General features: G+C 33.2%; 7 protein-coding genes and 1 pseudogene across 10 annotated transcripts; 7 read left to right on the top strand and 1 right to left on the bottom strand.

The window, feature by feature from the left end:
• Nucleotides 1-6,867: 6,867 nt before the first annotated feature.
• On the bottom strand, nt 6,868-7,329 carry LOC114397426. The gene has a single exon (XM_028359462.1). It carries the CDS (start codon nt 7,327-7,329, stop codon nt 6,868-6,870), a length of 462 nt encoding a protein of 153 aa, XP_028215263.1.
• Nucleotides 7,330-16,615: 9,286 nt separating this feature from the next.
• LOC114395908 lies at nt 16,616-20,038 on the top strand (annotated as a pseudogene).
• Nucleotides 20,039-24,641: 4,603 nt separating this feature from the next.
• Nucleotides 24,642-26,074, top strand: LOC114395852 (isoflavone 7-O-methyltransferase-like). The gene is made up of 2 exons (XM_028357720.1): nt 24,642-25,431; nt 25,565-26,074. Exons 1-2 carry the CDS (start codon nt 24,670-24,672, stop codon nt 25,862-25,864), a joined length of 1,062 nt encoding a protein of 353 aa, XP_028213521.1. The 5' UTR covers nt 24,642-24,669; the 3' UTR covers nt 25,865-26,074.
• A 5,379-nt stretch (nt 26,075-31,453) lies between these two features.
• On the top strand, nt 31,454-33,286 carry LOC114395780 (flavonoid 4'-O-methyltransferase-like). Its single transcript, XM_028357624.1, has 2 exons — nt 31,454-32,246; nt 32,745-33,286. Exons 1-2 carry the CDS (start codon nt 31,485-31,487, stop codon nt 33,045-33,047), a joined length of 1,065 nt encoding a protein of 354 aa, XP_028213425.1. The 5' UTR covers nt 31,454-31,484; the 3' UTR covers nt 33,048-33,286.
• A 742-nt stretch (nt 33,287-34,028) lies between these two features.
• Nucleotides 34,029-39,292, top strand: LOC114396043 (exosome complex component RRP43-like). The gene is made up of 8 exons (XM_028357937.1): nt 34,029-35,360; nt 35,465-35,514; nt 35,621-35,688; nt 35,788-35,895; nt 36,741-36,807; nt 36,977-37,052; nt 38,194-38,489; nt 39,075-39,292. The coding sequence occupies exons 1-8, from the start codon at nt 35,201-35,203 to the stop codon at nt 39,153-39,155; spliced, it is 906 nt and encodes a 301-aa protein (XP_028213738.1). The 5' UTR covers nt 34,029-35,200; the 3' UTR covers nt 39,156-39,292.
• A 4,474-nt stretch (nt 39,293-43,766) lies between these two features.
• LOC114395926 (isoflavone 7-O-methyltransferase-like) lies at nt 43,767-46,093 on the top strand. The gene is made up of 2 exons (XM_028357796.1): nt 43,767-44,583; nt 45,623-46,093. Exons 1-2 carry the CDS (start codon nt 43,810-43,812, stop codon nt 45,926-45,928), a joined length of 1,080 nt encoding a protein of 359 aa, XP_028213597.1. The 5' UTR covers nt 43,767-43,809; the 3' UTR covers nt 45,929-46,093.
• A 1,542-nt stretch (nt 46,094-47,635) lies between these two features.
• Nucleotides 47,636-54,525, top strand: LOC114394455 (putative G3BP-like protein). Of its 4 annotated transcripts, none has more exons than XM_028356032.1 (9): nt 47,638-47,778; nt 49,240-49,425; nt 49,813-50,107; nt 50,192-50,421; nt 50,498-50,675; nt 50,864-50,985; nt 51,084-51,146; nt 53,742-53,805; nt 53,934-54,525. In XM_028356032.1, the coding sequence occupies exons 2-9, from the start codon at nt 49,240-49,242 to the stop codon at nt 54,176-54,178; spliced, it is 1,383 nt and encodes a 460-aa protein (XP_028211833.1). In that variant the 5' UTR covers nt 47,638-47,778; the 3' UTR covers nt 54,179-54,525. The 4 variants fall into 4 exon arrangements, with proteins under 4 accessions (XP_028211835.1, XP_028211834.1, XP_028211833.1 ...); XM_028356031.1 differs by having other exon boundaries at nt 47,639-47,778; nt 51,081-51,146; XM_028356034.1 differs by lacking the exon at nt 53,742-53,805 and having other exon boundaries at nt 47,636-47,778.
• Nucleotides 54,526-59,427: 4,902 nt separating this feature from the next.
• On the top strand, nt 59,428-63,688 carry LOC114395940 (ninja-family protein AFP3-like). Its single transcript, XM_028357810.1, has 2 exons — nt 59,428-60,362; nt 62,961-63,688. The coding sequence occupies exons 1-2, from the start codon at nt 59,639-59,641 to the stop codon at nt 63,368-63,370; spliced, it is 1,134 nt and encodes a 377-aa protein (XP_028213611.1). The 5' UTR covers nt 59,428-59,638; the 3' UTR covers nt 63,371-63,688.
• The last annotated feature ends 677 nt before the right edge of the window (nt 63,689-64,365 follow it).

Genomic DNA, 64,365 nt, shown 5'->3' with positions numbered 1-64,365 from the left:
CCTCACAGGCCTTAGGCCTAGCGGAGAAACTTACGACCCCACTAATTCTAGTGATAATATCAAGCTAGTATATAAGGAGAACACCTTTTCCCAATATATAGCTGAACACAAAGGACCAGTCGAAGAGGAGGTCTCTGATGAAGAGCACGTAGCCTTCTTAACCCTGTGGCTATCTCACTATGTCTTCTGCACGAAATCCTTGCAAGTAGCCAAAAGATTTATTCCAATGGCATTACAAATTCATGAAGGTCAGAACTTTGGATTTGGACGCCTCTTGTTAGCAGTGCTATACGAATCGCTTGGTGAGGCATGCGATGATCTGAAAAAATCGAAGGATGGGTCTTCCTTCTTAGTGTCTGGGCCTATGTGGCTTCTCCAGTTGTGGCTTAATGCCACTTTTGAACAGGAAATGGGATTAATAATCCCACAAGATTATGCTGAAGAAGTTGCAAATCGCTCGATCGAAGGCCAGAGAGCACTTCGACTAACACCCAAGACCTTGGATCCAAGCTCACAAAAGCTGTTCCTAAAGTATATGAGGATTTTCCTGAGCTTTGATAAGTTTCTTCCCCAACATGCTCCATTCATTAGTCGAGAGGTTGGCCCAGCCTGGTTCACTGACTATTTCCCTACTGTCGATCCGGACAATGAAGAAGAGGTGAACGAAATATGGTCATTTTACTTGAATCCACAGATCCTGTCTTGTCGTACAGGTGTTCAATCGAACTATCTAGGCCTGGTTGGATACCAGCCTAATTTGGTTTCAAGACAATTTGGCCTCTCGCAAATTCGTCCTAAAAGCTTGTTCGAAGATCCTCAAGACGTCATAAGAGGGGCCAATCTTTCGGAAAAGACCTTCAAGAAGTTTTTGAAGATTTCTCTTGATGAAAACTATAACCTGCATCCTTTTGAGTTCAACCATTCCCACTTCTGCACCATGGGGTTTGTTACCTGGTGGGAAAAATATTATTCGACCCGTTCGGTTGGAGACACTACTATCATGATCTCCAGGCTTGAGAGTGGTTTTGTGCAACCAACGGTCGAGAACATTCGCTCAAGCCTTCAAGCTCGAGGTATTAACTTACTTTTGACTTTCTAAATTGATATGTATTTTTCCCTTTTCTAAAATTATTAATTTCAGGCAAAGCACCCATGGCGAAGAGGAGTGCTGAAACGTCTCGAGCCGACGTAAGACCCAAGAAAACCACTGGAGTGAAAATCCAAGAAGGGAAACAAGAAGAGAAGGTAACTCTTCCGAACTTATCTTTTAATCTTAACGTCTTGCCTCATATTTCTTTATTTTTTCAGAGTCCAAAGAAAGATGACAGCACCGAGACTACCACGACTTCAAAACGCTCGAAGCATGCGGGCGTCGAATTAGACGAAGAGAAAGATGCAAGTTTTATTTCTAATGTCAATATTATAGCTTTCTTTCAGGTCTATGTTCTGACATTTCTTTACCCTCGTAATGCAGGAAGAAGAGGAGAGACCTCTCATAAGAAAAAGAAAGTTACCTACGACTTCAACCAAATCTGCTGACCAAACAGAGGCAGGCAATTCCCAGGCTCAAATGCCTAAGAAGAAAAAGAAAGTGAAGCAGGTCGAGCCTGAACCTTCTGTGGCTGTCGAGGGTGGTGAGCCAGCCAAGAAGAAAAAGAAAAAGACCAAGTCTTCAAAAGAACAAGGTGACAGACAACCTGTTGACGTCCAACCACCTTCGACCGATATTGACGGCACTAAGGTAGAAGCTGCTCCTTCTATTGCTGAGATGGGCAACCCTGTCAAGCAACCGAACTTACCACAAGAACAACCTGCCGTCGATGTATCGTTCTCTTAATGTGATTTTAATCATGGCTTATACGAAACTATTTGTTAACCTTTTTTCCATGACAATTCGAATCAGGTGCAACAAAATGTTTCTGCAGAAGAAATACCCTTATGTGCGCGAACATCTCCCGCTCCTGAGGCGGATGCAGTGAATGTTGAGGAATGGGGTGAAGGTCAAGGCATTGAATCCAGTCGTCCTCATGGTTGGGCAGAGGTCGATGACCATCATGAGCCGAATCAGTCAGATAATACCATTCCTCATGAATCGAGTCAGAAAAGTTCATCTGAAGAAAACTTTTTCGATGAAGACGCCATAAAAGAGGCTGAAGCTGGAGGCTCGGACATTTACCCGGTGTCCTCAACATCTAAACTTTCCGCTAGTATAGGGATCGCAGAGGATACATTCATTCAAATGCAAAATGAAGACCCTGCTGCAGCCCTTCGACTCCTGCTGAACACAAGTCAAACCAACACCTCAAGTGACAAGATTCCTGGTGCTTCGTCCTCATCTGATGCTGAAATAAACTCTTCAGTACGCCAAGATTCTCTGCTCTTGAAGTTATCAACGGAATACGCACGGAAAGATGTGCTTAAATCCATTGAAGAGAACCCCTCTGCTGCCTTTGGGCACCTGAACTTTTTGAAGAAATTGCACAACCCCCTTACCTCTGATGAGACTCTAGGCAAAGTTATCCAAATTGAGGCCATCATTGACCAATTTGCAAGTGCTGTGCAGAAAAAACGCGAAAATGGCACAAGACTAGATGCCCAGAAACAGGCCCATACCCTTCTGCTCGAGAAAGCCCGAGCTGCTCAACATGAAGTCGAACGTCTCACCAAAGAGGCGAAAGAAGGGTCTTCTGAGATCAAAGACTGTGATGATAACATCTCCTCCTGGGAGGCAACTATTACAGATCTGCTGTTTCGTGTCGATGATCTAAGGCAGAAAATTGTGACAGAGCAGGCCAAACGCAAAGAACTCCAGGAGAAGGCCGCTAACTCGATTCAGAAACTGGTTGATGAAAAAGGAAGGGAAGGCCTGAAGGCCTTTAGCGCATCTCAAGCTGTAGCAGATGAGGCAAAGGTTATGGAGAGTGCTGACCAGGTCTTAACTAAAGAGATGACCTCCTTGAAAAAGCTGTATGGGGATTTGGTCAAGAATTTGTAGAACTTGTGATCTCTTTATTTCGAATTCTGGATTTCGATTCTACTTTTTGATGTAATATTGACAAATGCCCTTTTGTGGCAATTTACTGTTATCGCCATTTTTATGTTTCCAGTATTTCTCTTATTCTATGCTTATTTTAACTTCGAGCAGTGTTGGTTTATATTTTTTCAAATACTTACCATTTATACTCAAAGTATGTTTCTGAGGAGTTAGCTCCTCCAACTTATAAGCACCATTCGAATAGATCTGAATTATTTTAAACGGTCCTTCCCAATTTGGGGACCATTTGCCCAAGGCTCGATCCTTACTATCCATGGGCAGGATAACCTTCCAAACTAAGTCTCCAATATTAAAAGTTTTTGACTTCACTTTCTTATTATAAGCCTTAGCAATTCTTTCTTTTTGTTTAGTCAAAACTTCTAATGCTCTTAATCTCTCCTCATCTAAATCAACCAATTCATCTGACATCATTTTCCAATAATGGTCGATTGGAATGTCCATTTCTTTTTGTACCCTGGCTGATTGCAAATGTATTTCGACCGGAAGTACAGCATCATGCCCATAAGTCAGTCGAAATGGGGTAGTATTAGTTGATTCCTTAGGAGAATTTCTACATGCCCATAGAACTTGATCTAACGTTTTATTCCAATTTCTTGGCTTTTGGGCAATGTGTTTTTTAATCAAGTTAATTACAATCTTATTAGCTGCTTCGACCTGACCATTTTCTTGCGCGTAATATGGTGTTGAGGTTAATAATCGAAAGCCAGTTTCTTGGGCAAATTCTTGCATTTTTCTTCCAGTAAAAACTGAACCTTGATCAGTGGTAATTGTTTCGGGAATACCATACCTATAAATAATATGATTTTGAATGAAAGTAATTACTGCTTCCTGATCAACATTTGGCAAAGGGACTGCTTCGATCCATTTTGTAAAGTAATCGACACCAACTATGATATAACGCTGGTTCTTAGAAGAAGCATGCTTGATTTCACCAATTAGGTCCAAAGCCCATCCTCTGAAAGACCAAGGTTTGATTATGGAGTGTAACTCACTAGCAGGTACATGCTGTATCCCTGCATGCTTTTGGCATTCCTGACAGCCTTTAGCAAATTCTATGCAGTCTTTTAACATCGAAGGCCAATACAAACCTTGTCGAAATAAAAGCCATTTCATTTTATGGCCTGCTTGATGTGATCCACAGGCCCCACTGTGAACATGGGAAACTGCCAAGTATGCTTCTGATTCACTTAAACATTTTAGCAACACTCCTTCTGCAGTCTTTTTAAACAAATCATTTCCCATAACCACGTAATTTAAAGCCCTATATTTGACCTTTCGAGCCACATTGCCTATTGGATTTTCCAAATATTCAACAATGGACTTTCTCCAATCATTATCTAACATATTGTCAATGGCCAAAATTTGAATTTTTCCCTGGAGATCATCCATGCTTTCATCTTCATTATTTTGTGGTGTACTTGCCCCCACAAGTTTTGGCATTGGCAATTTAGTGCTTAATGGCTCTGGTAACACCAGTTTATCTTTTATTTCGATCAACTGAGTTAACTTTTCCTTCGACATTTTGTACCCTGAAGCTATTTGGGCTAAATCATTTGCTTCTTGGTTTTCTTGTCGAGGTATATGCTCAATGTTAATGTAATCGAAATGATTCAGAAGAGAACTTGCTATAACAAAATATTTTGCTAAGTGTTCATTAACACATTTGTATTCTTGTGTTAATTGCCTCAACACTAATTCTGAATCCCCCCTTATGTTAACATTTCTTGCCCCCAGGCTAATTAAAATTTCGAGGCCTGTAATTAGAGCCTCATACTCAGCCTCATTATTAGAACAAAGCCCTTTGATTTTATATTTGAATTTAGTTGGAACTTTATTGGGGGATATTATTAAAACTCCAATTCCAGTTCCATGTTTGTGTTTTGAACCATCGAAATACAAAATCCAAGGCTCTGTATCGACATAGTCTTGCGGCATTTCGATCACTGAGTGATCTACAATAAAATCTGCCACAATTTGACCCTTAACAGATTTCAAAGGCTTGTACGTTAAAGAATATTCTGTTAATGCTAAAGCCCATTTTCCAATTCTACTGTGTAAAATAGGTTTTGACAACATGTGCTTAATAATATCATAATGAGAATATACATAAACATCAACAAGCTTTATATATTGCTTAAGTTTTGCACAAGAGAAATACAAACAAAGACAAAGTTTTTCTATGGCAGTATATCTAGTTTCTGCATCATTTAGTACACGACTAAGATAATAAATTGCATGCTCTACGCCATCATCATCTTCCTGAGCCAACATGCTACCAATGGTCTTGTCAGACGCAGCAATATACAACTTCATAGTCTTGTTTCGACTAGGAGGCATTAACACAGGAGGCTTGATCAGATATTCTTTAATTTCATCGAAAGCCTTTTGATGCTCTTCATTCCATTTGAATGGTTCATCTTTCTTGAGTCGAAGTAATGGCGAAAAAGTTTGAGCTTTGCCACTTAGATTCGAGATGAATCGCCTCAAGAAGTTGATTTTTCCTAGCAAAGACTGAAGCTGTTTTTTGGTCGAAGGAGGCTTCGTCTCAAGAATAGCCTTTATCTTATTTTGATTTATCTCAATGCCTTTTTTATGCACCACAAAACCAAGGAAATCTCCTGCATGCACACAAAAAGCACACTTTAATGGATTCATTTTTAATCCATGTTTCCTCATTCGTTCGAAAGATTGCCTAAGGTAATCCAAATGGCTATCTTCCGAGGAAGATTTGATGATTATATCATCAATATAAACTTGCATAAATGTGTCAATAAAATCATGAAACATGGAATTCATGGCCCTTTGATAAGTGGCCCCAACATTTTTCAACCCAAAGGGCATAACTACCCATTCATAAGTGCCTAAAGCACCAGGGCATCGAAATGCTGTTTTTGACACATCACTTTCAGCAATAAATATTTGGTTATAACCAGAATAACCATCTAACATGCTTAAAAATTCGAAACCAGCTGCTGAATCTACCAACATTTCTGCTACTGGCATAGCATATTCATCTTTAGGTGTAGCATTATTTAAATCCCTAAAATCTATGCAGACTCTAAGAGTTCCATTCTTTTAATGACAGGGACTATATTTGCTAACCATTCAACATACCTGGCAGATCTTATGAATTTACTCCTCAGCAGCCTTTCGATCTCTTCCTTAATCTTGGACATGATTTCTGGTGCGAATCTTCTTGGTAGTTGTTTTACTGGTCTTTTTCCTTCCTTAATAGGTAATTTCATTTCGACCATTTCTCTGCTTAACCCAGGCATTTCGTGGTAATCCCAAGCAAAACAGTCTTTAAATTCTCTAAGAAGAGGCACCAGCTTTTCTTTTAGACTTGAGGTGATATTGGCACTGATATAGGTTGGCCTTTTTATCGAGCCATCTCCAATGTCGATCTCCTCCAAAGGATCTTGAGCCTGCATCTTTGGCGCCTCACTTATGGGATTTTTTTCAAAACCCAGTGGCTCATCATCATAAATGCAGTCCAGTCTTCGATCCTTTGTTTCTTTATTTTCATGATCTTCGATCTTGGCTTCAACTGCCATATTTTGTTGGGATTCAGCCTCAAGGGCCGTATTTAGTCTATTTTCGGCCATATAAGCCGTAATTCTGGCCCATGCAGTGGCCTTAAGCATATTAATCTTCATATATATTCCACCCAGTTGGTGGAATGACTCCATCTTTAGAGGAAACAGCATCAATTTCCTCCCTTTCCCATATAAACCCATGGGTAGGATGGAGTTTGACAGAGTGGATAACATTGTCACTTGGCTCGAAAACAGTCTCCTTGTCACCACAAGGTGCTATGTTAGCCAAATTTTTGTCAAAGTTTGTGGAGTAACATTATCAACTTCTGACTTATAGAAGCTTTGATCTGCCTCTATATTTTCAACAATCCCATCCTCCCTCCAAATAATGAGTTTCTGGTGGAGAGTAGATGGCACAGCCCCAACTCCATGGATCCATTCCCTTCCTAATAGCAAGTTAAAATTAGCCTTGGACTGTATCACCAGGAATAGAGTTGGTCGAACTATACTGCCTACAGCAACATCTACTTGAATGGCTCCCAAAGAATAGCCAGTTTTGCCCTCATAATTAGAGAGCACAATGTTGTGGGCAGATAGATCAGTGTCATGTTTCCCGATCTTGTAGAGCATAGATTGAGGCATTAAGTTGACAGCCGCTCCTCCATCTATGAGCACTTTGTTGATTCCAACATTCTCAACTTTTGCCCTGATGAAAAGAGGTTTGAGATGACTTTTCATCTGAAATCTGGCTTTTCGAAATAAGCTAATTGTTCTTCCACACAGCCATTGTTCATAACATAGTAGCACACTGGCTTTGGGTCAGCCATATCAAAATGATCGAACTCCACCTTCGATCTCAGTAACCTCAGACTGTACATCATATTCAGATGGCAAGATAGATACCACACAGATGACATCAAAGTCTGGTTCAGAATCCAGTAGATCCTCATCCTCCATCTTATCTTCATCCACTGGAGGCAGGAGTCTCTCTTTTACTGGCCTCCTAGACACTTCTTTATACTGGCCCGTTTGCAGATTCTGTTGGGCCAATTTCCTCTGACGCTGGAACCTGCGCCATTGGGTCCTCGTCATAGATTCTTTCCTTTGTAATTGTTCCTATAAGAGTACCTATTAGCCTCCTGTGGGCCAATTTGCTTCGTTCCACTCGAACCACCTACTTCCATGGCCCTTTGTTGAACCTTATGAGTCCCTGGTGCATCCATTTTTCGACCGGAACTGAACCAGGAGGAGCGAAAGTATTCCTTCGACCAGACTTCTGATTACTGTTCGACTGCACCATAACCCTTTGCCTTTACGAAACGTTGGTTCTGCTCTGCCCCCTTGTTAATAATTTGGTATTTTTTGAGGCCCTCAGTAGCCTCCCTATCACATAGGGGTGTGTTGAGGTTAATAATCGAAAGCCAGTTTCTTGGGCAAATTCTTGCATTTTTCTTCCAGTAAAAACTGAACCTTGATCAGTGGTAATTGTTTCGGGAATACCATACCTATAAATAATATGATTTTGAATGAAGTAATTACTGCTTCCTGATCAACATTTGGCAAAGGGACTGCTTCGATCCATTTTGTAAAGTAATCGACACCAACTATGATATAACGCTGGTTCTTAGAAGAAGCATGCTTGATTTCACCAATTAGGTCCAAAGCCCATCCTCTGAAAGACCAAGGTTTGATTATGGAGTGTAACTCACTAGCAGGTACATGCTGTATCCCTGCATGCTTTTGGCATTCCTGACAGCCTTTAGCAAATTCTATGCAGTCTTTTAACATCGAAGGCCAATACAAACCTTGTCGAAATAAAGCCATTTCATTTTATGGCCTGCTTGATGTGATCCACAGGCCCCACTGTGAACATGGGAAACTGCCAAGTATGCTTCTGATTCACTTAAACATTTTAGCAACACTCCTTCTGCAGTCTTTTTAAACAAATCATTTCCCATAACCACGTAATTTAAAGCCCTATATTTGACCTTTCGAGCCACATTGCCTATTGGATTTTCCAAATATTCAACAATGGACTTTCTCCAATCATTATCTAACATATTGTCAATGGCCAAAATTTGAATTTTTCCCTGGAGATCATCCATGCTTTCATCTTCATTATTTTGTGGTGTACTTGCCCCCACAAGTTTTGGCATTGGCAATTTAGTGCTTAATGGCTCTGGTAACACCAGTTTATCTTTTATTTCGATCAACTGAGTTAACTTTTCCTTCGACATTTTGTACCCTGAAGCTATTTGGGCTAAATCATTTGCTTCTTGGTTTTCTTGTCGAGGTATATGCTCAATGTTAATGTAATCGAAATGATTCAGAAGAGAACTTGCTATAACAAAATATTTGCTAAGTGTTCATTAACACATTTGTATTCTTGTGTTAATTGCCTCAACACTAATTCTGAATCCCCCTTATGTTAACATTTCTTGCCCCCAGGCTAATTAAAATTTCGAGGCCTGTAATTAGAGCCTCATACTCAGCCTCATTATTAGAACAAAGCCCTTTGATTTTATATTTGAATTTAGTTGGAACTTTATTGGGGGATATTATTAAAACTCCAATTCCAGTTCCATGTTTGTGTTTTGAACCATCGAAATACAAAATCCAAGGCTCTGTATCGACATAGTCTTGCGGCATTTCGATCACTGAGTGATCTACAATAAAATCTGCCACAATTTGACCCTTAACAGATTTCAAAGGCTTGTACGTTAAAGAATATTCTGTTAATGCTAAAGCCCATTTTCCAATTCTACTGTGTAAAATAGGTTTTGACAACATGTGCTTAATAATATCATAATGAGAATATACATAAACATCAACAAGCTTTATATATTGCTTAAGTTTTGCACAAGAGAAATACAAACAAAGACAAAGTTTTTCTATGGCAGTATATCTAGTTTCTGCATCATTTAGTACACGACTAAGATAATAAATTGCATGCTCTACGCCATCATCATCTTCCTGAGCCAACATGCTACCAATGGTCTTGTCAGACGCAGCAATATACAACTTCATAGTCTTGTTTCGACTAGGAGGCATTAACACAGGAGGCTTGATCAGATATTCTTTAATTTCATCGAAAGCCTTTTGATGCTCTTCATTCCATTTGAATGGTTCATCTTTCTTGAGTCGAAGTAATGGCGAAAAAGTTTGAGCTTTGCCACTTAGATTCGAGATGAATCGCCTCAAGAAGTTGATTTTTCCTAGCAAAGACTGAAGCTGTTTTTTGGTCGAAGGAGGCTTCGTCTCAAGAATAGCCTTTATCTTATTTTGATTTATCTCAATGCCTTTTTTATGCACCACAAAACCAAGGAAATCTCCTGCATGCACACAAAAAGCACACTTTAATGGATTCATTTTTAATCCATGTTTCCTCATTCGTTCGAAAGATTGCCTAAGGTAATCCAAATGGCTATCTTCCGAGGAAGATTTGATGATTATATCATCAATATAAACTTGCATAAATGTGTCAATAAAATCATGAAACATGGAATTCATGGCCCTTTGATAAGTGGCCCCAACATTTTTCAACCCAAAGGGCATAACTACCCATTCATAAGTGCCTAAAGCACCAGGGCATCGAAATGCTGTTTTTGACACATCACTTTCAGCAATAAATATTTGGTTATAACCAGAATAACCATCTAACATGCTTAAAAATTCGAAACCAGCTGCTGAATCTACCAACATTTCTGCTACTGGCATAGCATATTCATCTTTAGGTGTAGCATTATTTAAATCCCTAAAATCTATGCAGACTCTAAGAGTTCCATTCTTTTTAATGACAGGGACTATATTTGCTAACCATTCAACATACCTGGCAGATCTTATGAATTTACTCCTCAGCAGCCTTTCGATCTCTTCCTTAATCTTGGACATGATTTCTGGTGCGAATCTTCTTGGTAGTTGTTTTACTGGTCTTTTTCCTTCCTTAATAGGTAATTTCATTTCGACCATTTCTCTGCTTAACCCAGGCATTTCGTGGTAATCCCAAGCAAAACAGTCTTTAAATTCTCTAAGAAGAGGCACCAGCTTTTCTTTTAGACTTGAGGTGATATTGGCACTGATATAGGTTGGCCTTTTTATCGAGCCATCTCCAATGTCGATCTCCTCCAAAGGATCTTGAGCCTGCATCTTTGGCGCCTCACTTATGGGATTTTTTTCAAAACCCAGTGGCTCATCATCATAAATGCAGTCCAGTCTTCGATCCTTTGTTTCTTTATTTTCATGATCTTCGATCTTGGCTTCAACTGCCATATTTTGTTGGGATTCAGCCTCAAGGGCCGTATTTAGTCTATTTTCGGCCATATAAGCCGTAATTCTGGCCCATGCAGTGGCCTTAAGCATATTAATCTTCATATATATTCCACCCAGTTGGTGGAATGACTCCATCTTTAGAGGAAACAGCATCAATTTCCTCCCTTTCCCATATAAACCCATGGGTAGGATGGAGTTTGACAGAGTGGATAACATTGTCACTTGGCTCGAAAACAGTCTCCTTGTCACCACAAGGTGCTATGTTAGCCAAATTTTTGTCAAAAGTTTGTGGAGTAACATTATCAACTTCTGACTTATAGAAGCTTTGATCTGCCTCTATATTTTCAACAATCCCATCCTCCCTCCAAATAATGAGTTTCTGGTGGAGAGTAGATGGCACAGCCCCAACTCCATGGATCCATTCCCTTCCTAATAGCAAGTTAAAATTAGCCTTGGACTGTATCACCAGGAATAGAGTTGGTCGAACTATACTGCCTACAGCAACATCTACTTGAATGGCTCCCAAAGAATAGCCAGTTTTGCCCTCATAATTAGAGAGCACAATGTTGTGGGCAGATAGATCAGTGTCATGTTTCCCGATCTTGTAGAGCATAGATTGAGGCATTAAGTTGACAGCCGCTCCTCCATCTATGAGCACTTTGTTGATTCCAACATTCTCAACTTTTGCCCTGATGAAAAGAGGTTTGAGATGACTTTTCATCTGAAAATCTGGCTTTTCGAAATAAGCTAATTGTTCTTCCACACAGCCATTGTTCATAACATAGTAGCACACTGGCTTTGGGTCAGCCATATCAAAATGATCGAACTCACCTTCGATCTCAGTAACCTCAGACTGTACATCATATTCAGATGGCAAGATAGATACCACACAGATGACATCAAAGTCTGGTTCAGAATCCAGTAGATCCTCATCCTCCATCTTATCTTCATCCACTGGAGGCAGGAGTCTCTCTTTTACTGGCCTCCTAGACACTTCTTTATACTGGCCCGTTTGCAGATTCTGTTGGGCCAATTTCCTCTGACGCTGGAACCTGCGCCATTGGGTCCTCGTCATAGGATTCTTTCCTTTGTAATTGTTCCTATAAGAGTACCTATTAGCCTCCTGTGGGCCAATTTGCTTCGTTCCACTCGAACCACCTACTTCCATGGCCCCTTTGTTGAACCTTATGAGTCCCTGGTGCATCCATTTTTCGACCGGAACTGAACCAGGAGGAGCGAAAGTATTCCTTCGACCAGACTTCTGATTACTGTTCGACTGCACCATAACCCTTTTGCCTTTATCGAAACGTTGGTTCTGCTCTGCCCCCTTGTTAATAATTTGGTATTTTTTGAGGCCCTCAGTAGCCTCCCTATCACATACTGCACTGCAGCGAGGGCAGAGCATCACATTCTTGCTTTCGAGTTTGCATCTGTTCAAGAAATCAATTAGATCCTCCTCAGCCTGAGGATACACAACCTTCATTTGTTCGTTGTAATCCTCTTCAGATATGCCCTGAACTTGCACCTGAGACAACTCCATTGTTTCGACCATCATTATTTCTTGGGGCTCTGCATAAAGAGTTTCAGCAGCTTTGGATGTTTCAGCATTTGCCTGGGCATCCTTTGGTTTCTCACCAAATTTGAGCCTCCCTTCGTTGAGAGCCTTTTGAACCAAATCCCTGAAAAGAACACAACGTGAGGTTTTATGGCCAAGGAAATTATGAAATTTACAATAACCCCTCTTCTTCTGTTGTTCGATTGGGGGTACTTTCAAGCCCTTAGGAACAACAATTTGGCCATCTGTGACTAATAAATCAAATATTTCATCACATTTAGTTATGTCAAATGTATAAGTTTTAGACACAAATTTATCATTTTTAGGTTCAACAGGGTTTTTTCCATTGGAAGGTCTAAGGAGTTTACAAACATAAGGAGGTCCAGGTTTTAATTCTGCTAAATCAACCTCATTGTCCTCGATATCTTCATAACTAATATCGAACTCCTGGTCACTGTCATTGGTTTCAACATATGCAACCTTTTCCTTCTTGTGGAACTTAGAATTTCTAGCCTTTTCAGCCTTCAATCGTTCGAGTTGTCGAACTCTATCAGCCAATTGAGCCATATCCCTTAAATACTGGGTATCTAATTTCTTTCTAATCGAATAGTCTAGGCCACCAGCAGCCATTTCGACTAATTCATGTTCAGGGACTTGGGTGAAACACCTTGCCTTTAAGAGTCTGAATCTGTTCAAATAATCATCAATTGATTCAGGTACCTTACGTCGAACGCTGGCTAATTCTTTAAGGCTTATCTTAGACTGTCCCATATAGAATTGCTCATGGAAAATCCTTTCCAATTGGTTCCAATTATGTATGGAATGAGGAGGAAGGGTTGTAAACCATGTAAAAGCATTTTTAGTTAAGGAATTAGGGAAATATTTCATTCTTAAATTTTCATTATTAGCCAAGTCCCCTGCCTCGACCAAATATCTAGCAACGTGTTCGACAGTGGATTCATTTGTCTCTCCTGCAAACTTAGTAAACTTAGGGATTTTCACACCCCTTGGTAATTCTGTCTGTAACACATACTCAGATAATGGAGACACAAAATTGGGCCCGTGAAAGGCCAAATTCAAACCATTCTGTACTAAAATTGTTTCGACCATTTGGGCCAGGTTATTCTGCCTATCGAAACGGTTTTGTTGAATATTCCCTATTACTTCATCAGCATTTTGGTTTCTATTTACCAATATTATACCAGGGTTTGGTTCGACCTGTTGGGCTGGTGGCTCTATGCGTGCCACTGGTTGTGGTGCTTGAGCCATTTGCATCCCTGGGTTGTTAGGCATCTGTATCTCTTGGACAGGCGCCTGTATTTGGATCTGTCGAATTGGTGGTTGCTGTATGGGTGGTGCCCCAAAAAAGTCAGCAATTCGACTTATTTGATTTGTTAACATTTGGTAACTGTCATTTGTATTTTGAATTAAGGGGTTAATGACAGTTCCTATTTGTTGTGTTAACATGTTAACCATATCATGGTTACTTTCATCCATTTGTTGTCTGAGTGATAAAACGGATGTATTGGTTAAATTTTGAGGAATTACCCTACCTTGATTGCCCGCTACAGACCCTGATGGAGAGAACATATTAAGATTCTCTACGTTCGGTTGAGAATTTTGCAGCCCTGCCATCAAAGATGTAGGCATGCCATATAGAGGGTTTTGAGGCGGTCGAAAGGGACTTCCACTGGGATTCCCTAAACTGGGGTTATTCCATGGGGCAAAAGCAGATGTTGACGTGGTCGAACTTGCCAACGTCATGTTGGTCATGGGAGAAGTTACCCCTGTCTGATTCATAACCGTCGAAGCGGCTGAACATATCGTGCCAACAGTTTGGTCAGGAATTGCTCCTATGCCAGAATTTATATTGGCATTACTGATAGATGTCTGCGTTGGTTGCCCCTCCATATTTGGAAGGTTATTGTTTTGATTATTTGGGGGTGGTCTAGCCATCCTTGTACGAGTTTTAAATTCCGTTAAGTGTGGAACAGATTTCCCACTTCTTAAATGCATACAAGATCAAAACAATTAAGAGTGCAATAAACCAACAGCACTGAATAAAACTCTAATAATAATTTAAAGCAGAAACACACAATTGACTCGTCCCACTGGGCGTGCCAATTTGTTTACGCTGAAGTTTGGTAAACAATCGCTAGTCTGAGTTAATTGCTTGCGAGATCAACTAGTGAATCTCAGGAGCATGCCATTTGTGTGTTTGCATTAACTGTAAAGCCTTTAATGTTCATCGTTGCAACAAACATTCACTGGTTTGAGATTTGCAGAAAGTAAAATTCTTTGACAGAAACGAAATGCTGGAAGTAAATTGACAAGGGAAATGTAAATTATAAAATTTAAAGGATCAGCAAGTTCATTCGATCGAATGAACCATTTAAAAGACAGGAATTATAAAGTGAAACGTAAATTGCATTGCACTTGAAATGTAAAGTTTACAGAAACTTAAAATGGTTCACAATCATACATTCTCCTTGCGTACTCGTTTCTCTCTGCGCTGGGTACTTTGAGTATATAAGGATTTATAGAAATGATTTGCGACCTCGAAATCTGACTAAAAAACTGCTATATATAGACATTCGAAAATAAACTGCCCTAACGGTCGAAACACTATCCTAGTGCCAAGTGTCCTGCTACGTACACCTTGCATGCACATAACTGCTCCTTAGAACGGTTATCCATATCGCTCAAAGTCGAACTAATTTTGTGAAGTTTTGTCAGAAATTGCGCTAAGTCCAGAAATCTTGTTGCCTTGACTTCGATTCGACCATACGCCAGCTCGATTCGCCCAATGGTTCGAAGCCCTTTTTCTTGTCTTAGCCTTATATTTTGTAAATACTTCCTTGAACCTGTGAATCCTTTTCAATAGACTCTTCTTTCTTTTCGATTCAAACAGAATCTGACAAAATTCGTATTTAGAGCATATTTTTAGCTCATCAAAAATATGGGCTAACACTATCCTCGTTCCTGTTCCTGTTCGTGTTCTTATCTCTTTCCTTGAACAAAATTCAAAATTCTCTCAACCTAGTGGAGAACTGCGAATTGGTTCGTTCATACCAATTCACGGTTCGTTTATGAACCTAGTGGGCACTAAGGGTCTGTATGTGTGAATGGTAGATGCAAGGAAGATAAAAACTGTGTAGATGCAAGGCTGCCAGGTTACACAAACCAAAAGAAAAGATATGATGCCAGGTTACACAATAATTGAAATAATGTTAAAATTAAAATTTTAATTTTTTTTACTTTGTGTCCATTAAGTTAACTTTTAATTATTTTTTTTGGGAAAAAATGTAAATTATATTAAACCCAAAATGATACAATAATAAACGGGGCATACCCCGCACTTAAAGAAAATCAAAAGTATCAAGATGCTAAAACAAATGCAACAGGTGTGCTTGTCTATACATAAGAAACTTAATCTTGCTAATAACCTCTATGACAGAAAATTGATAATCTTCAAAAATCAGCTTGTTCCTGTAATTGTTATAGCCAGACAACGTAATTTTCCTTGACACCTGATGTGGATCTGCCCCTAATTAAAGAGTCAGTAATGCGCGGTAAAGAAGTGAAACGCCTGCGGAAAGAAGCCAAATTACGAATGTGAGCCCAAATTTGGAGAGATTTCCTGCAAGAAAAGAACAAATGAGCATTTGATTCAGGCTCATTTGAACATAAAGAGCAGAGGGAACCTTGTTCAAAAAAGCAACTTTGTCAAGAGTAAGGAGCCGATTCCTTTTAGCAAGCCACAAAATGAAAGACATCTTATGGGGGGTTGCTGGGTTGCATATAACAGAACATTGACACCTCTAATGTATTCATAACTTTTAATTTAATTGAATGAAAATGTGACTAACAATAGTCATTAAATATGCATTTAGTATTAACTTGACCAATACTACATGCCTAACAGGTCCCAACATAACACTTTCGTACAAACAAAAAAACACAAGATATTATTCAAGGAGTCGTCTCCACCATTCATACATGACAAAAATTATTCATTTTAATAAATAATTTATTGATCAACCCATTATAATAGTTAATTTTCTTTTAGAACGTATGGCGAATTGTGTGACTATGGTCCACACATGACATTATCAGTGACAACAATTTCTAAGCATTCCCATTCTAGAAACGTGTTTGTCTAAGCAGACGCAACCACAGAGAAATGCTTGTGTTAAATTTTTCAAAGCTGGGGTGTGAGAATAAAAGAGTGACCAGTTAACATGATAGTCACTGAACATAAGAAAAGTCTAGTATTTGATAAATCTCAGAAACAAACTTTTATCTCTATACCATTAACTAGTTAGCACATAACTGAGTTTAAATATTTTTGTGTGCAAAGGATGCAGCTTTCTGTTTCCAATTTTTACGGGACCATCTATTTTGTTATTTATGGTGTGGTTATTATGGGGATTGTATTGCAGTTAGGAGCCACACCTGTGCCTGCACCTGCACCTGCACCATCGCAGTTTCTATCCGAAGCATATGCTATACTCAATTGTGGATGGTGGAATCAATCGCATTCAAATCCAGGCGATATCTGTTCGTGGGAAGGTATAGTTTGCAACGACGCTGGAAGCATAACTAGAATCACAATCACATATTGGTCTACATATCTGAATATTACAGCAGGGATTCAATTTGCAACACTAAACCTCTCTGCTTTAAAGAATTTAGAAAGGCTAGAGGTCTCATACAGGGGACTAAGAGGAACAATCCCTCCAGAAATTGGTAATCTCTCCAAACTCACTCATCTCGATTTGTCAAACAATTATCTTGATGGTGAGATACCTCCTTCTCTGAGAAATCTTACCCAATTAGAGAGCCTAATAATCTCTAACAACAAGATTCAAGGTTTCATTCCTCGCGAACTATTGTCCCTGAAAAATCTTAGGGTCTTAGATCTATGTATCAACAAGATTCAAAGTTCCATTCCTAGTGAATTGGTGTCCCTGAAAAATCTTACTGTCTTAGATCTATCTAGCAATAGACTAAATGGGACCTTGCCCATTTCACTTGTAAAGTTTACAAAATTAGAATGGCTTGACATTTCCCAGAATCTACTCAGTGGTTCTCTAAAATCCTTGCTAGTTGGAAGCCATGCACAGTTAGTAACCACTATCAAGCTCAATCACCACCTCACTTATCTCGATATGTCCTAAAATTCTCTTGATGGCGAGATTCCTCCTTTATTGGGAAATCTCACCCATTTAAAGAGCCTAATCATCTCTAACAACAAAATTAAAGGTTCCATTCCTCGTGAATTGTTGTTCCTGAAAATTTTGACTTCATTAGATCTATCTAAGAATAGAATTAGTGGGACATTGCCCATTTCACTTTCAAAACTCACAAAATTACAAAATCTCGACATTTCCAACAATCTACTAGTTGGTTCTCTAAAACTGTTGTCAGTTGGAAGCCACCATTCACAGTTAACCACTATTTACCTCAGTCACAACCTCATTAGCGGTGAAATACCACCAAAGCTAGGATATTTCCCATCCTTAAAAAGTCTCGATCTAAGCTATAATAATCTTACCGGAATGGTTCCTCTATTTCTGAACAATGTCTCTTATTATATGGACATTTCCTATAATAATTTGAAGGGTCCCGTTCCAGAGGCTTTCCCTCCGACTTTGCTAATAGGCAACAAGGGTGTATGTAGCGACGTTTTGGGTATCCAAACCGAATTCCAATTCCAACCTTGTTCAGCACGTAACAACCAAACAACCATGGCCAACCGAAGAACAGCAAGACACAATCAGCTGGCGATAGTTCTTCCTATTCTTATTTTTCTAATCATGGCCTTCTTACTATTTGTGTATCTGAGGTTTATTCGTGTTGCAATTAAGAACAAACATTCAAAGACAACGACAACGACTAAGAATGGAGACTTTTTCTCTCTATGGAACTATGATGGAAGCATAGCCTATGAAGACGTCATTAGAGCAACACAAGACTTTGACATGAAATATTGTATTGGAACAGGTGCTTATGGGAGTGTTTATAAGGCACAATTACCAAGTGGCAGGGTTGTTGCCTTGAAAAAACTTAATGGCTTTGAAGCAGAGGTGCCAGCTTTTGATCAGAGTTTCAGAAATGAGGTCAAAGTATTATCAGAAATAAAGCATCGACACGTTGTGAAACTCTATGGATTTTGCTTGCACAAAAGAATTATGTTTTTAATCTATGAGTACATGGAGAAAGGAAGCTTGTTTTCTGTCTTGTATGATGATGTGGAAGCAATGAAATTGGATTGGAAAAAGAGGGTTAACATAGTGAAAGGCACTGCACATGCTCTGTCATATCTTCATCATGACTGCACCCCTCCAATAGTGCATAGAGACATATCAGCCAACAATGTATTGCTTAACTCAGAATGGGAGCCCAGTGTTTCTGACTTTGGCACAGCCCGATTCCTCAACCTCGATTCATCCAATCGAACTATAGTTGCTGGAACCATTGGATACATAGCTCCTGGTAAATCGTTCATGTCTTTCTTTTTTCAGTTCCTTTCCCTTTTACCTATACATGTCTTCTTATTTATGTGATATGATTTGATGCAGAACTAACAACTTTAATTTTAGGATCACTCACGTATACCGTGAAAGCAATAATACTTGTGTTGACAAGCTTGCTTTATATGGTGCACAGTCTTTTGGGTATGGTGGGATTCTCCACCATCTTTTGTTGAACAGGCTTTCTTTTTATAGGTTTCCTTCGTCTCTTCGTACGTCCTGGTGGTGGTTTTTTTCTGGAACTTTAGGGGGTGCCAATATAGTTGGGATGCTAACCTCTTTTGCTCGTTATCCTCTGCCATTTCTTCTGCCTACAAAAAACAATTTAATGCATAACTAGTTTGTTATAGTATATGCAAGTTGTTAACTTATAAACTATGATCTTTAAATGCACTCATTATTAGACATAAAATTAATTTAGTTAGTTATTAGAAGTTATTTGAGTAAGTTAGTGTTGGTTACTCAAGTTAGTTACTTTTTATCTTTGTATAAATGCATCAATTTTGTAATACTTTAATGAATGAATGAATTGAATGAATTCAAAAACTATCGTTCATTTCTTTCATTCCTAATATTTTTCATCTATCTTTCATTTCTTTCATTCCTAATACTTATGTTAATGTTATAATTGCAGAGCTTGCATATTCAATGGTTGTGAGTGAAAAGTGTGATGTGTATAGCTTTGGAATGGTGGCACTTGAAATTTTGGTTGGAAAACATCCTAAGGAAATACTGTCGTCACTTCAATCAGCTTCTAAAGATAATGGAATCACATTAAGTGAAGTATTGGACCAACGGCTTCCACACCCAACACTGACACTTCTACTGGACATAGTTCGTCTTGCCATAGTGGCATTTGCGTGTTTACATCCCAATCCTTCCTCTCGCCCAACCATGCAATGCGTCTCTCAGTGTTTTCTCGCTAAGCTCACACCATTAAGCATACCCTTGCGTGAAATTTCATTGCAGCAACTCATGACTCAAGAACTTAGGCACTATTTAAATTTTTGAACTCCTGAAAAGTGAAACTCTAGTTTATACTACACTAGACGATATCAGCATTCAATACAGATTTTGTTGTTCATTATTTAGGCGAATTGTTAGAAAACTTCGCGAAGCTCTGTTTTTATGTTAAACTAGTTCACGTTATGTTATATGATAAAAAAAAATCAAGTTAACTGGGTTTTTCTTGTGTGTTTAATTTGTAGTTTTATGAAAACAAAGAATGAGGTACAATCAATATTTTGAAAATCAGGATGATTAAACTGCTAAAAATACTGGTTCGATCAAAGGTTAATGGAGCAATTGTGCTAGAATTGACAAAAATTAAAGAGTTAAATATATTTTTAATCTATTAAATATAAGATCTTGTTTTAGTTTCCTAATTTTATAGTTATTTTTTTAGTCCTCCGAATTGATAAAATATTTTTCAGTCCTTCTCCATACATGTGTCAAATGAAAAATATTGAATTCGTAACTTGTGACTGCTGTTAACCGTTAAATTGATTTTTAAATTACAAAATCAAATTTTAGAAGTTAAAAATCACCATAAATTTTGTATTTATTATTTTCTTTTTGGCACTTATTAAAGGCACATGGGAAGATGGACTAAAAAAAATTTAAGTTTAAGGTATTAAAAAAAATTAATTTAGGAGATTTAAAAAATTATAACTCTAATTTAAGAGTCAAAATTATTTTTTATTTTATTTTTAATAAAATTTTAGTATGTTAATATTACAACTTCTTTATTCGTTAAAATATTATGTTTCATTCATAATTTTATACAGATCATTAATACTTTATATTTTTTTCTATCTCTCTTTCTATCATAAATCGTATATATCATCATATGTTTACTAGACATTTTCTTATTTTATAATATGCTTGCACTTAGCGCATCATAACTAATTCATTCTATAGTACAGCAACCCCTGGCTGGATTTAGATCCACTGATTCATCCGAGCATGTTGGGCAAAAGGAGGGAACAAAGTAATTGAAACATAAAATTATGTGTACCCTTAAATCATAAAAACAATACACAGCTACAACTACAAATGATCATGTGCAGTGGTGCACTCATAGTTACGCAGCACATGTTTTCTCATTTTCTAAAGCACTAATTAAAGCAAACCAAATAGATGCAGAATACCAATCCTGGTGCAATGCAATACAATAACATCGTAACTGAATTCAGAACACCATTTAAGTAGAAGTAGTACAGTCCACTATCATCTATGTTTTTTATATTGTTTTATTTAATATATAGAAAATATATTAAATAAAATAATATAGAAAAATATTAAATAAAAAATAAAATATAAAATTATATAAAAATAAACATAAATTCATTAATAATTAATTTAAAAAAATTATTTAAGACTCTAGTCATAAATAATTTATGACTTCTGATAAAAATAAAACAATATAAAATAATTATGACTTCAAAGTCATATTAAAAAAATGAATTCACAAATATTTTTATGACTTCAATAAAAAATAAAAAATAGTTTATGATTTTATTTTTAGAAATTTAAAATATCTTATGATTTATCTTTTTTAATATTAATTTAGATTTTGTTCCATTTTGATAATTTTTAAAAAAGTACCCTTAATGATCGTTTGGCCGCAAGTGCAAAGCATTTTTCATAAACCCAACTATTGTCGGATCCGATTGAAAGAAAGAAAAAGTCCAATACGCATGTTATTGTCGGACCCAGGACCAATACGCTAACAAGTCCAATACGCATGTTCAAGAATTAATGATTCTTGTGAGTGCAATTGATGAATTTTAGAAAAGCTAAGATTTACAGTACTTTTCTGACCAGGAAAAATATGAGGGATAGCACATGCTTTCGAAGCAGATGAGGAAAAGTATGACGTTCCCTAGTAGAAAAACGTGGAACATCCACCGATATTAGCCACATGTCACTTTAAGAGTCCATTTGGATACAAAAATTTAATTAAAGAAAGTAATTTATCAAAGAATTTAAATTTTTTTAATTTAAAATTCATTGTTTAGATATTTGTTTTTATGAAAAATTTAAATTTTTGAAATCTTAAACAACTAAAAATGTGAATTTTAATTTTCTTCTAAAAGATGAGAAATTGAAATTCTCTTCCCGATAGAAAAATCTTCCAAAACTTTCACGTATTTCTTTTATAACCTTTATCCTCTTTTTCACCCGAAAATTTCCAAAATCTCGTTCTTGAACTCCCAACTCTTCCCTCACGTCGATAATTCTTTTCTTCAAAAATATCGTCTAAGCTCGTGGAACGTCGATGGAGTGTGGGTGTAGGGAGACATGTAGAACAACATCTGTCACTTATGAGAGCAGTCGTCATTGTCCATCTTGTGGTGGAGGTGCTCACCGACACGAAAGGTCTGGACCATGCCTTGCCACATTGACAGAATGTTGTGGTCGAGTGTGGTGGTACATCGTGATGTCGAGGTTCCCATCTCACATCAATCATATATTCTCTTTGAAAGCACACCAATCATATATTCTCTTCTCTTTACATTTATTTTCTTTCACTCTCATAATTTTAATTTTTTTATCCAAATACAAAATTTAAAAAATAAAAAAATTTCAATTAAAATATTTTAAATTCCATCCTCCAAATAAATTCTAAAATTTTTTATAATGTAATCTATTTCACTGTGGCTAGTACATTGACCCAACGCCAACATAGCCAATCGACAGAGCAGAAAGAGTCCAACTTTGTTGGCGCTGTTGAATAATGAATAGTCATACGAGAGATGCTATATGTTAAATAGTTTTTTGGACTCTATGGAAGTAAACAAATAGTTTTTTTTTTCTCTTCATTGATTAAAAAGTTAAATAAAAAAGTTTAAATATATTTTTTATCCCATAAAGTTAAGTTATATTTATTTTTTGTCTTCAAATTTTCAATTTTTTGTGTTCCTTAATTTTAAAAATGTTTTTTAGTCCCTTTTAACTATTTTTTTGCCATTTAAATGCATAAATTATGGCGAATTTTGACTAGAGGAGAGATTAAAAAATGTTTTTCAAATTTGAAGAATTGAAAAAATAATATTTAATTTGAATGGTTAAAAATAACAGAAATCAAATTTAAAAGATAAAAACGTATTTAAGTCAATAAAAAAAAAGTAAGGGAACTTTGACGAAAATCATGGGCAACCATTGATTTTAATTTTTCGTGCATTTTCGTGTTAAGTTGCTTCACGATTTAGCAATTTCAGCAGTACTATATGGTACCAAGACTATTTGCACGAACATGGTACGAAGTGTAAGTGTGAAAATATTATTAGCTAAATATGAAATTAAAAAATAATTTTTTTTATACTTCTTTTTAGGATTTATTATTTATTAGTATTTTCTTTTCTTTTGCTTTCAAATTTTTGAAAAAATTGTAAATAATTTTAAAATAAATATTTTAAATTTTACTTATTAGTTTTATATAATATCTTGTATACAATTTTTATATAATTTTATTTAATGTTATATGTTTTTTTAATATTGTTTTAAAATTTAGATAATTTTATAACAATTTATTGAATTTGATTTATTTTTTAAATGAAATAAAAAACTAACATAATAAATTAATGATATTTAATATATTTATTTGAATATTTATTTTATTTTAAATACTTAAATTTTAAAAAACTAAAATTTTAAAAACAAATATTATAATATTTTGTTAAGAGTATTAACTTATAATTTATGAAATAATATTATTTATTTTGTATAAAGAAATTTACTATTAACCACATCTAATAATTTAATAATAAAAGTAATTGTTAAATTAAAAATAACATAATACATTAATGAATCATATAAATTAAAAAAAAAACATAAAAAGTAAAAATCATATAAGTTATCTATGTGTTTATATAGACAGTTATTACGATTATATTAACAAAACATATAATCTTCATTTAAATGTTTAGGATTTTTAAATTTACTTATTTTAAAATTTTAATTTTTAAAATTTAATTATTTTATATTAAATATACAAAATATATTAAATTAAAATTTTTAAAAAATTACATAAAATATTTTAAATAAAAAATATATAACATATTAAATAAAAACATATAAAAATTAGATATAAAATATTAAATAAAACTAATAACAAGTAAAATTTAAAATATTTATTTAATAAATAAATAATTAAAATTATTTACAATTTTTTAAAAAATTTGAAAAGAAAAGAAAAGAAAATACAAATAAATAAAAAATCCTCAAAAAAAAACTTTAAACGTAAAAAAAAAAACTTATAAAGTTGTAAGTTCAAAAAAGAAAAACTTAAAGTATTAAGTTCAAAGAAAAAGTTAGATAGCTTTAAAGTCGTAAATAAAAAAAAATATACTAAAGTCAGAAATTTTTGTGACTTCAGTTTGAAAAAATAAAAAATATTATAACTTCTAACTCAAATGATAACACCTGTCACAATTTATTCATTTTTTATAATAATTTAAAATTGACCCTAAATAAAATAATCAAAAAAAATTTACCCCTTTCACTAAAAGTCCCATAATTTTCCTAGCAATTTTCTAGTCGTATTTATATGCTATTCATGGAATCATGGTCCACTTCATTTAGACAAGTCGTTTAACATTAATTAGAGCGGGGTCACGCCCTAGGTACCAGTTTGTACGTTGTAGCATTATATAAAGCGAATCAAACCAAATATTGTTACAGCACAAAACACAAGATCAAACTTCGTTTGCAATTATGGCTTCTTCAATCAATGGCCGTAATGCAAGTGAGATCTTTCAAGGTCAAACTCTCTTGTACAAACACTTGTATGCCTTCATAGACTCTATGTGTCTCAAATGCATAGTTGAGCTTGGAATACCAGACATAATCCACAACCATGGCCAACCCATTACTCTTCCTGAGTTGGTGTCAATTCTACAAATTCCACCAGCTAAAGTTAGTCAAGTGCAAAGTCTCATGCGCTACCTGGCACACAATGGATTCTTTGAAAGAGTAAGAATCCATGAAAAAGAATCATATGCTCTCACTGCTGCTTCAGAGCTACTTGTCAAAAGCTGTGAGCTTAGTTTAGCTCCAATGATTGAGTTTGTTCTTGACCCAACTTTGTCAAATTCATTCCATCAATTGAAAAAGTGGGTTTCTGAGAAAGATCTCACATTATTTGACATCTCCTTAGGATCACATTTGTGGGACTTTCTTAATAAAAACCCTGCACTTAACAAGTCATTCAATGAGGCAATGGCTAGTGATTCTCAGATGATGAACTTGGCGTTGAGAGATTGCAATTGGGTCTTTCAAGGACTGGAATTCATTGTGGATGTTGGTGGTGGAACTGGAACCACAGCCAAGATTATATGTGAAGCATTTCCTAACTTGAAATGCATTGTGTTTGACCGTCCACAAGTTATAGAGAACTTGTCAGGAAGCAACAATTTGACATATGTTGGTGGGGACATGTTCAAATCTATTCCTAAGGCTGATGTAATTCTGCTTAAGGTATGCATATGTAAACAATATCGTCCAATGGACTTGTTGCAAAGTTACTTATTTCAAACCATAACCCAATTCTCACAAATAGTTATGGACAACATTTATAATCCTCTATCTTTTCTTTTGTTAATTTCTGCAGTGGATTCTACATAATTGGACTGATAAGGATTGCATAAAGATATTGAAGAACTGCAAAGAAGCTATTTCAAATAATGGCAAAAGAGGAAAAGTGATTATCATAGATGTTGTGATAAACGAAAAAGAAGATGAGCACAAAGTTACGGAACTAAAGCTCGTTATGGATATAACCATGGCATGTGTTAATGGAAAAGAGAGAAATGAAGAAGAATGGAAGAAACTCTTCATGGAAGCAGGGTTCCAAGACTACAAAATATTTCCCTTGACCAAATATTTGTCTGTTATTGAGATCTATCCTTAGACATTAATGTTTTGATTAATTTAATAATTGCATGTTATGAATTGAATAAAGTGAGGTGTTTGATTTTGATGGTAGTTTAGTAGTCAAATATGAATTGAATAAAGTGAGGTGTTTTATTTCTTTTATGCAAAAGATTCAAGTATGATCTGCTTTCTGTTTTACATTTTTATTGTGGATATAATGTCATTTCAGTCTTTCTTTTGGATTAAATATTAAAGCTTCAATTATTTCAGGTTTTTATAGCCTTTTTTCCTTTAATAGCATGTTGTTTTAAAGGATATATGCTTGCAATTAAAATTAGATGACTTTATTAACCTTCCTTAGAATTGATTTGATTGTATTATAATTGATGGAAAAATTAATTGTTATTTATTAATCTTTGTCCATCAACTTAGGTTATAAACATTGTATAAAGATTGACAGCTTAAGCTATATATGGAAGACACTAACTAAACTGGTTTCCTCTTATCATTATTCTTCATGTATTTTTTTGTCTTTCTTTTCAAATATCTGGTTACACAATAAATCTATCAAATCTTACTTTCAGGACAATGACTGTTGTTACAACATAATTTTTTTCTTATACTTTCTCAAAATCTTAAATAAATTATTGGGTTAATTTAATTTTTATTCTTTCAACTTTTTCATATTATAATTTTTTTGTCCCTCAAAATATTGATGACAACTTTTAGTTCTTATAAAAATTAACAAGCAACTAAAAATAGATAATAAAAAAATTAAAAAAAACTAAAATTGCTAATAAAAACTAATGAATGACTAAAAGTTGCATAAAAAAATTTTGAGGGACTAAAAATTGAAAATTAAAAAAAGTTAAAAGACTACAAATTTAATCAATCCTAAATTATTTAATCGTTCTAATGGCACTATCACTCTTAATTAAGTAAGCTTGACGGAAGACGAGGTAATCATTGTTGTTGTGAAAGAAGAAAATTTGATCAACACACTACTAAATACATGAATGTCATTCTACGTGGCCTTTCTACATCCTTTGTTAAATGACCGATGAAGAAAGTGTGGTGGTGGAATTTTTGCAAATAGTTTACATCGATTTACTGGCTGAGGATCCATGCAACTAACTAGTACCACTCACGTTGAGGTGGTGGTTCTAAACTGTGACGGACTTGCCACTGGTGGTGGAGTGATTCGAGATCATGCATGAAATTTTATCTACGGATATTCTATATTCCTTGGTGGTTGTTCAGTTGTCGTTGCTGAGTTGAAAGCCATTTTGTTGGGCTTGAAGCTGGCGTGGTCCAGAGACTTTAGAAGAATTCGAGTTGATTTGGATTCTCAAGTGGCGGCGCAATTTTTAACTCAAGGTTGCCGTCTGCAGCACCTCTGTTATACTATAATCCAAGCCATGCATCCATAGAATCCAATCTCATATGGGTCACATTGCATGGAATCGTATTCTTAGAGAGGCAAATCAAGTGGCTGATGGCCTAACAAAGAATTCTCTCATGAAGGAGGAAGATTACCATGTTTTTTATTTTGTCCCAGATTTTATTTTAACCGATGTAACCGCTGATAGGGCTCAAGTTTGTTTCCCTAGAGCCTACAAACTTCTAGTTGTCTTTTAGTTTTGCCGTAATTAAAAAAAAAAACAAAAAAAGATACATCGATTTATAAAAAAACGATTTAGAGAATTCTTTCAAAATCGGTTTTGTTTAGAATCGATGTAGAATTGCTTATAAATTTAGAACAAAGATTCATTTCTCCTTCGCGCTCTCGAAAACTCTTTCTTCTACTTCTTCAGTGACTCTACTGTCACCATTGTTTGGTGCGGTTGCATCTGCATTGTCGAGCCTCACAAACCCTTCGTCTTCTACTTCTGCAGTGACTCTATGTCGCACCCATGCCACTCGCTCTTTGCTTGTGTTACCTCTGTCAGTGCTTTATTTGAGGTACACACTCCCTTCCATTCCCTCTTTTTTTCTCGGCTTTAATCTTCATTTTGGATTTTGGCATTGACATTGTTGTGTTTTGCAAAATTGTCCCTATGAAGTTTGGACCCTCTATATATGCTAGCTCTGAGTGATTAAGTTAAACCACTACTGATTTGTTTTGTTGTGGTTCAGGATTATATGTTTGATTTTTTATGATTTGCTTATTGATTATTGGATGTGGAAGTATTTATAATTGCTTGTTTATTGATGGAGAGCTATAAACAATTGTTACGTAATGGGAGGAGAGCATTTATGATTGTAAAATAGATATTGAAGTAATTGCTTGCTATGGAACAGTTTTTTACATATTAAAAACTTATATTAAAACATTTTTCTATAATTAAAATAAAATATGTAAAATTGTATAAAATAAAATTAAAAAATATTTATATAATATTAAATAAATTTATTTGGTTTATAAATTTGTATGATTAGAAAAAAAAATAACTCTTGCAATAATTATATATAGTAAAAATTGTTTAGAATATTAATTAATGAAGGCAATTAGCTTAGTGGTTCATTTTGTAGTCTTTACGTTAACGTTCTTGTGTTCCATTCCTAAATAAGATAATTTTTATTTTTGATATTATTTAACCACCTTACCACATAAGCACCATATTTAAAATGGAAACAAAAAGTTTATTTTAGATCATTTTATTATTATTAGTTGATGTAAGTTAATTAAAATACTTTTTATTCTTCCCAAATAAGATACTTTTTATTTTTGATATTATTTAACCACCTTATCACATATGCACCATGTTTAAAATGGGAGATAAAAATTTTATTTTGGCCTTTTTTTTTACAATTATTTAGTTAATCTAAGTTAATTACAACAAAATATTTGTTTATACCTTTTAATGAAAAATTTATATATATATATATAATCCTGTAATTTTCTCAAAATAGAGATCGAATTTTGTACATTTGGATAAGAGGGGACTAAATCAATCAAAATCAGAGAAATCTATTATTAATTGGGTTGATTTGATTTGAAATATGAGAAAAATATGAATAAATTAAATCAATCTAAACCAATAAAATTGATTGACTCATGTTTTATTTTTCTCCAAATCTAATCCAATTTGACCATGAACATCTTTAATTCTAGGAGGTTTTCTTGTCTTTTTATGTAACGTAACTATAAATGGCACAAAATTTATGCAAGTCATTCAAAGTCTACACAAGTCTTTTTTGTCCTTTTTTTTAGTTTGATCATTTATCTTTGTTTAGTTTGGTAATTTATTTTTAGTAATAGGCTAAATGATATTTTTGGTCTTTTTTTTCAAATTGTTATTTTATCTTTTAAATGTTCATTTTAGTCCCTTTATCTTTCTAAATTAATTCAATATGATATACAAAGTTGATTCCATTAATCAGATAAAGATTTCAGCAGCTAAAAAATACCACAAAATGTAAGCTTTTTTTTTTTCAATAGATAAGGGGCAACAAGGGTTTGGTTGCAACGCAAGGGGAGAGGGGTTGGGGAGGATGTAAAGGAAATGGAGGGAGAAGAAGAAGAGGAAGGTTATATTTTGTGTCGATTTTTAGTTATCAATATTTTAATTTGATTAATGGTGTAATAGGTTGATTTGATTCGGGTTATTAACAAAAATTGAAAAATTTTAAATCACTCTAAACCAATAAAATTTAATCTGAAAGTTAGAGACTAAAAGTTAAAAAATTAACTTATTAAATTATAAATATTTAGTAAAATTAGTTGTGAAGTAGTTAAAAAGTGTAAAATGATAGAAAAATAATAAAATCATAATTTATTTAAAAAGGATAATTAGAAAATTGTATAAATATCATGAAAATATAAATGGAAGAAATATTAAAAAAAACTAGAAGCTAATATTTTAAAAAGTGTTACTTTAAGTAGCGTTTTGAAAAGTGATAGAAGCTAATAAAAAAAATTTGTTTATGAAACAGTCAAACAATTTTTTCAACTAGTTAAAAAAGTTAGATGCTAGCTAAAATATTTTGTTGAACACAATCTCGGTGCGTGTTTGAATAAATGATTGGCAAAATTAATTTGAATAAAATTGAAATTAATTTTGATTAAAATTAATTTTGAAGCAATATGATTTATATTTAGATATTTTTATTAAAAAATCAAATTGGGAGTAAAACTCCGTGCTCCCTTTGTTCCTTTTTAATTGTCAATTTTTTTTAAAAAAAATTGTTCCTATTTATTTATCGTTTGCAAAGATTAAGATCATATTAATTATACTTTTATCAATTATATTTTCACTTGTTTTTGTTATCTTTTTAATTAATTTATACATGTATTTATTATGGAATAAAAAGAGAAAAGAGTGAAATAAGATATTTCACAACTATTTTATTATAGTCAAGAAAATTTATTTTAATTATTGATTTACAAAACAACCTTACACGATAGATAAAAATGAACGGGTAGTATAAAATTAAAAAACTTTTATTCAGCACAAAAATTACTTAAATCACTTTAACTCAATATCAATTTCAACGTAAAATAAATTTTAAATTATTTTTTAATATAAAATTAAGCATGCAATAATTTATCTAAAATCAATTTTAAATTTAAATTAATTCTTCAAGAGTCAAGTGTTTCACAAAGAGAGCTGACAATAAGACTATTCATACCCCCATAATCTTTTTTTTTTTTTTTGAATGAGATTGAAATGTAGGATAGAACTGGAAGAGGTCACGTACCGTTAATTACTCGGTTGGACCATTAAATGATGTACCAAATTCTCATCTATATTTACAATAAAAAAAATCCAGTAATATCTCCTAAAAATCAATTTTTTCACTTCCAATTCTCCAAAACTTTATCCCTAAAAAAATACTATTTTTATAAAAATTTATGAACAATAGACGTCCGAGGTAAATTCCCCTAATTAATTAAACGATTAAAAAACAAGTTTTGCCTATTTTAGCATTAATATTTCACTGTCGCTATTACTTTGACCCAACGCCAACATAGCGGTCCAACTTTGTTGGCACTTCTGAATAGTCATACGAGAGATGCTGTATGTTACCAAGTTAGTCTTCACAAAAGTAAGTACCAAATAATTGTTTTCTTTTAATTGATTAAAAACTAAAATAAAAAAGCATAAATATATTTTGGTCCGTTAAATTTGAGTTATATTTATTTTCTATCACCCAAATTTTAATTTGTTTTCTTTAATTCCTTAATTTCAAAAAATGTTTTTAGTCCTTTTAACTAATTTTTTATGATTTAAATGCATAATTTGTGATGAATTTTGACTATAAGAGAGATTAAAAGAATATTTTTTGAATTCGGGGAATTAAAAAAAACATTTTTTAATTTGAAGAACTAAAAACAATGGGAATCAAATTTAAAAGATAAATATGTATCTATGTCAACAAAAAACAAAAAAGTAAGGGAACTTAGACGAAAATCATGGACAACCATTGATTTTAAGTTTTCGCTCCGCATTTCGTGTTAAATTGCGTCACGATTTAGCAATTTTCTTGTCGTATTTATATACTTTTCATGGCACATTTCATTTAGACTAGTCAACAGTCGTACTAGGAGTGGGATCACGTACTAGGAGCAATTCGTACGTTGTAGCATTATATAAAGCGAATCAAACCAAATATTGTTACAGCACAAAACACAAGATCAAATTTCGTTTGCAATTATGGCTTCTTCAATCAATGGCCGTAATGCAAGTGAGATCTTTCAAGGTCAAACTCTCTTGTACAAACACTTGTTTGCCCATGTAGATTCTAAGTGTCTCAAATGCATTGTTGAGCTTGGAATACCAGACATAATCCACAACCATGGCCAACCCATTACTCTTCCTGAGTTGGCGTCAATTCTACAAATTCCACCAGCTAAAGTTAGTCAAGTGCAAAGTCTCATGCGCTACCTGGCACACAATGGATTCTTTGAAAGAGTAACAATCCATGAAAAAGAAGCATATGCTCTCACTGCTGCTTCAGAGCTACTAGTCAAAAGCAGTGAGCTTAGTTTAGCTCCAATGGTTGAGTATATTCTTGACACAACTATTTCAGGTTCATTTCATCAGTTGAAGAAGTGGGTTCATGAGGAAGATCTCACACTATTTGAGATTTCCTTAGGATCACATTTGTGGGACTTTCTTAATAGAAACCCTGCATATAACAAGTCATTCAATGAGGCAATGGCTAGTGATTCTCAGATGTTGAACTTGGCGTTGAGAGATTGCAAGTTGGTGTTTGAGGGACTGGAATCCATTGTGGATGTTGGTGGTGGAACTGGAGCCACTGCCAAGATTATCTGTGAAGCATTTCCTGACTTGAAATGCATTGTGTTTGACCGTCCGCAGGTTGTGGAGAACTTGTCAGGAAGCAACAATTTGACATATGTTGGAGGGGACATGTTCAAATCTATTCCCAAGGCCTGTGCAGTTCTATTTAAGGTATGCATGTCTAAATTAAACAAAGATTTACTAAACTACTAAATCTGTTTAAGTTTTTTTTTTAATCCGAACCTGTTTATTTTAAATAAGAGGAATGCTGACAAAAAAATTTCTAGTACTGTTTTTGTGATTGGTTGAGATGTGATACCCATCAAAAATAGTAATTTTTAATAAATTTCAATTAATTTAAAAAAAATATACTAAAAGGAAAATGTTAAAAAGAATATCAGTAGTATTTCTCTTCATAGAATAACTCACTTCTCACTCCAAGCAGGTCAATCTTAAACATAGTGTTATTTGTTTAATACAATGAAGCATATCATTTTTAATAAAATTGAGTGTATTTTTTTATGCAAAGTATATTTATATTTTAAAATTCCTTTTATATATATAAGAAATTGTGTTTACTGTTTTATTCCAAATCTACAAGATGTCAGAATAGACTTGACTGGAAGTTTTTAACAAATTTCTAATCCTCCATTTTTTTAATTCTTACAGATGATTTTACATAATTGGAGTGACGAAGATTGCAGGAAGATATTAGAAAATTGTAAAGAAGCTATTTCGAGTAAAAGCAAAACAGGAAAAGTAATTGTCATAGATGTTGTGATAAACGAAAAGAAAGATGAGCATGAAATTACAAGACTAAAGCTTCTTATGGATCTAAACATGGCATGTCTTCTTAATGGAAAGGAAAGAAGAGAAGAAGATTGGAAGAAACTCTTCGTGGAAGCAGGGTTCCAAAGCTACAAAATATCTCCTTTGACAGGATATTTGTCTCTTATTGAGATCTATCCTTAGATACTAATGCTGCAATTTATTTAATAGTTAATTTGCATGTTATGAACCAAATAAAGTTGCCATGTTTATTTGCTAGCACCAACAAAATATTTGTTGAAAATGTGGCAAGAATTAATTAAAAGAAGAACTATTGATAGGAAAATGAGAATTAGAAATCTGAAATTTGATTGAATATGTGAAAGTGTATGTTTTATTAAAAGAAATCTCAGAATGGATATATTTTATGAGATTTGAATTTAGTTTTTAACCGAGTTTAATAATATTACGTGATTCATGTAACCAACTTTATTTAGCGTAATAAAGCTTTTGTTGTTGATGATGTGTGAAAATGTATGTCTTAATATGATGCAAAAAGCCAATGCATGTGTAGATTATACAGTATATAAGAAGAGTAATAAAGTAATAAGTAACTATGGGGTTAGCAAACGAATTGAATCCAAATTATTTGTAACTAATAATAACCAAATTACCTTATACTGGAACACCTCCTACCTGGAGGATGAGTTTACATCCCAAGTTTGGGATGAGCAATACAACTTACATCAAATATCAATCGACAACAAACTCGATCTTTATTCTAATGGTAGGCACTTACACTCACAATATATTTCACTGTTATTGTGACTTATGAGCTGTAAAAATTTGACAAGTTGCTAAAAGTTGTAGATAAATACTAAGATGGTAGTTAAACACATAATAAGTCGTTATTTGAAAGGGAAAAAAAAACAGGAATTAATGCTTTTATGCAAAAAAAGTTCCCTCTTAATTTAAATTAGTTAATAGTTTTTTATATATATGTACGGTTCCAATAAAAAAAAGTCATTTATAAACATATTCTTCTTATAATTCATTGAGATACTTTTTATTTAAGATAAAATCGTGACAATTCATGAAACACTCAAGCCAACAATATTTGAATACGTGAAATCCTAACAATACCAACCGAGTTGCGTTCAGAATATGTACCAGTGGACCAATCCAATTTTTTAACTACTCAGACCAATATTTCCTACGTAGTTTATTTCTCTACGACTGAACTCAAGTGTTCACAATTTGAAGTTCTCTCTCTCGAGTCTCGACACAACGGAACGACCAAAGGTTCTTCTCTTCACCCTTGCTCTAACTGTCGTAAGAACCTGCTGTTATTTGGTTCCGTTATTATTATTTATTTATCTTAGGCTCATTTTATTATTAGCGTTGGTTTGTTTGGTCCTTGTATTTTGGTTTCTCTATTCCTTTAAGGTGATTGATACAATGTCTATTCCAATTACCAGTAGCTTCTCCTTCATAGGTTTCGAAAATGCTGATTGGGTTTTAAGTATCTATTGGTCCGTCTTTTATATCTGATTTATAGGTGTTATGGTAGTGTCTAGTACTCTTCTTGTTTCAAGAAAGAAACAAGGTAACCCCACTAGGTTTGGCCAAGTGGTGTAGGGGGGTTTAATAGTTTGCACAAGGTCTTAGGTTCTAACCTTGTTGCTACAATTGTACATGGAAGATACTACAATTGGCCATATGGTTTATTCATTAAGTTGAGAGCTAGTGTTAAGAGACTTGATATATTGTGGTACATGGAAGATACTACTCATCATCAGAGAACCTATCGTCATGACTCATATTATGTTTCTTGTTATGATTGATGTTGAGTTAAATGGATCAAGTGGAAGAATGTTGGAAGCCCACGTCACTTTATTATTGCAAATATATGAATTGAATGTGGATGGAAAATGAACCAAATTCAGAAATAATAAAATGTTCCAAAATAAAAATAAATAAAGGACGTGGAACGTGAAAAGTGACATGGGCTTCCAGCAGTACACACACAAAAACAAAAAGAAACAAGGTTGGTCATGTTTCATGATTCCACAATACTTCCATGTACTTAATTGAATGCCATTTACCAACGGGGATCGGGTCTAGCAAGAGGCTAGTCTCTCACAACGTGGTGAGCCAAGGTTCAAATCCCCATTGGGACAGGTGTCCACATATAGTTCTTGACCATGCCTCGAACACCATTACCTGCAAAGGAGAAGATATGTGGGAAACCAAAAAAAAAAACTGAGTGCCATTTTTCAGTTTTCTGGCAGCTATTGTATCTTTTTCATTTTTTATTACACTGCTGGCTTTCTTTATGTTGACAGAACTGAAAAGAGATGGGATTACCAAATGTTTCTGAGGACTTGTCATCAGAGGTGGAGGTTGATGCCTTTAAACGCATTTTTCCACTTCGATATTTTGAGCGTCATCTTGCTGAATCTATACGGGCTGATGGTAGACCACTTGGAAAAGCTAGAGAAACAAGTATTTTTCTTGGTTAGTTACTTTTTCCCTTCTAATTTACAATCTGCAAAATCTTTGGCATGTAGGGTGTTATTCACACTTGGAGCTAAACTTAGTTGGCTAATTCATTTGATCAGGTGCTGTTGCGTTCGCAAATGGGTCTGCTCTAGTGAAGATTGGATCAACTGTTAGTCACTATTCTTGTGTCTTTTTTGTTAAATGTCGTTGTGAATTTAGGTTCTTGATTTTTTTATGGGATGGATTTAATGATTTCCTAATTGATCTCTGCTCAGACTATGTTGACTGCTATTAAAATGGAAATTATGACTCCGTCCTTGGAGTCACCAGATGAGGGCTGTCTAGATTGGCTTTTGCTTGTTGGGCCACTTATGTGTTAGTTATTTAGTCTTCTGCTCACATATGCCATAAAATTAACTAACATGTTAATATTTGTTATTTCAGCTATTGATTTCCACATGCCTCCAATTTGTTCTCCAATCGTTAGGCCTGGCAGACCAGCTGAAGCATCACCGATGGTGTCAAAGCAGTTGTCTAACACCATTTCAAGGCATGTTTTAATCTTTGCTGTCACTCTGTTAGGTTCAAATATTTCAGATGATCCAAGAAACTATTCTATCAAATTCACTCCAACTACCTTTTTTTTACCACTAAATAAAAAAAGGAAGCAGAAGAAAAAGAAGAAAAATAAAAAGGGAGTGTTTTACATTAGGCTCTAAGATATTAAGAAATTTTTTGTTGATATCTGTTTGTAATTTATTTCTTTGAATTCTACAAAAGCCACTTCACCCTCCTTTCCTTGAGTAAGCTTTATACTCAACGCAAATGTTCCCTTTTTGAACAAGGATGAGCAGAAGTAATTGTGCCTACCCCCTGTCACATCTTTTGATATATTCTTACTTTAAAGTACATTGAATCATGAATGTTAATTGTGATCATGAGAGTGTAGGAACATTTAGCTGAAAGTATGCTGTTTAAAGCAGTTAGCAGATTAGATAAAAAATTTCCCCCAATTTGAAATCCTTTCTATGGTTTGCCCCTCCTGCTGTCTTTATAGATTTGTATTTGTATCATTTAATGGTATGTTTTGGACACATGATTTTTTAGGGAAAAGGAAGGGGTAATTTTCTTTGAGTCAAATATTTTTTAATATTATTTTTTTAGAATAATAGGAATAAAATAATAGATAATCAATTTATCATGAAACCTTCTAATACAAATTGAAGACTTTACATTCCCTTCCCTTTCCCTCAAAAGCCCCTCCATCCAAACATACAGGGTCTATGTTAACATTCACGGTGATCAATAATCTGGATAACTTGTTTGATCTGTCAAATTGGACTCCAGTTGAAATTAACCTATCCTTTTTTTTTAACCTATACTTTTTTTCTGCAGTTCCAGAATGATTGATTTGAAAGAATTGTCCTTGGTCAGTGGAAAAGCTGCATGGATGGCTTACCTGGTAAGCTTGTTTATGGACTGCATTAACCAAATTTCACATATAAACCATTGAAAGAATGTATAGCACACCACATTTGGTGTGAGGTACACTGACTTTGTTAGTTTGTTTGCTCTGATTGTGTTATTATCAATCTATTGAATGACAGAATGCTGCCTTCTTTATCATGCAGGATATCTATTGTTTGGATGCTGATGGTGCTCTTTTTGATGCTGCGTTACTTTCTGCCATTGCTGCCTTATCTCATTGTATGTAGTGCATCTTCAGTATAATTCAGTCAGATTATGAATCTGTTACACCCCTTATTCAGAATAATAAGTCCCAGATTTGAAAACTGTGCACGAGGAAATTTAGGAACAAAGAGAAGATAAATAAACCAGCTGATGATATATCAGCCTTAGATAGAATAGGGTTGTTACAATAATTATGTTTATCTTTTGGTTGTGATTCTGTTCTGTTACTTTGTCAGCGTATTTTTTGGGAGGTTGTTATCTCTTGCTATGTAGCACTGGCTAATGATGCTACTTATGGGAAGCTCTCGGTAATCTTTATGAAAACTATTGGATTTTTTAGTAGAAACAAAGGACATTTTGTCCGCAGATTGATATATAGGGGTTTGCGGGGTATTACTCTAAACCTTGTATTCATCTTTCTGAATGAAATAGTTATTCTTTCTATCTTTCTATCTATACAGTAAGAGACAATAGTGGGTGGTGACTGGTAGGACCATCAAAGAGAAAACGTAGTCTCACCAGTTTGTTCTGTTGAGATGAAAAGGCTGCAATCCTTCACCATACTCACAGTCACCAGAATGGCTGGAGATGATATTGTCTCTGGCGAAGATGAGTAGACAGATAAATCAGTTTGAGAAGAGGAGAGATAGTAGAGAAGGGTGTCATCTTTGTCGCTGAATTGGGTGAGAGGGGGGGGGGGGGCGGGGTCTTAGGATCGAGTTTATGTAACCCATCAACATTGTGCCACTATGGTGAGCTACTGAGCCACGATACCCACAACAACCAAAATGCCTTATGAGTCATGACAGCATCTATGCAGTGGCCAGCTGCTGCTCTGCACTGCAATGGCACTATAGTACTGATATTGCGTGCTATGCTTATGGGGTAACCCTTGGTCACCTTTATCAATTTTTTTTTGGATTTTTTAGCACAGAGGATACTTCCTGTGTCATTACTGTAAACCTTGTATTCATATAAAGTTATTCCTTCTATACTGTATAGCTAAGGTTCCTAACAGAATCATTCTAACGATAGACTTTTCTTGTGCTTAAAGAGAAGTTATGTGTTGCTGTTGATGTTCTCAATGTAATGCCTTTCAACATTGTCATGGCATTACCATATTGGTTTTGTCTAATATGAATTTCTGCGTTGACAGTGCAAATTCCTTCTATTGCCATGAATGATGATGGCAAAATAGTACTCGTGTCTGATGAAGATGGACAAAAGCGAGCACAGGAGCCAGTCAATAAAGAGAAGAGGAAGCTTACATTAAGAAGCATTCCGTTCTCATTAACATGCATACTTCACAAGAATTACATCTTGGCAGATCCTACTGCAGAAGAAGAATCCATTATGGAAACCCATGTGACAGTAGTTTTGGATACATCTGGTCAACTAATATCTCTTTACAAGCCTGGTGGGCCGGTTCTTGCCTACACTTCTGCTATCCAGGTTAGTTTGCACATTTCAATGGAATGGAACTAACTAGGTGCAACAATATGACAGTTATAGCATTAACATTGATGCATTAGTGAGCAATTTTTAAAAAAAATACTGTAAATTCTTTTAAAATTAAGTCAGTCCTCCAAATTTAAGTGAATACTACCTCCGGTCCTTTTTATAAGAAATAAATTATAGTGTATTTTACATTATAACTTTTTTCTTATAAATAGGGTCAGAGGTATTATAAGACATTCGGGGTCCTGAGACCTTCATATGCCCCAACTGATATTCAAAGCGGGACCACATTAAGGCCTGCTTCTGTCTAGTCGAGGTTCAAATTTATTTATTAAAATCATCTTTCAATGTTTAATTGTACTAGAGTTTTCTGATCTTTTCCTAAATGTTCATTCATTCTAGAGGTTTATTTTGAGTTTTAAATTTGAAGGGTGAAATTATGACAAAGTAGGTTGATACAAAACAGTAGAGTTTAGTATTGTACCTTATATGAATAATTTACTGAAGGGCGTGAAATAATAGTACGTATATAAAATGATCTGTGAAATTATTAAGTTATAACGATACTTGTGGTTTCAGGATTGTGCTGCGTTAACCCGGCAAAGAGTAAAGGAACTAAATAACTTCTTGGACAAAGCAAATTCTGCTATGGAGGTTTAGTAGAATTATACAGTCATCTTTATTATCCTGAATGGTTATTTAAATTTGTACATTGTGGATCACAGGTACTGCGGCATTTCATTATGAAAAAAAAAATTCTTTTGAAAAATTTTAACCATCTATTTGGACATTTTGTTTTCATTCCGGCATTTTGATTTCTCATGTAGTTGATGGTTTTGGGGATATAAAATTTAGAGGAATGCTAGAATCACACTCTCAAACACACTTTTTCTTATTGGTTTCACTTCATCTCATTTTTTAAAACCATCATTTGTCTACTGTTTCTCCAAGTTTAATAACTTTATAAAAAAAAATTATTTTACTTTAAGATTCAAACCCTCGTCCTCACTGCACAACGCACATCACCCCATTAGGTTCATCTCTGCATTTAGGCACTATCTATGCTTTCTTTTGCTCCATACATATATTCAATTTCAAGTTTTTAACTCTGTTTCAAATTATTATATAATCAAATAGAAAAGCTTCCCCCTTTTTTTAATTGTTTTAGGTTGATTTATCTATTTTTGCTATTTTTTTTAATTCTTTTACCTTGGATTTTTTACCTTCGTTACCTTTTTCATCATTGGCACTAAAAATTCTGGAAACAAATGAAGTTGTTACAAATTAGAACTTCTGCTAGTTCGTAGCTTTACTAATTACAAACCCATTCATAAATTTTCTAGAATTTTTCATTGAAAGATGTTTGATTTCCATTGTGCATTTTTTTTCTCTTCAAGGATTCATGTTAGATTTGTGAAAAGTCGCTACTAGAAATTTAGAGTTTAGAATTGCTAACCAATAATTCAATATTTATTTTAAATCAATATCTAATTCGATAACTAATTGATTTAGTAGTCGAACTTTTGTTTATCTTTAAAAGACACTTTTTCTTGTAGAGTATATATTTGGTACCAAATAACGTAGCACTTCAAAGTTAAAATATTCCCTTTAAATCCATTCCCCATCCAAACGTTTTCTTAAGGTGACTGTTGGTCCGAATGTTTTCTGTTTTTATTTTTAAAGAAAATAAAAAATAAGAGTGAAAATATGTTTGTATTGAGAAAACATTTACTCTGGATCTCTCTCGTCCCTCTTTCAAAATATTTTCAAAAATAATCTAAAACTGAAAATAATAAATCAATTTTCAATCTTTCCAGAAGAAGTGAAAATACTATGCCACCTTAGAGTAATTTTTTTTGTCAATAAATATTTTTTAAATCTTAAAAATTTGAAAATGAAAATAAAAAATAAACATTAAAAACAAGTGCCACCTAAAGTATAAACACTAGCCATTCACTTCTTTTCTAGTAAGCTAAATATTTATTTTGATATTTGAAAGTGTGAAATGATGATAAATTAGTTTTTAAAATATGAAAAGAATTCAAATATTTGAATGTGTAAAAGTAGGAGTGTTATTGGATACAAGTCATCCATGAACTTAAATTGATTTAAATCAACTTAAACAATTTGGTTGGATATTTTTGTGTCATAAGTTTCGATTGGATACGAGTCATTCAATTCATTTAAACTCGTTAAATTTTGGGTTGGGTCATAAGTTTTAATACCTGAATGTACTAATATGATCTTGTAACCCGTTAATTTGATTATTATTATTATTATTAAATTTACAAAAAAAATTACTATTATTATCATATTTAGTAACCAAAAGTGATGTTGTCTCTTCTTTTCTTAGTTATCACGATTTCACTATGTCAGTCTCATGAAGTCAGGATCTTAACTTCTAGCAAGTTGTAGAATATCTAGTTTGCTTTTAAATTGGTTTCAACCTATTTTAGATATAATTGAAGTTTTAGTTTCACTACTTATTTTACTATTTTAGAATATTAGAATTTTCAAATTATGCGGTAATAGTTTTAGTTTTTGGTTTTTTAGACTTTGTAGTTGTAGTGCTTTAACTTGTTTATTATGTTTCAATTTTTAAAGTATATTTAACATAATATGTTGGCTTGTGTGATGATGAAGACAACAATACTATTCCTCCCCTAATATTTACTTCCACCATTTGACTACACGTAACAAGTATATGTATTTGGTATTAAGCAAATTTAAATGTTTTAATTCGTTGAGTCCAATCTTTCAACAAATGGATTGATTTGATTTAGGTTTTAATTTTTTTCTTGAAAAACCAATCAAAATTAACATGTTTAAATTTAATTAGATTGAATCACCAACTTCATTAAATCTAATTCAAAGTGATCCCAATTAGTTAGGGGGATTTACCTCGGCCGTCTTTTATTTATAGAATTGCTTTTTCAGGAGATCGATGATAACACTGCACTATCATTCTATTGCAAATATAATATAATGAGACTTGTAATAATTGAAATATAAAAAGTAAATTAAGAGATAATTTAAAAAATGAAAATATTTTACTGATAAAGAATATTGAATTAAAACATATAAAATGTGTTTTTCTTTTAGTTTTTTAAAATCTCAAAATCAATTCAATTAATAAAAGTTTATTTGATTGATGCTTCCTATTCTTTTTAATTGTCGAATTTTTGAAAAAAAATTATTTTATTTATTTCTCATTTATTTTTTCTCATTTGTAAACTTTAATATCACTTTTGATACTCTTACTTTTCAAAAAATCTTTAATTAATATATATATATCGTGGAGTAAAAATGAAAAATGATAAAAATACAAACTTTAAAACTATTTTATTAAAATACGAAAAAGTATTATTGCATTTCTTGATTTTTAAGACCTTAAAAAAAGAAAAAAAAGAACGGAGGTGGTATAATTTATAAATATTTCATTAACTTTTCATTTTAATTGAAGATATTTAAGCATTAACTTATGAAATTTACAAAAACTAAAAGTTCATTTTAAATAAGTAGATAATTAAATAAAAATTATAAATTTAATTATACATAAAATTTCGAAAAGCATATTGCTATAAAATAACAAATTAATAATTATTAGAATTATATGAAAATTATAACATAAAATGTAAACTCTGATTTTTGTAAAAAAAAAAAGGAAATTCTGTATCCGATTTGATTCAATTTAAAACAATTCAATCGATTTTTTATTTTAATCTTACTTTTGTCTATTGAAAAAATATTAAATACATGATATATATACAATATATAACTTTTTAAGTAAATATATACTGTATAAAAAATAAATTTATACAACTTGATAACTATATTTATGCATGTTAACTCACATAGATAGTAAAAAATTATTTTTTAATTAAATATATTTTTCATGAATAGGTATAAGTTATCTAATAATTTTATAAATATATTCGAAATAAAAATATAAATATGAGTGGTATTATAAATTATAAATTAAGTTTAAAAATATAAACATATACATAACTTCGGGTTGGATTGGTTCGGATCTATTTTAAAAATCAAATTCAAAATTTGATCCAATTCAATGAAAAAAATTTAATTTTTTAATTTTTTATCCATTTGATTTTCAATTTATTTGGATTTTAATTTTTTGCATTGATTTTTTCAATTTTCATTGGATGAGTTTATGACCACTCTTACTTATATTATGGTTTGTAGAAAACTTTAGCTTTCAACCTTTTGGCTTTGTTCAATTAATCTGTGGTGACATAATTATACACTATTTTTTATCCATAGACATTAAAGATAATATCAAAAAATTTACAATAATTTATAGATATTTACTCAATCAATTTTGTTAAATTTCTTAACATAATTATACACCATGCATGTAACATTTCATTTCGACTAATCAACATTCAACAGCCATAGTTTGACATTTGAGTAGGGATCACGTACGTACGTAGTACGAGACCTGACTCATTTGCAGTTTGAATTCTTCCCAATCACAATCAATATTACAAAATATTTCACTACTAATCTTTGAAATATTACAAGTTTAAATTTCTTTCCCAATCACAATCATTATTTACACGCTGACTAAAATTAATTTACACTAGCAAGTCAATGCGATTTGTATCATTATTAATTGCTCCAAATTAACCTCGAGACCTGACTAATTGAATTCTTCCCCGTAATCTTTGAAATACATAACATAATTAACCCATTCATAAATTTTCTAGAATTTTTAATTGGAAGAAGTATGATTAATTTATGATTTCCATTATGCATTTTTTTTTCTTGCAAGGATTCAAGTTATATTTGTAAAATGTCACTACTATCTAGCTAGAAATTCGCAGTTTAGAATTGCTCATCAATAATTGTTTTAAATCAATATCTAAAACATACCCTAAAAGACATTTTTTCTTATAACGAGTATTTGGTACCGAAGTAACTTAATAATATTCCCTTTCCATTCCCCGTACGTCCAAACGTTTTCTTAAAATAAAAAGGCCGGCAATTCAGTCCTTTTCTAATAACTTTAAAAAAGTCAACTCTTCAAAAAAATACTAAAAAAAATGATATAAGCTCTCTTATTTATTCATATATCAACCTCATGCACTCTAAATATATAGAAAAGATAATTACATTCATTCAAGTTGAGCACCCGTTAACATTCTTTAATATTCATTGCATTTAGAATTAATTGTCCTGGTATACGTATACATTTCATTTAGAATATAATCAATTAGCTTGTTGAGACTTTATATAAAGGGCAGCAGAAAATTCTGAAACACCACAAAACACAAAACCAAATTCACATTCAATTATGGCTTCAAATAATGGCCGTAAAGCAAGTGAGATCTTTCAAGGTCAACTTCTCTTATACAGACACATGTATGCTCATGTAGATTCTATGTTTCTTAAATGTATCGTTGAGCTTGGAATACCAAACATAATCCACAACCACGGTCAACCCATTACTCTTCCAAAATTGGTGTCAATTCTACAAGTTCCACCAAATAAAGTTAGTGGCTTGCAGAGTCTCATGCGTTATCTAGCACACAATGGATTCTTTGAGATAGTCACAATCCATGACAACTTGGAAGAAAAGGAAGCATATGCTCTCACTGCTGCATCAGAGCTTCTTGTCAAAGGCAGTGACCTTTGTTTAGCACCAATAGTTGAGTGTTTTCTTGACCCAACTTTTTCAAGTTCATGGCATCAAATGAAGAAGTGGATTTATGAGGATGATCTCACACTCTTTGGTATCTCATTAGGGTCACACTTGTGGGACTTTCTCAATAAAAGCCCTACACATAACAAATCATTCAATGAGGCAATGGCTAGTGATTCTCAGATGATGAACTTGGCGTTGAGAGATTGCAATTGGGTCTTTGAAGGACTGGAGACCATTGTGGATGTTGGTGGTGGAACTGGAATCACAGCCAAGATTATCTGTGAGGCATTTCCTAAGTTGAAATGCATAGTGTTGGAACGTCCACATGTTGTAGATCAGAACTTGTCAGGATGCAACAATTTGAAATATGTAGTTGGGGACATGTTTAAATCTATTCCCAAGGCTGATGCAGTTCTACTTAAGGTATGTGTAAATTAAACAAAGATTTTCTAAACTTGTTCACAGCTACAGTAAATTTATGAGCAAATTATACTAATCTCAGTCAAGTTTTCATTATTCTTGATTGTTACGAAATTTTTTACATTATACTAACACCCTTTAATTATTTAAAAAACATTACACACCCGGAAGGCTACTCTATATGTTAAAAATGAAAGAAAAGTTGCATAATTTCATCAGCCAAACATCACACATAATTAATGTAATTTAATCTAACTTTAGTTATTCCAAACAATAAATCACCCCAAGCGCTAGTGTAGAAATGTGATGGCTTTGGGTCCACTGTTGTGAATTGCAACGGACTTACAAAATTTAAAAGTCGAGGTAGTTGTGAATATTTGAAAATCTTTTTTCTATACTTCTTACGTTATTTTCATAAATTAATTGAAAACATTGTCTTCTTTCATGTTTTTTTTTATATTTAAATTAAAATATGACATATGATTAGAAAGTATCACACTTTCTAGTTAATTGGTAATTTTTTAGAATGTTTTATATTCGTAAATTTATGTTAAATAAATTTATAACTTACTACATCACATCAACGTGAAACAATTTATGATGATGCATAGACTTAAAGTATTTATTTTTTTCAAGAAAATAAGAATCACTAACCAAAACTCAAATTATAAAGAAATTTAAACTAAAATGTTATATATTAATAAATAATAAAAATATATGTATGCCATAATATGATATTTTGTTGATAACAAAAAATAACATAAAAGTAAATTAAATAAAAAATACGATTTTTTAGATCTATTAAAATTATGTTATGTATTTAATGTAATAAAATATATTATTTTGAATAATAAAAAATTAATGAAGTTATGTGTATTTTTATGAAATATATATCTATATTTCAAGATTATTGTGTATAAAAGTTTTTTGTTTTATTGTCTTTCTGCAAGACTGATCTCATAAAATATCATAAAGGCTCTTGTATGAAGTTATCTATTAACAAATTTCTAATCACCCATCCTTTCTTTTTGTATTCTTGCAGTGGATCTTACATAATTGGAATGACAACGATTGCAGAAAGATATTAGAAAATTGTAAAGAAGCTATTATTTCGAGTAAATGCAAAAGAGGAAAAGTAATTGTCATAGATGTTGTGATAAACGAAAATCAAGATGAGCATGAAGTTACTAGACTAAAGCTCCTTATGAATGTACACATGGCGTGTCTTATTAATGGAAAAGAGAGAAGTGAAGAAGAATGGAAGAAACTTTTCGTGGAAGCAGGATTCCAGGGCTACAAAATATCTCCTTTGACAGGACATTTGTCTCTTATTGAGATCTATCCTTAAATACTAAAATTGCGATCTGTTTAATAGTTAATTTGCATGTTATGAACTAAATAAAGTTGCAATATATATTTATTTGTTAGCACCACCGAAATAGTTTGTTGAAAATCGTGGCAAGAATTAAAAGAAGAATTGATAGGAAATGAGAAATAGAAATCCAACATTTGATTGAATGTGTGAAAGTATAATTTGTTTTTTTTTAACTAAGCTTAATTATGTAACCAACTTTATTATGTGAAATAAGGTGTTTGTTGTTGTTAACGCATCAAAAGTGTATGTTATAACATTATGCAAAAAAACCCAATGCATTATATGTAGTATAAGAGTCATAATCAAGAGCTATACAAAGAAATTTAAACTCGAATCTTGAAATAGAAATTATTCTTAGATCGGTCCAAGAAGAAAAAAGAGAAGAAATGGAATACTATCTTTTGGTAGAATGGAGGAAAACAAAGTTTCACATCTCTTTCGATAATAATTTCAAATTTATACTCATTTTCTCTATGCAAAATAAGATAAATATAAATAGCTTTGTGAATATTTTTTAATCTTAAAAAATTTCGTTGTCTTAAACTTAAGGTATCATCACTTCCGATCCTCCTAAATTTTTATTTGGAAAGAAAAAATTATAACTCTAATTTAAATTATTCATTGTAAATTTAAATTCACACATATATATATGATTTAAATTATAAAATATTTATATATTGGAAATATTTATGCACTATTAATGTTGATTGGTATAAAGTTGAATATTTATTTTGTGTAATGTATAGACTAAAATACTAATTGTCAATAGTTAAAAAAAACTTTACATACTAATTTAAATTATTCATTATGAATCTACAATATAATGATGCGCAAAAAAATCTAAAATATAATTTGTATGTTAAAAGATATTTTTTATTATAAATTTTAATAATATATAATTTGTATATAAAAAACATTACTTATTATAAATTTTAATTATACGAGCTACATACTTATTCTGTATAATGCAAGACTAATATCGTAATTAATTCATAAAATTATACAACAAATTAAATTATTTTAATTTTTAATTTTATAAAATATCATTTACTTAGGAGTGAACAATTTTTTATAACAAAAATTAAAACAATCAAAATGTTAAGTGAAGTTTGCAACGTGGGTGGTTTACTAATTAGAATTTAACTTTAATTTTAATATTTTGCTAATATAAGTTTTGTTATACTATCATTTCATCAAAAATCACTTTAAGCGTAGTTTTATAATAATAATAATTATTAATTAATTAAAATAACAATATAAAAAGTTCTTTTTATATTATAAGTACTTGGATCAGGGACATACATTTTAAGTTGATGGTTTAAAAATCACTTTTTAGATGCTGAATGTACTTTGGGAGAGTAACTTAATTTCATAATATATTCAGTTACACATAAAAGTACATTTATATATTGAATCTTTGCCTTAAAATCTAGCTTTTTAAAAACAAGACTTAAATTGCTTTTACAAACTCAATTTTTGGAGACTTTAATCCAACCCTACATTAGATTAAAGGACTTGTGTAAACAGAACTAATGAAATGATTGGTGGACGTGACACGTGAGAGTTATTAACCTCAAAAGTCAAGTCAAATCTAAGGTGCTTTGTTGGCAGTTTCCCAAGTGGTGAACCTGACGAACCGTATGCAAACGAACCTGACCCAAATGATAACTTCACAGTGAATTAAGCGCTTTCGCTTTCGCACACTCCCTTTTTTCGTGCGCAAGCTGTTCCCGTTGGTCTCTTCCCTCTGCACTACACATTCACAATCCCACACTCTCTCACTGTGCCATCTCTCATCATCTTCGCAATCGCACCCTTCCCAGGTACTCCACATTCTCTCTTTTCTCACTCTCCTCTCAAATGGGTCTCCATCGTTTTCCACAATTTCAACACTTTCTTTCTCTCTCTTCCCTTTTAACCAATTCCTTAATCTTTGTAAATGGGCAATGCCCGTCTTATGTTAACGGTTCCGACAGTGGCATCATTCTTAGTATTGATCAGACATTATTGATTCGACTGCCTTTGTGGCAACTTGGAGATTGAAGTGGAGTGTGTTTGTTTGTGAAGTTTTGTTCTTTGCTTCCAAGTTTGGATTTTTCGTTGTGGGTAATGTTTGATTCGGTTGCTGGGAGCGTTGAGCTCAAATGGGTGTTATTTGTTTCGTGCTATGAGTTCGGTTTAGGGTTTAGATTTGAGGTTTTTGTTTCTCTTTGGATCTGAGGTAATGTGCTTGAGACTAGTACGGTTATACAATTAGGCTTTTTGATTATTGTTTTTCGTTGGAGTGTATGTGTTTGGTTATATGATAGATTAAGATGACCTCCCTTAATTTTGAGAATGTGGGTTGCTTTGTTGTCGTTTTCTATGTTTCTTCTCTCTTAGTTATATTCTGTCTTTCTTAGTTTCTCACCAGTTTCTCTCGCCGGGGGAATGGACACTAGTTATTTTATTTTTGAACTTTTTTTTAATTATATTCAAGATTAGTCAAAACCAATTTCCATCTGTGTTATGTGTCTTCAACTTTAACCGTGTTCCTTTTCTTGCATTCAGTATTATAGGGAACACTGTTTATAGATTATATGAACATTATGTGTTACTTGTTTTTATTAGTTTTTCAAGTGGTCATATAATTGAAAAATAATGATCATGGTCAGTTACTGAAGCATAACAAGTCTTGGATTAGCAACTACTTTAAGTATGTTGAATTGTTGATACCTCCAACTTGGTAAAATTAATAGGCTTTACTTAAGGACTGCTTCTAGTGTTCAAATCCCCTCAGCTTTATTCTAGCTAGCAGATGAGTATTAAGGTAGGTTTCATCTTCTAATACTTCTCCCTGCCTTGCGTTGTCTTAATTTTTCTCATCCCATTGTGAACAATGGATGAATATTGATTGTATGCACCTACAGCAATTATATGGTTCATATCTCGTTTACATCTCTCTGTGGTAATGAGTATCTTGACATGGTGATCTTAAAGATGTTATGCCTAGCTGAGATTTGTTGTATTTTATTATTAATACATATTTGAACTTTGAACATATGGATTATGTTTATTGAAAAGAACTCATCCTTGTTCTCAACAACAACAAAAGCCCTTTCTCAATAGGTGAGATCAATTACTTAGATCAAATGACACCACTGTGTTCCGTCCAAGAGCATTAGAGCAATTCTTTTGTAGAGACCATTTAGATCTAAATGGAATGTGATATCTAGTTTTTTACACTTTTATGTGTATCTAAAATGTTCTTGCATTACAAATATTGATCAACTGGTTTTGGACAGATGGCTCTGCAAACAGCTACTCCTCCAACTACTCCCAGTGCCCAAGTTGTTGGTAATGCATTTGTTGAGCAGTATTACCATATTCTTCACCATTCGCCGGATTTGGTCTATCGGTTTTACCAGGACTCTAGTGTGATAAGCCGTCCTGATTCCAGTGGTGTGATGACATCAGTTACGACCATGAAAGTAAGTTTCCTGGTACAAAACTGGTGCTCCGTTGATTTTCTAAAGATATTTCATCACAGAGAACAAACATTGTAACTTGTAAGATGTAAAGTAATGCCACCATTTGATATCTATTATAATTCATTGCTATTGAATTACAAGTTAAAACTGCTACATGCTCATACTATCCACTAGACTTTAATGCACTGGTAATTCTTTTTTCAACCCTGTTCATGTTCATATTATATGCTTCATGCAGCTGATGGGTTATACTTCTATTTCCCTGTGTTTTATAGAGTTGAGAAGATGAAACATTATCCATATAGATTTTATTGTGCTTCTGTAAATATTTAATAAATATATCTTAGGATTTCTGCTGATCTCTAAGTCTAAGGGTTTATGGTGCAGGGCATTAATGAGAAGATTCTATCACTAAATTTCAAGGAATTTAAAGCAGAGATAAAGACTGCAGATGCTCAAAAATCATACAAGGAAGGAGTGACTGTTCTGGTGACTGGATGCTTGACTGGCAAGGATAACTTAAGAAGAAAATTTGCGCAGTCATTCTTTCTTGCTCCACAAGACAATGGCTATTTTGTTCTGAATGATGTTTTTAGGTATGTAGAAGACCATGAACCATCAGAACTGCCTCCAGTTACTGGAGATGGTGATGCAGCTGCTGTTACAGTAACACCAGAACCAGGCAAGATTATAATTCAAAAAATTTGTATCTTCTCTTTCAAAATTTATTCAGGAGTTGGATTCATGCTGTTCTCCTTCTTTACAGAACCCAGTCATTTTGCTGATTCTTCTGCACCAGACCCCACAAATTCTCATGTGAACAAAGGTCAAACTGTTGCTGAGAATGCTTATGAGCCATCTAATCACCATGAGAGACAGATACCTGTTGAGAATGTCGACAATGTAGAACCACATTTTCAGTCAAATGGTAATGATGATTCTCAGGCCACAGAATTGGCTTCTTCAGCTCAAGAGAAGAAGTCTTATGCATCTATTGTGAGTATTGCTAGAAACCTTTCACTTACAAGCACTGTTGTTATTAAGTTTTCGAAGCTTATTAGATTTGTTGTAGGTGAAAGTCCAAAAAGAGGGTTCAGTTGCAACTAAAGTCTATGTGCCTACTAATACACTAAAGTCAGGGCCTAACAAAACTGAGAACAAGGTAGTTGAGTCAGTAGAATCTACTGAAGTGTCTGAAGCAGCTTTGGATAGTGTTAACAACCCTGAAAGTAGTGATGCTCATGAGGAAGGTACATGTTCTTTGTTTCAATTTTCACATATGTCATGCTTTGGTATTGTGTTTCAAAGTCTGGAGAAAATGAATTTTAAAGCAATATATCATTTTATTTTTGTAAGTCATTAAGTTGGCTGCTTGTAACTCAGCCAAATATTTTTCTTAAACATATTTGTTCTTCTAATAAACAAATTCTTCTAACAGTTGAGGGGCACTCCATTTACATTCGAAATTTGCCTTTAAATGTGACGGCTGCTCAGTTGGAACTGGAGTTTAAGAAATTTGGGCCCATCAAGCCAGGAGGCATCCAAGTCAGAAATAATAAGGTGATTATCAGGTCAACAATGCATTCAAATTACCCTTATGCTTTTTCTTCAGTCCTAATGAAGTTTTGTTGGAAACACTTTATTTGTTGTCACAGCAGCAGGGATACTGCTTTGGCTTTGTTGAGTTCCTATCTCTAAATTCCATGAATAGTGCAATTCAGGTATAGTCCTCATCAGTGGATAACTTAGATTTCTAGAATTTTGGCTTTTAATCATGCTAGTTAATTATATTTCTTCTGTCGAAGCTGCTTGCTAATTTGGGAGTAATTTCAAGTTGGATGTTGTTGTATATATAATTTATAATTCTGTCACTGCTCTCAATATATGGTAATGATTTGGCATAAGAATTATATATAGAAAATTATAAAAAAAATTATCACTTGAAACTTAAACGTATTCTCTTGTTTACATAGTCTTCTATTGACACAAACCTCAACCATTGCTGCATCTAGTTGTCTGCCTACTCAGCTCCTTTATAGCTGATTCATATTCTAGGTAGTGCGTTACTTCTACATCTAGCTGGTGGCAGTTTCTGTACTGCACTTGCTTGAGGTACTTGAATAAGTTGTATCCCTTATTTTAACTTCAGTAAATGTATTATTTAAAACAATAACAGATCTTTAATCTGTCCTATGCTAGTACTGTCTAGTAATATCTTGGTTTAGTGTTCTCAGGGTTTTTTCCTTCTTCATGTGGTTTGCTATGGCATCTAATTCATTTGCCTAACTATTGGAATTTGGATTTAGTATTTGCAAAAAATATTATGAATAATAAAATGATATTTTCTTGAGAGTAAAGAACCACATGTGCATAACAAATAAAACCTGAAACATTTTATATTTTGTGGAAGAGTAAAAGAAATTGAAAAATGTATGATAGTTTAGACAATTGTTGGAAAGTACATATCTAGGGAAAACATATGGTACTTTTAATTTATGGATCCATTAAATTAGAAATTAAAGCAAAATGACAATCCAATCATTTTGTGCTGAAATAAAATTCTTGAAGTCTTTAAAGTTCAATTTTAATGCCTAAACTGTATGAGGATGGTGCTGTGTTTTGAATTCTCAGTACAAACTGAATTTGAGATTCATACTATTATTCCAGGGAGAGGGGCGGGTGTAAAATGTCCAAACTGAAGTTCCCCAATGTTAAGCTGATGAATTCATCTTGCTTTCTCCTTCTGCTATTTTTGACGTGTTTCATGTTTTACTCAATTTAGTATTGTGCTTGTTATCTTTTCTTCCCTTCACTTAATGAATGCACTTTACTTTAGGGATGGATATGACATGAAATATTAAATAAAATATTACTGTTCATCAAGTACTATCCATTGTATTCAAAATTACTGTAGCTGTCTTTCCAATCTTTGTTCCTTCCCATCTTCCCTTTGCATTACTTCCTTTCATTAATTACTTTGTGCAAAAGAAGATATCCTACCTCACCAGAAGTTACAACAATCATTCGTCAGCCAGCACTGAAACTTCAAAGGTAGTTGTTGTACTAGTGTTAGACATGTGCTTCCTAGCCGACCATACAGTAGACTAACGTAGATGAGTGTCAGCTACCTAGAATGGATCCTTACTTAACTTCCAATTGAGCAAGCTTTGAAGTTATTTTAACGGTTGCAACTTGTGGCTTTTATCCAAGCCTTCTGATGAATTTAGCTCCTTCAGTTTATTTTAAATTTTTTATGCAGATTTAGGAATGATTTAACCAAATTTGGTACTTCAGCTCATTCTGCAAATCACAAGGCACATGAAACAAGAAAAAAAAAGATTGTTTTAACTCTTATCTATGAAACTAACATTTTCACTGGATATCAAGGGGGATTAGTCTTGGGTTTATGGAGATAAAATATATTTTCCCCTGTTATCTATTTAATTGCCCAAAAATTAAACAATACACGCAATTTCACTTGTGTGCATCTGACCTTCCCAAGCCATTGGAGGTTGGGAGTCTTGTTCTATCATTTGCACTTATTCTCATAAATGCCAATTCATCTTGTGTGTATTTTTTAATTTTTGGGCAACTAAGCCCTGGTCCACTGTTTTTGAACCCTACCCCTTTCCCGCCTTTTGTTGTATAATTTATCTAGAGTCCTTTCAACTGGATGCATTTTTTGGCTTTTTTTATCCCTTATTCTTGTTGAATCTGGAGCAGGATACATTTATTGATGTAACAGTGAAGTTGCTGGTCGTCCAACCTGGGGAACCAGCTTTGAACCCTGGGTTCAAAATAAGTATTCGTTTTTGTTCTGGTTCAAATCAAGGAAGTTGAAATATAAGCCCATAAATAAATTGAATTCAAAATTCTGTGTCATCTTTCTTTAATATAAGGGCCTAACTGGGTTGGTTGGACATATACAAGCATTTAGAACAGACTACCCTTCTATTGAGAATAGAATTCTGACCATCATTAATATTTAGTATGCTAGCTGCTATAATTTTTACTGTTGGTCACATATTACCTGCAAATCTATGGTTTCCACATTTTCTCCTTCCTTGTCTCCAAAGGGAAAGAGTATTATATTTAGGCCAAATGGTCAATGGAATGGAATGCAGCATGATTTTCCAGCCAGGTATAACAGTCGACTGGTTGTTGTAATTTGTATTGCCCCATCATAATATACATAAATTTTTATATTATGGCTGAAGTTGTCTGTGTTTTGTATATGATTCCTCATTTGTTACTTATTGATGTGAAAATCTTCAGATCTTTGTTCATTATTTAAGACAGTTAGTTTACTTTCTCAGGCTTCGCCTGTTCCGATTGGGGGGCGTCAAGCTGTAGTTGAGATAAAGAGAACCACTACCCGGGGTAATTTGAAGTTAACTATTACAAATAAAATTGTTGTCATTCATTCAACAGAACAAAAAGAGAGAGAACCAACTGATTTTATATTAAGAGCTCCATGATAGTTGACAATTCTGTTTGGTCTCTTTCAGTTGGCAGTGGCATTAACAGTACTGGAAGACCTAGGATCCCACCTGGTAGGGGTGGGTTACGAAATGACTCTTTCAGGGGTCGTGGGAATTATGGTGGTGGTCGGGGATACGGTCGAAATGATTATGTAAGCCGTGGCGAGTTTTCTGGTAGAGGTCATGGTCATGGTCATGGAGAAGGTTATCACCAAGGGAGAGGGAGAGGTGGCCGGTCAAGTGGACAAAAACAAAATGCTGTTTCCAACTGAAATACTGGATGATTTTTGGGAGGTTGTTCTGAGACCCCCTTTTTTGGGTCAGTCACAAGCATGGATATCCGTGGAATTATCATGTCACCCTCAACCTTCTAAAGGTTCTCATGTTTCTTTTACTGCATTTGCACAGTTGTAGTATTTCTAGTTGTTATTGCTATGATTTTAGTGGGATGGTAATGATCAGGAATAGGTATAGTCTTTTCTTTTTTAAAATTCAAACAGATGCTATGACTGGAATTGGCAGTAGGTTAACCATCAGTCCTTTTTTATTTGTTGCTATGATGCAACATTTTTATATCTAAGTTGAGATTTTAATTTAAAAAGGGTTATCATTGGTTCCATTTTTTGCTTTTTATATACTTGTAAAATCTAGGAATGACTTGGGTCAAGGTTTTATGTTTTTTATATGCTATCTGTCTGGGAATGCGCTGCAGAGGAAGAATTAAATGGAAACTGGGTGAATAACCAAGAGCAAGAGCTGTTAAATGTTATATTGGTAAAGGGTGAAGATAATGTGGTAAATGGTGCAATAATTATTTGCATTTTAAATTTTAAAAGCTGTTTATTTCCAAATGGACTTGACTTGAAAATTAGACGGGAATGCAATATTTGTTAGTTGGATTTAAATCGGTCATATCTCCTCAATTACATACTGATAGTAAAAAAATGAAAATGCTGATTTGCATGCAATATTAACTACTATGAAAATTCCCAAATTAATGGAATGGATTGAATGCATTCAACAGGTTGGATATGGTATGAATATAATAAGTAGGAAAGATCTATTGGTACATGTATATATGGCTTATAATGTGAAAGAAAAATATCAATGTCAATACTTTTTCTAAGTTTGATGAACTCATCCAATTAGTGTCGAAAACGTTTTCGTCAACCACATGACGCAAATTTATAGGCCCAAAGCAAGCAATTTTAGTACCATGCAAATTGTGAGGAATTAATAAACTCACGAAACAAAGCACAACCTACGGGACATAGATTTTAAGTTAGCGCAAATTAAAAATTTATGTAATGTTTTATATAAAAAAATATTATTATTTATATATTCTTTCCATCTTTCTTTTTCTTTTGTTGAATATTTTTTTTAAAATGTTAGCAACATACTTTTTAAACTTAAATATGTATTTGGTCCCCATAAGTTAATATTTTTTTATTTCTTTTAAATTTGTTTTTTTAATTTTAGTTCATGTAAATTTATATTTTTCTAATTTTAATTCTTGGAATATTTTTTTATTTTTAGTTCATGTAAGTTTATATTTTTTCAATTTTGATTCCAGTAAGCATGATTTATGTAGATTATATATAAAAATTAGAATTTTACATTAACTAAATGAAAAAAAATACAAACTTATCAATACTAAAAAAAAAAAATTTACAAGAATCAAACTTACAATAACAACAAATAAAAATTTACTGACTTAGATGCATCAAAAACATATTTTAATCCACTTTTTATTATTGTATAAACAGACAGACTTTATTCACAAGAGTATATTAGCACTTCTCATCTTCTAAACAAACCAAAAAAATCTGGCTACTTGAGAGAAACGTCATTTTCATTTTTAATTTTCTACAACTACTAGTAGCTTTAAAAGGAAGTAAAAGGGATACAGCAAAGCAGGGACGGGTGCGTCCATAAACAGACACGTGTCCAAAAGTCACGTCACTCTGACACACAACGTACGCTTTTCTCACCACACTCACGTTAGCCACGTCACCGCCTGTGTGCAACTTGGTCCTCTCCCAGGGACGCGTGGCACTCTCCCGCTGCAGCAGCGCGCTTTAAAGAAAAATAAAATATAAAGGTATCTTAAAATATTGCTTAAAAAATTTAACAATAAATATTTTTTTATTAAAATACTTAAAATTATATTCTCTGTATTTTTAAATATTTTCTATGATATTAATTATTCATAATAAATAATTTTTTAGTCAATGCTATAAAAACATCTATTATTAAAAAAAAGAAGGTGCAAGTTGGCTCTCCTCTGTGGTGGCCCCACCACCGGGATCCGCTGATAATCCTCAATATGATCTGCTGCCGTGTTGTCCGGAGATTCCTTATCTGTCCCACAACTCTCCTCCGCCGTCCGATCTCAATCATTCTGTTCTATACGTACGGTCCACGTTTCGGTACCTCATTTTTCTGTCACACAACTTGCCATTTAAAATCAGTGAGAAAGTGAAACATATATGTCATTATGGTTGGTTTGGTTGGGAATTGTGGGGTGCTTCAGCTTCTCTCCCTCCCACCCCACCCTAGCTTTGCTGCCCTTCTTTTCTGTACAATCTCTTTTTTCTTTTCCCACTTGGTAAGTTGGTATGTGTGTATTTGAATAGAAGTTACAAACTTATTTTTAAGGCAAATATATATTTACAAAAACATTATTATTCTTATTTTTACTTTCAATTCACTTTTATCTGTTAGATTTGTATAGAACTGTGTGCACTACATTTTTAATATAAATTCAAATACACTAAGTATGCTCTACAACTTAATTATTATTTTCATTTTTTATTTTGGAATTTATATTAATGAGCCTTTGGTAGAGAAAATTTTCTTTTTGGTTTGAATATTTTATCCATATATCTCTTTTTTTTGGAAATAATCCTATTCCAAGTTCGATCAAATACTAATTGTAAATACCTTTCTTACTGAAATTTGGACAGTGTATATTAAGTTCCTCAAATTTGGACAAACTTTATAAATCATCTACAACACTGTTGCTTATATAAATTACTTAGATATTAAACGTGTTGTTTACCAAAATTGTCACTAAAGCATTTGAGGAGGTGTTTTTTATGCTAGTGACGTTAAATAATGTCGTTTTATTGTTTTTATATCAATAAAAAAGGTAATTTTTAGGTCTAGTATAAGAGGAATGCAAGAAAAAATAAGTTAAAAACTTATTTTAATAATCTTGAAGTGATATTTTATGTAAAGTTCTTAAATTCCTGTAGTATTTTAAGGTGTAGAAATAATAATCTATTTAAACAATCTTGTATTATAGACATTCTTAATTAGTTGGTTTAATTTAGAGATAACTCATATAATCACTAATTAGGAATAAAAAATGGACTATTTTCAAATTGTGGACATCACAAATCATTTTTTTAATTCGAAGATGTAAATTAAACTTCATCTAATTTTGAGATACTAAAAAATATTTTAAGTTATTTTTAGAGAGCTTTTAAGTTTATGAAAACGAAAAGTAATTTTATTGTAAAAAAATGCTAAAACTTTATGCAATAGTGATCATTTACAATATTACACATGAATTGTCTGATCCTAATAGCTAATCTACTAGAAGCAAAACGTGAAGAAATATATCATAAGTCGACACACTACCCTAAATGGACCACACGTTAATATATTTTGTTATTCGATTTGAACGATGTTTCTACAGTACAACAAATTCATGTAAGCAATCACTTAAATATAATTCAATGAGAACGGAACCTAGCTTGAACGGAATTATCAATACTTGGGGATCGTGATAATAATGCAAAATAAAATAATAAGAAAGCTGTTGCAAATTGACAATAGAAAAATTAACGAATACTCTATACCAAGTGTTAATGATAAATAATTGATTTATTTCTATCACATCCATGAAAGTCATATGATTGATCGATTACACACAATAGTGTGTGGGATACTTGATAACACAGGTCAGGATGTTTTTCATACGTAAGAACTCAAGAATTAAATTAATCTATTTTTTAACTTTTTTACCATAAACAAAACATGAGTGTTATGCATAAAAAAAGTCTAGTAATTTTATTTAGACCATTTTATTTCCTAGCACCCATTTCAAATGTACATCCAATTTTGCACGATAGGGTAATGAAAATTCCTAAAAAGCAACCAGTCGCGTATTGTATACGTCAATTGTTATTTAGCTAATAAGATGGTGAATATTGAGGTTTCACGAGTAGTAATTTCTAATATTGTATTTGAAGTCGTTGCTCAAATTCTCTGTGATGTGCAATTGAAAAAAGGTTCCTATTAATGATAAAATTGCTCTGGACTTGAGGTTTTGATTGAGTGAAGGGACTGTCGTTCTCAAAATTGGGACCATTCAATGGTATTGCAATATGCAAACCATTAGAATAAGTTGCTAGTGGAGAGACACTATGTGTCTCTTTACATATTTTAACTAAAAAAAAATAAAAAAATAAAAATTAGAAGCTAAAAAAAAAACTAACATGAAAATAATGAATAGTTGTTAATTAAGACAGTGGTAATAAAAATTTAAAAAATAACAAATAATAAAATGGTATAGTCAAATATATATAAAATGAAAATATTGTTTTTATTATTAATATAGATAACTAATAACTGATATAAAGGATCGATATGAGATGATAAGTAATTTATTTTGTTAAAGAAATGATATAATAACCAATTAGCATTAGCCTAATAATGGAATCAAAAAATTTGAATTCAAATATAAATAAATATTAACTAATTTTTATTTTATTTAATAATAGTATTCCTATCATGTCTTTTATGTAATAAGATTTTATTTTTAAAATTATTTATTCTTATTTTATAAATATTATTATGAAGAATATTTAAAAAAATTAAATTTTTTAATTCATGTGTGTGGATAGTTAAATTTATTTATATTTAAAGCAGGACGTATCACCTTATATAGCTTATATGTTGGAATGGTGTGATGGTTGGAGAGAGAAAAGAGATAAAGTAGTAAAAAATTTAGAATCCAAATAGAGATATATCTCTTATAGATATCATATGGATATATATGATATCAATAACAACAAAAAGATCATAGATGATATGAAAACTGGGGCTCATTATTCTTATTGATGTGAATAGATAAAAATAAAATATGATTTTGTTTTCTCATTTTTTTTGTGAGGAAAAGAAGAGTGTGGGCAAGTTATCGTGTGTTGTAGTCTAGTCATAGCCAATATGTGTCAGGCTGTCATTTCATCACGTGTACCTTGACTCTCCCCATTCACGTGACACGTGTCTATCATCCAAACCCCTCTCCTAGTCCTACAACACTACAAGACAAACCACTAACCAACACCACTCGCCTCCTACGCTCCTCTCGCCGCGTGTCCCTCCAAAACCCCCCTCATTCCTCCACGTGTCGCCCCCTTATCCCCTATACCCATTTCCGTCAATTCACACCCCCCCATTCCCCTCTTCGCCTTTTCTCTCTCCTTTTCCCTTTTATCTCAAAAATTCTTTTTTTTTATCCTTTCTCTTTCTCTCTCTGTCTTTCTATATCCTCAGCAACACACTCGGAAAAATGTAGAACAACTAGAATCTTTTGTTCCAAACAAAAACGTATGAATTGGTCGGTTTTTCTCCGGAGTCGTCTTCACTTTTCTCCGAGTTTTTATTATCATCATCTCTCTCGTGTCCCTGTCCCCATCTCCATCTCTTAGTTTCTTCTTCAAATGGCAGAAGTTGAAGACATAGACAACCCTCATCACGACCACCATCATTACCTTTCTTCTTCTACAACACAACCTCCAATGATCAATTTCCCGCGAGATCTGTTAAGAACCTTCGTGGGAGTGAACAATAATAACAATAACAACAGTCAGCACCACAATTTGCCTATGCCAGTGGTGAAGTTAGAGGATGAGAAAGAAGAGCTGGAACTAAGTCTCGGCCTTTCGATGAATGGTAGATTTGGGGTGGACCCTACAGCGAAGAAGATAAAGAGAACAACCTCGATACCGGAGTTTGTGCGCGACGAGGAGATGGGATATGCTGCTGCGATGGGGTGCACGGGGTCTCTGGTGAGGGCGTGTTCGCTTCCGACGGAGACGGAGGAGGAGTGGCGGAAGAGGAAGGAGTTGCAGACGCTGAGGCGGGTGGAGGCACGGAGGAAGCGCTCCGAGAAGCAGAGGAACATGAAAGCCTTGAGAGAACAACAACAGAGGTCCGAAGGGAGCAATCCGGTGGAGCAAGGTGCAGGGGGGTACGGTGAGGTTGCACCACCCTTGGCGAGGACCGTGTCGTTGACCGCACGTGTTTGTGGACTCGGCTTGAATGGGGACAGTGAAAAGGAGAAGAAGGAGAAGAGAAGTGGAATAGCGTTGCCACCTCCCTCGCCTTCACAGGGTTCCATTGGTTCTTCCGGAATTTCAGAAGCTGAGTCTCAACAGGGTCAAGGTAATTTAATTACTAATAATTACTACTATTTTATTTTACCCTCTTTTTTTGTATTTGTTAATGCATTTGCTTTCTTTCTTTCTTTCTTTTGTTCTGGTTTTTAGTCCTTTTCATTTTTTTTCTCTCTTCCTGATTTCTGTTTTCCTTTTATGATATTTATTAGTATCAATCAAGCCAGAAAAGTCACAATTTTCTTTACTTTCTTTTTCTTAATAATTTTCAACTCTACTGAAGAATTAAATTTAGGAGAAGGCAAGGAAAGCTTCCTGACTAACATTTAACGGAAATATATCTCATATGCAAGAAATTGGATTTGACACTTCTCGTATGCCAGATCGTGTCTTGTTCCTTACGAGTTTAACTTTTCAATTCTATGGCAATGAAAATTGAATTTACTCTTTTTTTATATATATATATTTAGATCGATGCTAATTTTGCATGAATTGATCAAATGAGTGAGTTTTTGGATTTTATTGTATTTGTCACATGGAGCAATCACCGACCGTGTGATTCACTGTCAGAGATGTCAGATCCTGTCTGCGCCTCGTAAATATTAATCAAAATTTGTCTTGGTTCAATTTGGCAATTACTATGTAATTGTTGTAACAACAGAAGGTTTCACCTGGGAGTATTATTATTTGGGTCTTGCTAACCAGCATTAAGAACATTAATTAGTATTTGTCTTATTATTTGAGTTGGAATTGGAATTTAATTTTAAGATTAGTAAAACACGTTTCAAGATTAAACACTTCTCAGAGTTTGTGGATTTGTTTCAAGATTAAACACTTCTCAGAGTTTGTGGATTTTATTAGTTTGTTAATCGGTAGTACATGCTACTGGTATGTCTTATGTGGAAAAATAGCATCATCTAAAAATAAAAACCTCATCCCTACTTGGCTAGTATGTAAAGTAAAGCACTTCACCATGGTCCTTTGTGCGTTCGGGGAGATTCTTATTATTTTGAGAAGTCTCTAAAACCTGGACCTAGAATATTGAGTTACATGAAACTGGAGATGAACATATGTATAAATATTAAATAAAAGGAAATAATTTTTTTAACCTGAAAGAAGCAGTCAGTCTACTACTTAAGGATTTCAATTTTCTTTGCCCTAGGCTAGAAAAATGATTAGGATTAGTATAAGAGTTTGGATCCTCTACAGCCGTGCAGCCTCTCCAGCAAAATACCTACCTTTAATAACCCCAATAAAAAAACTTTCTTTTTATATTTTCACCTTTTATAACCATCAGGTATAAATCCTATAGAGGAAGGATGATTGCAGACAATCTGAGTGCTTTAAACATTATTTGTCATTTAGTATCCTGATGATAATTAGAATGATAATCGACAAATTGATAATATTTTTGAAGGAGACAACTAGTTTAGGTAAAACAACTTTTACATGAATTACATGCTCAAACAAAGCTCATTGGTACTATAGCATATGTATTATTATTGTTATGGTAAAACTAGGTTTATGGATGAGAGTGCTTTCAAATCAATAGACAATAGCTATCTCTTGGAACATGAATGTTAAAAAACTTATTGAAGTCCTCCTTTTCTTTTTCTTAATAATGCTCATTTAGAGCAAATGCCGTTATCTTTTTCTTCTGTTGGATTCTGACCTCAATACCAAACCCTGTGCTTGTGAATACTCCTTTGGAAAATATAATGATGGCTACTCCATAGTAAATATAACCTCTAAGAAAGGGTTGTGTACAATTGCACAACAATATCTTCTAAGTGTCTCAGAGAAGAATTCAGAAAGTTGTTTTCCAACAGATCTGTTTATTAAATTTGGTAAGTTCAATTGTAAAAAAAAATACACTTAGCATTCTACTGAATTTTCACTTAATCTATTAAAATATTGAGGAAGTCAAACTTGTTAATTATCATATTATGAAAATATTGAGATAGAAAAATGTATTTGAGTATTATGTGAGCCTGTTTTCAGCTTCGTGCTCTGTATATTAGGTTTGGCAATAGTAGGCTAAAGTGTGGTTAAAAATTTTCACTAAAAACTTTGCTTTCATAGTTTAACGACTTAAACATTACAGAGAGCGGTTGATTCTTGTTTTATACAAAAAAAAATTGTGTAAATATGTTAATAATCATGAAAAGTGCAACTTGTTTCAAAGGTATGTTTACATATTTGTTTTTTCAGTTGACTATCGATATATTGCCACCAAAATGTCCAGAACATTAGTTGAGTTTGGACTTGAGTAGGCATTGTTTTGAAGAGTTACAGCATTGTTTTCTTACAAGGATATTCTGTGGACTCAATTACATTGTTTCACTTATCTTGATTCATCACTTCTAGCAACTGAGGTTATGGATGGTTGCTCAAGTATATGTCTCAAAGCAATCATACTTGTAATCACAAAAGTATTGTAATTCATGAAATGCTTTGTCCTCTACTAATCATGCTATATATCAATTGACAAGTTGATTAATCAACACTTATAATATGATCTAATTACTGTTCTGTCTGCAAGCTTTTAACTTTTTAATCAGTGGTGGTGACAGAAGTGGATTACATGATTTTTTTCGTGGGGGTATCTTTAATTAATTTTCAACTGATGATTTTTGCTACACTTCAGGAACAACACCTATGGATGTTAGAAGCCCTACTAGTGCTAACTTGTTGCCAGACAGCGAACTGAAATCACCAGCAGGTGTTGCTGAGAACAACACAGGCAAGAATGCTGCTGCTGCTGCTGCAGTAACAATGAGAAGTCAATCTAACAAATATTCACCACCACAAAGCAGAACCAAAGACATTGTGAGGAACTTGTTGGAAGACATGCCCTGTGTCTCCACCAAAGGAGATGGCCCTAATGGGAAAAGAATAGAAGGCTTTCTTTACCGGTATGGGAAAGGTGAGGAAGTGAGGATAGTATGCGTTTGCCATGGCAGTTTCCTCACCCCTTCCGAGTTTGTTAAGCACGCCGGTGGCGGTGACGTGGCAAATCCATTGAAGCATATTGTTGTTAGTCCAAGCTTTTTGTGAGGCCAAGAGAAAGAACCAACCAAATATGAGTGATCAAATTTTTACTCTATTGGTTCCTATGTTCACTCTTGAACTCACCACCTCTACTTCTAATCTGCATGTTATGTTCAAATTCTGTTCATCTTTTGAAATCGTAGAAATTATTATGAAAGAGTCTGATTTCTTATTCAGGTATTTTTTTTTCCCATTTGTTCTTATTTGACATTAGAACGCAAGGGGCAATGATACTTGTTAGAGTTTGTTAGCTAGTTTTCTGTTATCTGTTAGTTTTCTACCACTTAATTTAGTACTTCAGTTTTTATCTTCCCTTCTGGTAAATTGGTGTTACATATATTTTTTTTGGGGTTACATTAGTGTATACACTTTAAATTAACAAAAACTAGCAAAAGGCCAGCTTCTTGTGTTTTTCCCCACTCAAATGGAATGAAATTATTCAATGAAATGAATTAGAAATAAATGAAATAAAATTGGTTATTTATCCGACTACATATTTAACAGATCCAAGTGAAGATGCCTGATTATAATCTTTAATTCTAAGGACAGTAGATTGTGCATGTTTAATAGGAATATTTCATTCACTTTCGACTAAAATATATTCTTATCTCCAAAATTATGAAAAACAATATTTATTCTTTTAAATAACCAAAATTTAGTCTGTAGTGAAGAATTAAAAAATTATATATTATTTATTGAATGTAAAGGTTAAAAAATTCTAGGAAATAAAACAAAAAAATATCATTATATTTTTAGAGCATCTTTTTCTTTGTGACTAGAGAAAAATTATACAATTTTTTTCTCACTTCAAATTCATAATATATGTGCGTGTGGCTGCGTGTCTTCATTTTGCAGTTTAAGGAATTTCTTATAAAACAATTCTCTTGTTAATGGAACCTTATTTTTCTCTAACTAAAGTCAAGCATGAAACGGTTCTCTTTGATATGCATGAATCTTGTCTTAATCTGCTCTTTGATTATTCTATTCTGAAATTTTACTGT

This window comes from Glycine soja, chromosome 18 (genome assembly GCF_004193775.1).
Source record: "Glycine soja cultivar W05 chromosome 18, ASM419377v2, whole genome shotgun sequence".
NCBI classification, from domain to species: domain Eukaryota; kingdom Viridiplantae; phylum Streptophyta; class Magnoliopsida; order Fabales; family Fabaceae; genus Glycine; species Glycine soja.
The sequence above is the reverse complement of the archived record's forward strand: the minus strand, read 5'-3'. Positions and strand labels throughout refer to the sequence as shown.

Coding starts and splice junctions, on each gene's coding strand:
- LOC114397426 (XM_028359462.1), bottom strand. CDS start 7,329: ATGAAAAGTCATCTCAAACCTCTTTTCATCAGGGCAAAAGTTGAGAAT.
- LOC114395852 (XM_028357720.1), top strand. CDS start 24,670: ATGGCTTCTTCAATCAATGGCCGTAATGCAAGTGAGATCTTTCAAGGT. Junction 25,432..25,564: donor CTGATGTAATTCTGCTTAAG/GTATGCATATGT, acceptor TAATTTCTGCAG/TGGATTCTACATAATTGGAC.
- LOC114395780 (XM_028357624.1), top strand. CDS start 31,485: ATGGCTTCTTCAATCAATGGCCGTAATGCAAGTGAGATCTTTCAAGGT. Junction 32,247..32,744: donor CCTGTGCAGTTCTATTTAAG/GTATGCATGTCT, acceptor TAATTCTTACAG/ATGATTTTACATAATTGGAG.
- LOC114396043 (XM_028357937.1), top strand. CDS start 35,201: ATGGGATTACCAAATGTTTCTGAGGACTTGTCATCAGAGGTGGAGGTT. Junction 35,361..35,464: donor AGAAACAAGTATTTTTCTTG/GTTAGTTACTTT, acceptor TCATTTGATCAG/GTGCTGTTGCGTTCGCAAAT. Junction 35,515..35,620: donor TAGTGAAGATTGGATCAACT/GTTAGTCACTAT, acceptor ATCTCTGCTCAG/ACTATGTTGACTGCTATTAA.
- LOC114395926 (XM_028357796.1), top strand. CDS start 43,810: ATGGCTTCAAATAATGGCCGTAAAGCAAGTGAGATCTTTCAAGGTCAA. Junction 44,584..45,622: donor CTGATGCAGTTCTACTTAAG/GTATGTGTAAAT, acceptor GTATTCTTGCAG/TGGATCTTACATAATTGGAA.
- LOC114394455 (XM_028356031.1), top strand. CDS start 49,240: ATGGCTCTGCAAACAGCTACTCCTCCAACTACTCCCAGTGCCCAAGTT. Junction 49,426..49,812: donor CATCAGTTACGACCATGAAA/GTAAGTTTCCTG, acceptor TTTATGGTGCAG/GGCATTAATGAGAAGATTCT. Junction 50,676..50,863: donor TAGTGATGCTCATGAGGAAG/GTACATGTTCTT, acceptor TTCTTCTAACAG/TTGAGGGGCACTCCATTTAC.
- LOC114395940 (XM_028357810.1), top strand. CDS start 59,639: ATGGCAGAAGTTGAAGACATAGACAACCCTCATCACGACCACCATCAT. Junction 60,363..62,960: donor TGAGTCTCAACAGGGTCAAG/GTAATTTAATTA, acceptor GCTACACTTCAG/GAACAACACCTATGGATGTT.